Source organism: Cricetulus griseus, chromosome 3 (genome assembly GCF_003668045.3).
Source record: "Cricetulus griseus strain 17A/GY chromosome 3, alternate assembly CriGri-PICRH-1.0, whole genome shotgun sequence".
In the NCBI taxonomy this organism is placed as follows: domain Eukaryota; kingdom Metazoa; phylum Chordata; class Mammalia; order Rodentia; family Cricetidae; genus Cricetulus; species Cricetulus griseus.
In genome coordinates, this window is record NC_048596.1 from 205488589 (window position 1) to 205560677 (window position 72089).

The 72089-nt window shown below is 41.3% G+C and overlaps 1 protein-coding gene across 1 annotated transcript; it reads left to right on the plus strand.

The window, feature by feature from the left end:
- Window positions 1-2892: 2892 nt before the first annotated feature.
- Itgb1 (integrin subunit beta 1) lies at window positions 2893-49822 on the plus strand. The gene is made up of 16 exons (XM_027404761.2): window positions 2893-3025; window positions 21892-21958; window positions 23459-23544; window positions 26242-26464; window positions 28867-29037; window positions 29597-29835; window positions 32054-32209; window positions 33123-33218; window positions 33505-33594; window positions 35282-35422; window positions 35774-35973; window positions 37527-37765; window positions 37933-38155; window positions 39807-40039; window positions 42345-42511; window positions 48660-49822. The coding sequence occupies exons 2-16, from the start codon at window positions 21892-21894 to the stop codon at window positions 48723-48725; spliced, it is 2397 nt and encodes a 798-aa protein (XP_027260562.1). The 5' UTR covers window positions 2893-3025; the 3' UTR covers window positions 48726-49822.
- Window positions 49823-72089: the final 22267 nt, after the last annotated feature.

The following is a 72089-nucleotide window of genomic DNA, read 5'->3' on the forward strand; positions in this document are numbered from 1 at the left end:
CTCAAAAAGAAAAAAAGTAGTGGCTGGGGCTGGAGAGATGGTTCAGTGATTAAGAGCACTTGTTACTCTTCCAGAGGACCTGAGTTTGATTTCCAGCACCCAAATGACACTCACTATAATTTCAGTTCCAGATCTGACAGCTTCTGGAGACCCCAGGTACCAGACATGCATGTGGTACACAGACAGACATGCAGGCAAAATAACCATACACGTAAATTTTTAAAAAGAAAAAAGTGACAGATTTAGGACAGAGTAACCTGTTTTCCTTTTGCAAGTTTGTATGCACATACAGAGGTGACCAAAGGGCAATTTTGTCTTCTTTACAAGAAAATAGTGTTCTTCATCATCTCTTAATAGAGATAGAGACATGGAGACACCCTGTGTGTAAGTTATAAGCAAGATGACTTTTGCATTTCCCCTGTACCCTGGTCCAAGATGGAGGGTTAGTCTCCATGCTGATTACATGGGAGATTTTGGTGCTAGGGACCAATGCTGGGCCCCAAGGCAAGGACTGTGGATACAGTGACTACAGGAGGACTACCCCTTATCTGAATAATGTGGATGTTTGCTTCTGACTGGAGTCCTACAAGAAAGGGAACCCATGATTTGGAAAACATGGGCACATCTCATCTGTGACTGCCTCAAATATAAACTGTCTGACACTCCAAATCCCACTACTGCTCAGACATCAGACTCCACAGTCCATGATCTGGAAGGAAAGACAGCAAAGATGTCCAGGGGCAGCAAAACACGACTGAGGAACCACTTCAAACCTTTGTAGGGTGAGAATGTGTACAAACTTGAACTAGTTCACCTTCTTAGCCTGAGGATGCTGGGCCTGTGGCTGGTAGTAGAAATCCTAATGATTTGGAAGAGAGTGCTCTAGCACCAAGAAAAATGCAACCAACGAAGGATTCTAGGCAGGACAGGGATTTCTCTTTAAATAAATTTATTTATTTATTTATTTATTTATTTATTTAGAGACAGGGTTTCTCTGTATTGCTTTGGAGCCTGTCCTGGAACTCTCTGTAGACCAGGCTGGCTTCTAACACACAGATATCCACCTGCCTCTGCCTCCTGAGTGCTACACCCGGCTAAAATTTTTTTATACATTATATTCAGAGACTTTTGGTGACCCACATTACTGTTTCTTGTACATCAGTCTTCACTGAAAGATTTCTGTCTCTACCCTTGGGTTATTACTAAATAGGTGCAGCAGCTGTTGCTGGGGAGAATAACCAACAACACAGTAAGTAATGCTACAGTGGGGGAAAGGCTTACACCTTGAAAAACCAAGAGGCAGTTCATATTCCCTGCCCAGGTAAAGCTTCAATCCTCAATGGCCATGGGTATAATATGGCCTCAAGCTTCTGCTACAACCCACAACTTTGTCAAAGATGGACTGTGGCCGGAACTGTGAGCTAAAATAAATTCTTTCATTGAATTGCTTTTGTCAGGTATTGTGTCCCAATAAGACACAAGTAACTAGAACAATGGTCATGCATTTTAGATAGCTAAGTAACTGTCTACTTCTTAACATCTGTATGAATTCAGGTACAGCTACATTTCTGAGCAATTGCTGCATTTGTCAGTATCTGTAGAAATTGTATTTATCAGTGACATACTTCTGCATGTAGGGGAGTAGAGCAAGTGCACCGTTTACTTTTGTGTCTCCTAAGTAGCTGTTGATAGCTGTTCTTGAGGAACTAATTTTTAGAGCTGAGAAGCCTGCTTAGATTCTTGTGGCAAATTGCTACTAACTCCCCAAATCAAACACCCACGCAGTGCAGGCCAAGCATGGATGAAGTATGTTTATATAGTAGTTTCCTGTGAAAAGACTGGGCGAATGGTTCAAGTCTGAAGAGGTAAAAGCAATACCTTTAAAGGCAAGGGCATGGAGTTTTACCACTGGGCTGCTGATGCCTAAGTAGCCTCTAAGCTCCGTCATTTACTAATTAGGAAAAACGATGCTCGTTTCTTAGGAGTTTAGCTCAACAATACATTTGGTTTGCTGATGGGCAATATGTAACTTTTCCACAGTGATTATTTTCTATTGTATTTATTTGGGCATCCCATTTTTTTTTTACCTCTCCCACAACAGAAACACTACTTCTCGGGTTCATAAACCTGGCAATGAGAGCTGTCTTTCCGGCAGGGTGCCCTGCTCCTGTTGCAGCCCATGGCTATTCGGGTAAGTTGATGTGATGGCACCTGCCCACCACACGGATTTCAGTATGATGTGGCAAGTCCAAGTTTCAGGCTTCTCATTTAGATTTTGAGACTGGCTGGCTTCTTTTCAATGCTTTCTTTTTTTTATTTTCTTCCCAGAGAAGAGAAAATGAATCCGTAAACACAAGATTTTTCCTTTTCATACTTGGCCTTCCTAGTAGAGAATTGAGCAAAAGCAGTTTCCAGGCGGGCAGGGTGGAGCGGGAGGCTGCACCCACAGGGTGGTCGGGAGGCTCGAGAGCTGCCTGCAGAACGCTACCACTCCATCCTCCTCGGCCCTCAGCCCACAGACAGGTCAGGCCCGGGACACCGGCTTCGGCTGGGCCTTCCCGCCGGGTAGCCGGCGCGTCGGCTACTGGAGCGCCATACCCTCTCAGAAACGGCCAGGCCGCCGGGCTCCTTTGTCTGCACCCAGCCCCACCTTCCTTCTTCCTGCCGCCTCCCCCTCCTTCGGGCACGGCTGACGCGGCGCGGAGGAATGCGTTTCCGGAGAGAGAGAAAGGCCTGGCGGCCGGCCTGGGAGAGGGATCTTCGCCGCGGGGGCGGGGCCGGGCCGGCTTCCTGAGGGAGTCGGCGGGCCGAGTCTCCGCCCACACGCTCAAGAGCCGCGGAGACCCGCCGAGCGGCCGAGGCCCGCCGACACCGCCCGAGACCATCCGAGAAGCCGAGGCCGGCCGACACCCGCCCGAGACCCTCCGAAGGGCCGAGGCCCACCGACAGCCGCCCGAGACCCCCCCGAGAGGCGGAACGCGGCGGAACCCGGGCCGCACGCGTGCCGGGCGGACGCTGCGGAAAGGTAAGGCCGCGGGCGTATGGACTTGCGGGCGTGGGCTCTGGGCCACCAGGGTTGGCCGGGCGTGTCTCATCGAGGCCTGGGCCGGGCGAGTCCGGTCTCAGGGACTCGGCCGCGCCGCCAGCCTCGTCCGACCGCAGCCCTCCGCCCCGCCTGGCCTTGCCTTAAGGGAGGGTCTCTGAGGGAGGGTCGCGAGCCCCGCCTGTCACACCGGGGCGTGGCGGGGCAAGGGTGGGTACGACAGGGATGGCTGTGCCCAGGGATCCCTGAGGTTCCGTCCGCCGGTGCCCAGCGGGCGCCTTTCCCGAGCGCGGCGCGGGACCCCGGGAACCAGGCCGCGGCGTCCGTGGTCTTCCAGGCGGTGCCCGCCCGGGGCCTCGTGTAGTGTGGTGCCTACCCTTTCTCATGCCTCCTAGTGACAGGCTGGGCTTATGACCGCCCTGATTCCGAATGCCACAGTGAATTTGAACTTTTAATTTGAAACCTAGCACTGAGTGGTAAAGTGAGTGATAAATTAAACTATTTCCGTTTCCTCATTTATAAAAGGGAAAAGAAGATCCTACACCAATTACAGTAGTAATTGGGATACTATTGACAGGGTCAGGCCCAGCTTCCAGCATGTGTTTACATGTACTGACCTCACAGCAGACCCCGATCCATGGGGGCGGGTGTGTGTGTGTCGGGACTGCTTATCTCCTTTTACAAATGAAGAGACCGAGGTGCAGGAGTTTGGAGAGTTCATGGGTTCACCTCCAGAGCACATGCTTGAACTTCAAGTAACCTCACCTAATGTAAAATAAAGTAGATATAGGGCAAAAGGATTCCAGGGCAGTGCCAGTCTGGATTAAAACAACAGCAACAACAACAACAACAACAACAACAAAACAAGACACAGTAGGTAAAAATGTAAAACCGCAAGCTTAGACAATAATGCTTCATACTGATTCCTTTGCATTGCTTCTTGGTACATTAGAAAGATCTGCAAACTTCCTAGAATGTTTTGGTAGCATTAGGAAGGTTTCCTGGCTCTGCCGTTCCACGTGGATATGAAGACGGTAGTATGACTTAAGTTTATTTTTTATGTTTTACTTTTGTGGTTGTTGCTTCCATAGTACAGAAATAAATGTTAGATGAATTTTGATTAGATTTCTTTCTTAAATCACACACAGCCGTTACAAGAGGTCGTATCCTAAGTAAACTGTAGAAAGGACTAAGAAATTGTTAGTTGAAAGCTAGCCTATTACACATTTATGGACATCAAAGCTAGAAGGGAAGGGACTTAAGAATCTCAGTATGTATGATATTGCTATTTATGAGGTTTTTTTGATTCATCAGTGATACATAGCTGAACAAATACAAAACAGATTAAACACTGGTATGTTGTGTATAATAGGCACTTGGGGAAGAGCAGAAGACACTAGAATGCTAGTTTCTTACTTGAGTAGAAAGCAGATTCTAGCTTATCTGTATTGAATTCACAGGACTGCAATTGAAGAATCTGTGTTGTTGAATTCTTTTTAAAAGGATGTGAAGTTCTGCACTAAGGCGGTTTCTTTAATTATTATTTTTGTGTGTGTGTGGGTGTAGTGAAATGCATGTGTGGGAGTCAGAGGATAAATTTGTGAGGTTTGTTTTTTTCTTCCACCATTAGTGGATTGGAAGACACTTTCATATGCTGAGTCATCTCATTAGCCCAGGTTGTTACCCTTTTAAAAGTTTTATTTTAATTTTTAAATTTTATGTGGGTGGCCGTTTGCATGTTTGTTTGCAGTGTGCATTGCAGCACCTGTGGAGGACAGAAGAGGGAGCCAGATCCCCTGGAACTGTACTGAAGATGGTTGTCAGTCACCATGTGGGTACTAGGAATAGAACCAGGTCCTTCTAACCACTGAATTTCTGGTTTTTTAGTACCCCCACCCTCCACGTTGCTTTTTTTTTGTGTGTGTGGTTTTTCGAGACAGGGTTTCTCTGTGGCTTTGGAGGCTGTCCTGGAACTGGCTCTTGTAGACCAGGGTGGTCTCGAACTCACAGAGATCCTCCTGCCTCTGCCTCCCGAGTGCTGGGATTAAAGGAGTGCTCCACTACCACCACTACCAGCATCATCATCATCATCATCATCACCACCACTGGGCCCTGGATTTAGTGCTTTTAACACCAGTTGTCTTTTTAGTTTTCTGATCAGCCTAATTTGACTCTGCCCTGGATCATTATCACTAAAATGAAAATCTAGTTCTGTGTTGATTAACTCCAAGGACACTGACCACGTCTCTCCACTGTTTATTATAAGGGAAATTAATTGGTTTGACGGATTAACTTGAAAATTAATACCTTTGTCCAGAATGCTGCCTGATGTAGTTCTTTTACTGTTTGGCGTTTTGGTAGCAAAGCCAACTCTGGCTTTTAGGTAGAGAGGAAGGCGTATAACACAGCATGTTGTCTGAAGACAGTACCTTTACTAGTGTTCTGTGAATGTGAATGTACTGCTCCTAACTATGCTGCCAGTGTGATGAAATAAACACGTTGTAACTGGTAAAAGTTTTAGAGGATTTTTTTCTCATAATTTAAATGTAAAATTCTTGATGTGTAAGAAGCCTAGCTGATTTGAAGATTCATTGTGGGTGGAATCCAAGATAATAGTCTGTGAATATGTTAAAATAAGCTTTTTCCATTTATCTACAAATTAGTGAGTTTGAGAGTTGGTTATAATAGTGTTTTCAGTGATACTACTGTTTAATTGTGACTTTGGTTGTATGTTTTCAGTTTGTTTATCAAATGTCAGATAGTGGTCAGGAATGTGAGGATAAAGGGAGGAAAGAATAAGTGAGCCTTCTGGATCTGATCTGGAGTGGTAGTAATATAGAGTCTCAGAAAGTGGAAGTGCTCTGGGGCTAAAGGACAGCTCACAGAATACTGACAGGTTAGAAGTAGGTAGGTGAGAGCAGTGTACCTCACTTTCAGGAGCTGTATGAAGAAGAGCAAACTATACTTGGTAAATTTCTCACAGTTTGCAAACTTTATTTTTGGTGTGTGGCTTTAGAAGATAATAATTATCTTTACAAGTATGTCTAGCATGCATATTATCATGAAATATGTACATGAGAAAAAAGGCTCCTTCAAATTTACATTTATATGTAAGCAGACTGTCCTAGATAGAGTTTCTATTGCTGTGATGAAATACCATGACCAAAAGGCAAGTTGGGGAGAAAAGGGTTTATTTAATTTACACTTCCATATTGCTGTTCATTATTGAAAGAAGTCAGGACAGGGACTCAAAAAGGGCAGGAACCTGGAGGCAGGAACTGATTCTGAGGCCATGAAGGGGTGTTGCTTACTATCTTGCTTCACATGGCTTGCTCAGCCTGCTTTCTTACAGTACCCTAGACTACCAGCCGAGGGATGGCATGACCCACCATGGGCTGGGCCCTCCTCCATTAATCACTAATTGAGATGCCTTCCAGCTGGATCTCATGGAGGTGTTTTCTTAACTGGGGCTTTTCTTTCTGATGACTCTAGCTTGTTGAACAGTCTCATACCAAGGCTTCAAAATACAGTTTCTAACCCTAGGGATATGTAAAATGACTCATTGGACTGTAAGGAAGAATATTTTAGACACTTGATTATAGCTTTTAAAAGATCAAAGTGTTTATTATGTATAATCTAATTGTATTGCTATAGAAATAGGTGTTTTTTAATTTATAAACAATGGGCATGTAGATACTCCAATTTTTTTGGTGACAAAGGTGAGACTCAAAAGATTAGAGATCCCAAGTGGTAACAAGTGGGGAAACGAGTTATGCTGTTTAGGAAGGAGAATTGGTGAGACAGGAAATCATGTTGACAGAAACAGTGCTAAGTGGTGCATTTACCCAGGGAGTTGTGCAACCACAAGAGGGTAGGATCTACAATGCTGGACTTTTGAAAGGTGATCTCAGGCATAGGTAGAGATGTGTAGCTTGGTTGGGAATTATCCATCCATCAATCCTGATCAATAGTGTAGGCTGCAGATAAAAGTACAAGAGTGTGGAGTAGAAAGGGGGTCCCTGAGAGAGAATCAGGGAACTCTTAAGGGGTGGGCGGGGGAAGAGGAATAGGGAAAACAGTTCACTCTCCCCGTTTGTTCTCTGAGCCACTGGTTCCTTTGCCAGCCATGTTAGAGAGTGTGTAGGGATTTACAGGGTTTCCAACTATTCGTGTGTTTAAATTAAAGACTAGCTTATTTCTACACCCTCCCCTCAGAGCAGTGGTCAGAGCCCCAGTTTGACTTAGGAGAGGCTTCTTCTCCCTGGGAAACCTGGGAAACCTGGGTTTCAGAGTAGGCTCCGACCCTGGATTTCTGCATGATGTTGGTGTACCACTCCCTAGGGCTTTGGTTTCACATCTGCACTTGGCTCTCTTTTGAGATGAGAGCTAGTGGCTACCTGATCTAAGTGCTACAGAGTGCATTTTTTGTTCTTTCATGAGGAACCATTTTCTTTAAATCTTTAAAAACTATTTTTAATTATAGTTTTTAAATAGGAGTTTGTACACATGAATGCAAGCACTTTCAGAGGCTAGAGTCTTTAGATTTCCTGGAGCTGGAGTTACAGATGGTTGTGAGCCACCTGATGTGAACTTTGGAAACTGAACTTGGGTTGTCTGGAAGAGCAGCAAATGCTCTTGACTGTTGAGCCATCTCTTCAGCTCTGGGCAGCCTTTTTCTTGTGTCATCATAAGAAAGTATAAATGTGGTGCAAATGACCCAGGGAAGAATCTGCCAGTGCTGATTAGTCAAGTCTATTACTGGCAGCCCTTTGTCTGGGTGTCTTTACTTGTGCATTAGCTCATCCGTGTGCTGAGACTGAGAACATGGCGATCAGTGGGTGTAAATCTAGAGGTCTGCATGTCTTTGATTTTGATTTAATTCCCTAGTTGGAACAATTGTATTGTGTTCCACTCAGGAAAACATGACAGAAACCAAAGAGTTGTTTCTGCAGTCAGTGTACCATGCCAGATGATACTTTCAGTTTTGACTAAAAGGTCAGCTGTGGCTTACGTGGTTTTGGAAGGTTTGGTGGAGAAGATGAGGTCTGAATGAGGAATAGGCTGAGCTAAGGTATGGGTGACATGAATGATGTGTTTAAAAGAGACCAAAAGACAATGTAGTTGAGAGGCAGAGCCCTGTCTAATTTGGCAAATATTACTTGCATATAAGTGCCTGTATATCATGGAAATGTAAAACAAAGGCCTGAGTTCTTTTCAAGGTATGACACACACATGAATGCAATTAGTTAAATAGTAAAAATAGCAACAAATTATTACTTGTCACTGGAAGCTTGCCATTTTTTTGTGCTAGGTAATATTAAGATTATGCTCTTTAAAGAAAAGAATAAATTCTGTTTATTGTGGCTGTTGAAGATTAATGGTCCAAATAAAATAAAACAAAAAACAAGTAGAAGTCACAAAGGTAGAAGAAAAAAAAAGCATCACATTTGGCTTAAGGAATGTAGTTTCAGTGGAGTGGTGAAAATATTGATTTGCAGAATCTAGTATGTGCCATTTGAAGCACGGAAGTCTATTTTACAATCTACATGTGTACTGAATATGGAATAGGGATAAACTTTATACTCTGATATTAGGATATTAATAGCTCTTTCTAGATTATGTATGATTTATTTCATGTTACGATTTTGGCCCTTAGGTCAGTAGTGGGGTTGTACTATTTCATTATTAGGATATTGAAGTTTGAAATGTACATTTAGTATTCTGCTGTTACATTTGGAAAATGTAATAAAATACAACAGAAGTAAGAGTTATCTTTATTAAAGATGAATGGAAGCATGACTTTAAAAGGGTTGCAAAAGTTGGAGGTGTCTCTTGTGGTAAAGTCTGTTCCTACTTGCATGGTCCTGGGTTCAGTCTCTAGCACAGAACAGCAAGTTGAGAAATATATATTAAATAGTTATTCAGGTTTTGTTTTCTCCTATGATCACCAAATACTTGGCAGTAATAAGAAAATCAGTACAAAGATATTTGTTGCTACAACTTTTCCTTCAGCATCATATTGAATCCTTTCCAAAATTCTGAAATCAGTGCCACTCACTCCCAGCCTACTCTTGAGTAAAATGAGAAAGGAAGTGATTTCTGTAATTTGGTTTTACAAATTTGTTGTATAAAGTATGCCTGGGTTGGTTGGGCTTGTTCCATTCACTGAAGGGAGAGAGAAGAAGGAAGAGCAGATAAAAGGTGGTGGTCAAAATGAATTTGAGCAAGAAAAACAATTGGAATAATCTATTTAAACCAGTAGATAAGATTATGCAGTGTAGAAATGTAACTCAAAATTCTTCCTAATTGAAATTACATATAGAATGAAAATGCTGTTGTTAATACTAACAGGTATTTAACTTTCTTTTTTAAAGATTTATTTATTTTTTTGTATGTATATGCCTGCATGTATGCATGTGTACCTCATATATGTTGCTGCCAGCAGAGGCTAGAAGAGGGTGTTGGGAACTTCTGGTCCTGGAGTTAGTTACAGATGTCTTAAGTTGCCAGGTGTGGATGCTGGGAGCAGGACCTGAGTCTTTTCTCTGCAAGAGCAGTTCTTTAAGTATTGAGCCCTTTCTTTCTTTCTTTCTTTTTTTCTTTCTTTCTTCCCTTCCCTCTTTCTCTTCCCTCCCCTCCTCTCCCCTCCCCCTCTTTTTTTTTTTCAGCCCCTGGGCAGTTAACTTTTGCCAGGATCCTCTGCACACTTACATTTGGGAACAAAGTGAATTTGTTAACTGAAACATTTGATAATTCACGTTTTCCCCATTCATTCATAGGGAAAAACAAAACAACAACAAAAAACAGAAAGGAAGAAAAATTTGCATATATAGAAAGTCTAAAGGCACAGCTTACTAGGTTAGTTTGGAAAGTCTCATTTGCTAGGTAAAGTCTTTTGATAGCAGATGGTTCCTGGGAAGGAAGGCAGTTTGATTTTCTCTTACTGTGGACAGATTGTTCATTCTTTGGCTTAATAGCTTTGATTAAAATGCTGTATTTTCAAAATCCATCCTTTGGCAGTCATTGGGTTTACTTTTTAGTGTCTGATTTGAATTTGATGCTTTTCCATAGGGCTGCCCTTTTTTGGGTGAGGAGGGTGGTGGAGATGGATGTCAATTGTCTGTTGAGTCACCACACATTCTGTCATGTGTTTCTCTCTTTGCTAGTTTGTGTTTTCTGTGACATTTCAGGTTTGATCTTGTCTTGTTGATTATATTCCTGGAGTTTATGATTTCTTAAGAGGATGTCCATTTTTCTTGGGATAGTGGAATCATCACTAGTTAGGGATTGTAGATTTGTTGTGTCAGCTTCTATTTTTTTATTAAGGTATCTATTTGTGTTGCAAGTGAATTGTTTTCAGATTCTTTGTGAAGAATCTTTCAGATTTTTGTGAGCTTTGGGATCAAACACATACTAATTTATTTTTATTATTTTGTTGTAGTTTAACCAACTTGGAACTCATTGTATAGAACAAACTAGCCTTTAACTTACAGAAATCCTCTTACCTCAGCCTCAGAGTACTAGGATTATAAGCATGAACCACTGTGCTCAGCTTCAAACAACAGCTTTCATTGTTAGAGTTTATTAGGCTCAGACAAATGTTTTATTGGCTAGAAAGGGTTTTCATTGAATTTTTCAAGTCTTTGGTTTGCAGTTTGGGTAGAATCCTGGCTGGTGTTTAGGAGGTGGTCTAGTGAGACTATTGTGTACTTGTAGGTCAGTAAACTGTACTGAGGTGCTACCAACATTCCTTAGCCTCTTGTTTTTCTTTCCTTGTTTCCTTATTCCTCATGCTTTTGTTGTTGTTGTTGTTGTTTGTTTGTTGAGACAGGGTTTCTCTGTGGCTTTGGAGGGTGTCCTGGAACTTGCTCTGTAGATCAGGCTGGCCTCGAATTCATAGAGATCCACCAGATTCTGCCTCCCAAGTGCTGGGATTAAAGGTGTGGCCACCAACGCCCAGCTCTTCCTCATGGCTTTTTTGATAATTTGTTTGTTTGTTTGCTTGCTTGAGACTGGGTTTCTCTTTGTAGCCCTGGCTGTCCTGGAGCTTGCTTTGTAGAACAATCTGGTCTCAAACTCACAGAGATCTACTTGTCTCTGTCTCCTAAGTGCTCACACTTGGCTCTTATTGCTAAATTTTGTTAATACTTAATTTGTTCTTGTTATTAATATTTGGGTCAATGACTGACTCCCTAGTCACCACCATACCTCTTCCTGTCAGGCAAAAAGTTGAGTATTAATTGTTCTTCCTGTAAGAGAAAGGTTATCTTGCAGTGATCTGACTTCATCTCCACATCTCACCCTCAGATTATACGGAGCTCAAAAGGTTGGCTTCTTTTTTTCTAGGTCTTTCCATTTTATTATTGTCCATGGGTAACAGTAGAAGGAACCATTTGTTAATTCCTACAGTTTTTTATTTTCCTATGTTATTTTTTTGAACATACATTTTTATGTGTTAAAATCTATTACTGATCTATTTATTTCCCTCCCTCCCACCTCCTTCTCCCTCCCAATCAACAAACCAACCAACCAGCCAACCAATCAATCAATCAATCTATATCTGTCTGATCTATCTATCTATCTATCTATCTATCTATCTATCTATCTATCTATCATCTATCATTTATTTTGGAGAGATAGTGTCTCACTGTGTAGCTCTGGCTGGTCTGGAACTCTTTATGTAGTCCAGGTTGACCCAAAACTCAGTCATGTGCCTCTGCCCCTGACACTGGGGTTAAAGATGCCCAGCTCTTTTGCCCTCTTTAAAAAGCAGATACGGGAAATGGTGATGTAGCATTTAGGAGATACTTATGAATACCTAAATATAAGTAGCATATTTTCTGTCATTCAGGTACATAGCTTTAAGATGCTATAATATAACAAAGGAAGTATTAGAATAATGTAAATCTTTAGTCTTTCATACTGGAAATTTAATTTTGTCAAGACCTTGGGCTTTGGGATTAGGTCTGAGGTTTTCTTATTAGAGCCTTTTTATTTATGAGCCTAGCACACACTAGGTATGCACTGTTTTTTCAGTTGGTTAATTCATTGGAAAGAGTGCAGATGTGCCCATATTACACGAATATTTCCTACTAAGAAATAATCTGGTGGATACTTATTTGTGACAGTGGGGATTGAAGATAGGGTCTTGCACATACCAGGCTAGTGCTTTACCCTTGAGCTTCATCTCCAGCTGTCTGGTGCTTCATCTTGTATGAATTGGCTTACACAGGTTGACAGAGGGCATTTTCTTCAATTGTCCTTTACCTTATTCTTTGGAGACAGGATCTCTTCACTGAACTTGGAGCTCAGATGTGGCTGTTTTGCCTGAACACCAGGCCTCTGGGGTCCCCTTGCCTCTGCTTGCCCACTCCCCATGTTAGGATTATGGGCACACACTGTTGACACCAGCTTTTTACATGGGTACTAGGGATTTGAACTGAGCAAGTAACTTTGGTGCCTGAGACATTTCCTTATTTTTAAAGTAATTTCTTCCAAAAGAATAATAATTTCTACAAAGATAGTATGTGGAGCATCCTTTATCTGAAAATCTTTAATGGTCCAAGATATAAATCTCCGAATGTCAACATGACACAAGAAAGCTCTGCACCTAGTGTTGCTTCAGGGGTTAGTGGTATGCAGGTACACTTAATGTTCAGTAGAACTACTTTCAGGCATGTGTTTAAGGTACATATTAAGCATAAGGGAGTTTTATATTTAGACCCTACAAAGCAAGCTCCAGGAAAGCCAGCACTACAAGACATTCCTAAGATATTTCACTACACACATGCAGGTACATCAAAGTCTGAAAAAAGTCCAGCACTTTTGGCCCCCATGCAGTTTGAATAAGTGATACACATTCTGTGTACATAAAACTTTAAAAGATTTCATTTGTAAATATAAAAGGAGTGTGCACCTTTAGCCCCAGAACTTGGGAGGCAGAGAAAAGCAGATCTCTGTGAGTCTGAGGCCAGCCTCGTCTACATAGAGAGTTCCAGGCTGCATAGTGAGACCCTGTCTTTAAAAAAAAAAAAAAATAAATAAAATAAAAATAAAAAAAAGTAAAAGGAAATACCAAGTCAGTTATTTACATTTTATTAAAAATTTAGTAAATAGTGATTAAAGGCTCAGGAAGGCTTAATTTTGAATAAAGAGAAGTTTACTCTGAAGATTAAAACTGTTGCATAAATGTGGGCTGATTCTTACTAAACTGATTATTTGTAAGCTATCCCTAATATTTTGCTCAGGAATGAATTATGTTGTCTTAGATAAAATTGAATATGGTTTAAAAAAAAAATCAAACCTTGAGATGCATTTGTGGGAACAGGATACGAAACTGGTATCTATTTGGAGATTAAAATAGCTTGTTGGCTTCCATTCACTTTGAATGTTTAATAAATAAACCCATAGAACAACATCATAAGCTTTTCCCATTTCTGTGCTCTGAATCAGTTCTAACTCTAGACAGATGTTCACTCTTTTAAAATAGTGGCTAAGTAGGTCTTCAAAGATTGTACTTAATGAGGCACTGAATCAGGTCATAGCTTCTGGGTCCAGGAGCTCAGGTGACAGCCCATTTGTGCGGTTACTTAACCTCTCTGAGGTTTGGATTCCTCATCTGTAAAACAGAGGTGGTCTCATTTCTTTCTGAGCTCCTGAGTAATGTCAGAGAACGAGGTCATATAATTTGATATAGTCCAGCAAAACATTTTGAGCATTATTTTTTTCCAATATTGTAAGATAATTCTAGCATTTCCCCTTCCCTTTCCTCACTTCAAACCCACCCATATGTTCCTTCCAGCTTTCCTTCAAATTCATGGCTTCTTATTTTATTGATTGTTAATGCATGCATATGTGTATGTATTCCTAAATATAACCTGTATAATGTTACATTTATATATGTTTTCAGGGCTGATTGTGTACTGGGGAAGAGTGCTACTCTGCTCCCAGCTTTCCTCAGGTGCCTATAGTTTTGGCCTTTTCTCTATTCAGTTTGGCATGTCCCCTGGTGTCATCCTTGTTCACCTCATGCTTGAGCATGCATATTGGAGAGGTTTCATGTGTGTAGCTTCTGATGTTAATAGGAGACACAATCTGACAGTAAACTGTCTGATACTCGTCTCTTACTTTCTGCTGGCTCTTCCTCAGTGTTCCCTGAACTTTAAAGTGTGAGTGTTTTGTAGATGTATCCATTGGGACTGGGCTCCAAAACTCTGTATTTTTGTTGGTGGTTGTTTTTTCTATGGTGGTCTCTGTTGCAAAGGGAAGTTTCCTTGGTGAGGGGTGAAGACTATGCTTATCTGTGGGTATAAGGACAGATGTTTATAGATTGTTCTTAAGGATTATGCTTTTTTAGTAAATTAGAGGTTGTAAATTCTCCTCCAATAATGATGTGCTAGTGAATGACTTCACTAGGACTGAGTAGTTAGCTAGGTTTCCAGTATCAGGCATGGTTTTTCTCTCATTGAAGTGTTACATTCAATTAGAGAGCTGTAGGTTACTGCCAAGGTATGCCTGCTTCTACTGCACTGGAGTTATTGTGTTGTGCTGTTTGTTGTGGTTCATAGGCATTATAGCTAGGTAGGACTGTTGGTTGCCTCCCTCTTTTAGAAACTTGCATGGTGCCTTTGGTACCATGAGAGCTAGTTCTCAGGGTAGGGGCATTCAGGTTGAACATTTTCTTTGAGCCAAATACTTCTTGGTGCTATTGCTGTGAATAAGACACTAAGATCTTGTTCTCTTGGGGACCCATATCCTTGGGGAAGATCCAGTTACAGATGAGCAAAATGTTAGAATGTGGCTTTATAAATTAGGGTGTGCAATGGCTGCTGGGCCCACAGCTCTTCTCCATAATGCTGTTGCCAATTTCCTGTGTTCTCAGTTGTCCTGGTTTCCAACTTGAGAAGGAATTGCTGGGGCAGTAGCTCTGCTGTGGTGAAAACTAGTGCCCATATTCAGGGTGGTACATTAGTGATAATCTGGGTGACTGCTCTGCTCCTGGGAAGGCTGGCTTTGTCTTATGTCTTTCCCTTTCCATGTCTTTGCCATTTTAAGTCTGCCCCCCCCCCCCCGTTTTTCATTTCTTCATAATTTTCAGTTACTTCCTGGTTAATGATCTCTGATGTTATAGCAGGCTTTCTTTTGGGCCTCCAACCAGCTCCCAAATCATGACAAGCAGACTTACTATTAATTATGAATGCTTGGCCTTAGCTTATGCTTGTCCCATTAGCTCTTATAACTTAAGTTAACCTGTTTCTCTTCATCTGTGCTTTGCCTCAGGACTTTTTACGTTTCTTTCATTCTGTATGTCCTGCTTTTACTCCCTCACATGTCTGGCTGATTGGTGGATGCCTCTCCTTCTCCCTTGCTCTCTCTATTCTCTCATTCTTGAGTCTAGATTTCTCCTACTTATTCTTTCTTGCCCCCCCAGACCTGCCATCCCTTTACTCCTAGCTATTGGCCATTCAGCTTTTCATTAGACCAATCAGGTGCCTTAGGCAGGCAAGGTGAAACAGCAGCACATCTTTACCTAATTAAATGCAGCCTCACAGATGATTTAGTTTGACATGCAGCTTCTTTTTTTTTACATAAATTTTTATTAAATTAAAAACAATCTTACGTACCAATCCCAGTTCCCTTTCCTTCCCGTCCTCCCATTTCCCTCATCATCCCCCCAGCCCACTCCCCATCCACTCCTCAGGCAGGGTGATGCCACCCATGGGAGATTATCAAAGTCTGTCACATCATTTGGGGAGGACCTAGAGTGCCCCCCCCCCCCATATCTAGGCTGAGAGAATATCCTTCTATAGGGAAAGGGCTCCCAAAACCCATTCATGCTCTGGGGATAAATACTGGTTCCACCGCCACCAACTGATACCCACATTCAGGGTGCCTGGTACGGTCTTATGCTGGTTCCCCAGCTGTCAGACTGGGGTACGTGAGCTCCCAATTGATGAGGTCAGCTGTTTCTGTGGGTTTCCCCAGTATGGTCTTGACCCCTTTGCTTATCACTCCCTCTCTACAACTAAATTCCAGGAGTTGTGCTCAGTGCTTAGCTGTGAATCTACTTCTGCTTCCATCAGCTACTGGATGAAGGCTCTATGATAGATGGCATTTAAGGTAGTCCATCAATCTCATTATAGGGGAAGGACATATAAGGTAGCCTCTCCACTATTGCTTAGGTTCCTAGTTGGGGTCATCCTTATGTATTCCTGGAGATTTCCCTAGGGCCAGGTTTCTTGTTAAGCCCATAACGGTTTCCATTATTAAGGTATCTCTTTCCTTGCTCTCCTCTGTTCTTTGCCCAACTTGAACTTCCTGATCCCTCATGTTCTCCTCCTCCTCCCCTTCTTCGCTCCTCTTTCTCCCCCTCCCCCCATGCTCGCAAATTACTCAGGAGATCTTGTCCCTTTCCTCTTCTCGGGGGTCCATGTATATCTCTATTAGGGTCCTCCTTGTTTCCTAGCTTCTTTGGGGTTGTGGATTGTAGGCTGGTTATCCTTGGTTCTATCTTGGTTCTTATGAGTGAGTACATACCATGTTTTTCTTTCTGTGTCTGGGTTACCTCACTCAGATGGTTTCTTCTAATCCCATCCATTTGCCTTCTAATTTCAAGATGTCATTTTTTTTTCTGCTGAGTAGTACTCCATTGTGTAAATACACCACATTTTCTTTATCCATTCTTCAGTTGAGGAGCATCTTAGTTGTTTCCAGGTTCTGACTATTATAAATATTGCTGCTGTGAACATAGTTGAACATATGTCTTTGCTGTATGAATGTGCATCCTTTGGGTATATGCCTAAGAGTGGTATTGCTGGATCTTTAGGTAGACTGATTCCCATTTTCCTGAGAAACCGCCATACTGATTTTCAAAGTGGCTATCCAAGTTTGCATTCCCACTAGCAATGGAGGAGTGTTCCCCTTTCTCCACATCCTCTCCAGCATAAACAGTCTTTGGTGTTTTTGATTGAAATGCAGCTTCTTTTGGAGACCTTGACTTATAGTTCTTCTTCTTAGGCAGGCATCACATTTTGTATATGTGGTAACCACGTTTTATTTATTGAATACAGTTTCCTATTTTTAGGAAAGGCTTACTAGGATCTGATGTAGATTGAGGTGATTAGTAGGGAGATAGATGAGCAGTCTTCAGGGAGAGAAATGGCTGGTGTTATAGCTTCAGCTATCAAGTTGATACAAACCTAGAGTTGTCTGGAAAGAGGGAACTTCAATGGATGAATATCTAACTTCAGATCCACTTCTAGGCATGTTGGGGGCATTTTCCTGATTGCTAATTGATGTAGGTGGATGCAGTCCACTGTCAGCTGTGCTATCCCTAGTCAGGTAGACCTGGGCTGTAGAAGAAAGTTAGCTGAGCAAGCCAGAGGAAGCAGCCCAGCAAAGTGTTCTCTGTGGTTCTACTTAAGTTCCTGTATGAGTGAGCTCCTGTGCTGACTTCCTTCAGTGGTGGATCTGGAAGTGTAAGTCAGCCTTTCCTCACCAGCTTAATTTTGGTCAGTGTTTTATCACAGCAACAGAGGGCAAAGCAGAACACTTGGTAGAAGCCATTAAAAACCATCTCCTAGATTACCTATTTCATTAAAATCTACTAGCCATTATGATCCAGATCTGATCTTTCCCTCCCCCCTCCCCCCAAAATAAAGACAGGGTTTTTCTGTGTAGCCCTGGCTTTCCTGGGCCTTGCTCAGTAGACCAGGTTGGCCTCAAACTCAGAGGGCAGCCTGCTTCTGCCTCCCAAGAGTTGGGATTAAAGGGATACACCACCACAATCAGCAAAGATTCAACCTTCCTTTCCCTGCCCTCGCTCCCTCCCTTTCCCCTTTCCCCTTCCCACTTTTCCCTCCCCTCCCTGTCCCTCTTTTTTTTTTTTTCTTTCCCCAAGTCAGTGTTTCTCTGAGTGGTCTTGGCCATCCTGGAACTCCATCTATAGACCAGGCTGGCTTTGAACTCACAGAAATCCTGCCTCTTCTTCCCAAATTCTGGGATTGAAGGTGTACACCACCATTGCTCGGCAAATGACCATTTTTTTCTTTGAATGTTTAGAGTTGTATCTTACCTAGGCTGTGATAGAGACCTTGGAAAACCTTTTTGTTGTTGTTGAAAGGAAGTACTGGTAAAAAAAAAATTCTTAAAATCCGTAATGATTGTATGTGCGTACTCATACATACAAACATTAAATCTAAAATACATAGGTAGGTCATCCTCTTAATTCTTTGAGTAAAGAGTTGAGCATCTCAAAGGAGGACAGTTATCTGATGGGAAAAATTATAACTTTAAGCAGGAGTACCTCTGCTTTGCCACCATGAACTATAACCCTCTGAAACCATAAGCCCCAAATAAAGTTGCCTTGTCATGGTATTTTATTACAACAGTAGAAAAGTAGTGAATACATGGTGACTCTCTTAGTTTTTGGGCATGTTGAAGTAGTCTGATAAGTAAATACATTCCAAAAGATAATTAATAGTCTGTTTCTCCATTCGGAAGGATTTACATAATGGAGGGTCACAAAACTGATGGGTCATATATAGAGGAGGGTGTGCTGGTTGATTTTTGTCAATTTGATGCAAACCTTGACATACCTAGGAAAAGGGACTCTGAATGGGATAGATGCTCCCATCAGATTGCTTCTCACCTGGGGGCTATTTTCTTAATTGGTGATTGATGTGGGTGGGTCTAGCCCAGGTGCTACCCCTTGGCAGGTGGTCATGGGGTGTATAAGAAACCAGGCTCTGAGCAAAGCTACAAAGAGCAAGTCAGTGGGCAGCAGTCTTCCATGATCTCTGCTTCAGTTCTTATCTTCAGGTTCCTGCCCTGAGTTTTTGATGATGGACTGTAACCTGTACGACAAATAGATCTCTTTCTCCTTAAGTTGCTTTTGGTCATGGTCTTTAACACAGCAATAGAAACCTAAGTAGAATAGCAGGCAGTAAATGACTATGAAGAGGGAAAAAGATGCTCAAGATAATTTGCCTCTGAACTTGCAACATTTTAAACTCTCCACAGTTGAAGTTCTAATAAGCATTGCAGAAGTTCAGTTTGAAAGCAGCTTCTTTCTGGAGACTTTATCCACACTCATCCTTTTCACAGACGTGATCATACTGTATTGTAATTGTTTGCATTGTTGTCTATGAACTGTTAGTTCCTTGAGGCATTTGTATTTTAGAGATGACACAAAACCTGACAGTGTGGCAAGGCTTTACCTTATAGTCAGGAAATTTGTAAGTGAACAGATGTAGGCTCTAAGATAAGGCCTGAGAAGGTGTCCTTTTCAAGATGAGTCCGTGTGTGTTAAGGAGTATCTATCAGCTATAGTAGTTTCAGATGAGGTGCAGACCAGAGTAGGTAACAACTTTTGTCTAAGAAAAGCAGACAAAGGTTTAGGTCCATGTGTCATGGCATTTGCTCTGTTGTCTCCCTCTGATGATGATTTGTCTTTAGTGAGATGCCATTGAAAGGGAATCTTTAAGTCCCCCCTTTCAGCCTAAGGGTCACCTGCTGAACAGGCCTGCTACCCAAGGTTATGGCTTTAGGCCTGGGAAGGACATCTATGTGAACTGTGACACAGTCTTTCTCAAGCCTTCCCCTATTCTGCCTCATGCAGACACTTGGTCCAGATGCTGGTTTTGTGCTGCCTCCCTCAGGGTCCCTCTAAAGTGTGGTCTCAGTCTCATGCTCCAGGCACTTGCTCTTTCTAGTTACTGTCATTGTCCTTAGAGCCCTGCTGTATTCTTACTATTTCCCTTCCTAGCATTTATGAATACCACCAAGCAACAACAGTGCCTCTGTTTCTTGCCAGCTTACAGACTCTTACAGCAGAGCTGACAACGGTCTCCAAGCTGTGTCCAGAGCTTTCCTTGTTCTCTCAGCTTTTCTTGAACATTGGAACTTTGTTTTGCCTGCCTCTGGGCTTGGCACACTTCATAGGACTTTAGTAGGTTCTTTGGCCTATCAAGATTTGTAGTAGAAGTCTTCGGCACTTACAGTAATGGTTTAAAGTGGAGCATATTGGGAAACATCATTTTCTCTGGGTCATAGTGTGTCTCTGACTTGTATGGTATTTTGGAAGATTTCTCAAGGCTAATCAAGTATCATCGTAGCCTGAAGGAATGTGTCTATCCTCATACTGTGATCATCCGCTTCCGCAGGAGTGGCATGTTCTCTGTTCTTAGTCATCAGTGTTAGTAGTTGAATTGTTGAGAATTACATTGACCTTTGACAAACCTTAGAACATCATGCTTTTGTGACACTCAGGTTTTAGTCACCACTTGGATGTAGTCCCAAGCCATCTGCAGCAACCTGCCAGCTCCAGGAGGGACTCATTTCCTTGAGTAAGCCTGATTGCAGGTGGATGGCTCCTAGCTCTAACCATCTCAGGTCTCTGGGAAGTCTGCATGAGCAGAGGAGCAGAAGTGTTCATCCCAGTATTAGGACCATGTCTTATGGCACAGTGATATGCCTGCCTTTACTCCTCATATGAAAGGGGGCTGTGACCAGAACAGAACATTTTCTGTGCTTTGGGAAGAGCTGTTCGAGTTATAAGGACTTGAAGATGAAGAGCTGTAAAAGAAATACTCAGTGTTAATGTGGAATTTAAAGAACCTTTCTTTTTTAGACCAGGTCTTGAACTTGTTATGTGGGGAAAGATGACCTTGTATTTCTGATCCCCCTGCATCCACCTTCCTGGTGTTCCCTCTCTTCTGTCTCTCAAGACAGTAATTTTGCTATGTAGACCAGACTGGCCTTGAACTCATGGCAGTTCTCCGGTCTCTTCCTCTTACATTCAGGGATTATGCCCAACACAACATTCCTTGCTCCCATTTCATTCTTTGTGAGAGGGAGATGCATATGCATGTATGCTAGACTGGAGGTGTCCATGAGCAGTAGGCAGTTAAGGTGTTAGCTGACCAATCTTTGATCGAATATTTGATTAAGGAATGAATCTTGAAACTGAAAACATTGGTTGAATAGAAGTAGAGGTAATGATTAGAAGTTGCTTGTTTAATATACAGAAAATTACCTGAGGCATCCCCTCCCCATTCTGAAGGACACTACAGACTCTGGGTCTATAGTGAGGCCTTTTGTTATTATGGAATGCTGAGGGAATGTTTTACCAATTCCATGAATAGCTGATGTTCTTGCAAAAGAAGAAAGTAACAGGAAAGCAAACTGAAGAGTTGAGTTAGAGGTTAGAGCCTTACATATGATGTTGTGTTTTAGCCTAAGGAGAAATAAGAACTATAGAGGAGATGTCAGTATGGACATGGCTGATTTAGTTCTGGAAAGTACCCTTGTTTCTGAGGTGACTGGGCCTCTGGATGTGCCTGTTGGGCTGAGAGCTCCAGGAGACTATGGGGTTGAACATTCTACAGGATATGCTACCGTAGCTTTATGCTTATAGAAATACTAACCTGGTTACTTTAGGACATGTGCATTATTATTTTTGTTGTTATTATTTTCCTTTGAGACAGGGTTTCTTCGTGTAGCCCTGGCTGCTGGACCTAGCTCTGTATGCCAGGCTGGCCTTGAACTCATAGAGATCCACCTGGCTTTGCCTCTCGAGTGCTGGGATTAAGGGCATGCACCATCACTGCCTGCCTTCATGTGTCATTTTGTGATATTTAGTTGAATGCTAAGACATTTTACTTAGAGAAGACAGGAATGCATTTTGCAAGTGTGGTGTGAAGTGTTGGAATAGTATAGGAAAAGGTACGGTAAGCAGCTGGGGAAAAGAAAGGCAGATGACAGTGTAGAGAAATTTTGAGAGGAGAAAGAAGGGAAGGTTGAACATCTGATATTTTCTCTCAGTAATGATACACACTTTTCTGTTACAGATGAATTTGCAACTGGTTTTCTGGATTGGATTCATCAGCTTGATTTGTTCTGTATTTGGCCAAACAGGTAAAAACAACAACATCAACAAAAAAACCCCATTGTTTTTCTTGTTATCTTTTTATTTCAGTATCTTGTGTCAATAGTCTTTGGTCAGTGAGATTCCTGGGGGAGTGGGCTGGGAAAACAACCCTCTATTAGATCACACTGTTCCTGAGTTCTACAGCATGATGTCTCACTGTGAGTGAGGGGCGGAGGTTTCCAAGGGGCCTGCAGGTGTTTTGACCATCAGTTAATCGTACCTTACTTCAGTGTGAGGATAGTGAGATCCCAGATGACAGTATGTCAGAGACCACATGACAGCATATGGAGAATGTGAGAGTGCTGAAGGGACAGAACAAAGGTGGAGTCATGTAATATATTCAGAAGCAAATAAATGAACGTGTCCATTGGCATCTAAAAAACCAAAACTAGATGGGGCATAGTACCACATGCCTGTAGTCCCAGCGCTTGGAGAGACAGTCAGGAGGATCATGAGTTTTAGGCTAGCCTGGACTGTATTTCTCCCCCCCCCCCCATTTACAAAATCCAGAGGGTTGGGGATATAGTTCAGTAAAAGCTTTAGGTTCTGAGCAGGTAAAAAAACAAAAGAAAACTCAGGAGCAGTTTACTTTCTAGAAGATACTCCTGTTCTATGATCAAGAAGTCTTGCATAGTGTTAGCATATCTATAAGAGTTTGGAGCAAACTGAAGACATTTTAAATTTCTCTGGCAGCCATAACCATCTACATCTGGTGCTGTTTAAATCTCAAAAACCTTGCATAGTAAATAGAATATTTAGAATGCTCTGACCTCAGGATGAACACGTGAAAATGAGGAGAGATACTGATTCGGAGACTTGATACATAAAACCTACAACCACCCAGAACCTGTATCCCAAGGACCACACCTAAAAACTTGTTAGAGGGGTTTTCTTTTAGTGAATAGATTGTGGGAGATGTCTTAAATTTTTTAAATTCAAGCACAGTTTATATTCTAATCAGAAAAGATAAACTGGAGACAGTCTTACTAGTGTTTAACTACTACATTCTAGATTGAATCATACAAATCCAAATTCTAGGGGTTGTGGATTAGATGAATATGGACTTGGAAGTTTCTTAACCTACTAAAAGTGGAGTGAAAGAAAGCCTGGAAGATATGGGTGTTCGATGTAAGTCATAGGAAAAGACAAAACCTGACCCAGCTATAAGAATACCAGGACGTCTATAACCATTCAGAACGATAGGTGCTAAAATCATGCTTTCCAACAGAATAGTCCACTCGTGTATAGCTAGGCTAATTGTTTCTAGTCTGTCATACAAAAGACAAGATGACTGCTCTTTTGTGACTCTCAGTGTCAAAGGGATCCCAGAGCATTACATTTTCTTTGGAGTAGCTTACTGTAGCTTAGTAACTAGGCTGGAGTGTTCATATTTAACATGTATGTTTATCATGTATCTCTGTCTTTCATTGTGATCTATTCATTTTTTTCCTTTGAATCTTTAAAGTTGTTTTTTCTTTTTTTAACAGATAAAAATAGATGTTTAAAAGCAAATGCCAAATCTTGTGGAGATTGTATACAAGCAGGGCCAAATTGTGGGTGGTGTACAAATACGGTAAGATTTCTGATACTGTTCGATTTATTCTCTGCTTTTTGAGCCTTACTCAGAGCCTTATCCTTGGGAATCACCTGATAAGATACACATTATCATGTGGCCCAGGCTGTTTTGACTTTGCAGTATAGCCCGGGATCTGAACTTGTGAGGTTTCTGCCTCCACCTCCTATGTGTGCTCCATCATGCCTGGCTTTTGTGCCTAGGGTCCCAGGACATTTTGGAAAGACTTTGACTCAGTGTTTGTTGAGTAGTGTGTGGTGGTCAGAACTGTGCTGTTTGATAAAATACCCACTAGACACTTGTCTTAATTTTCTATTACTGTTACAAAACACAATGATCAAGGCAACTTAGAAAACAAACAAAACATTTAATTTGGGGTTTGCAGCAGTGATAGCCCATGACTGTCATGGCAGTGAGCATGGCGGTAGACAGGCAGACATTGGAGCAGTAGCTCAGCACTCTCATCCTGATCCACACAGTAAGAGGCAGAGAGAGCTAACTGGGAATGGTGTGGGCTTTTAAACCTCAAAACGTAGCCCCAGTGAAAGGACATAAAAGCAAATCTGAGTTCAGGATTTTCAAATTTGCATTTATTTCCTTTAAAGATTTTTATACTTTGCTTACTAAAACTGCAATGAGTCAGTTTGAGGTTACGTTAGGGTCATTGTGTATGTCTTCACTCAGGTGTTTGGACACAAAAGTTGTAATTGATCAGATGTCAGATACAACATAGGATCTGACAAGGTGAAAGATGAAATGAGAAGTTTTTGTTTTGTTTCAGAGTTTTTCTCATGGTACTATCCTACAAATGGTATGCTGGGGTGAAATTGGGGACATTTAAAGAAGGCTAATGGAAGCAATCTTGTCTTCCTTCTCCAGAAAATGAGCATAGCTCATGCTTTACCAGTTGTGTTAGAAATGGTGGATTAAAAGAGGCAGGTACACTTCACAGGTTCTGTTTATCTGGCAGCTGTTGACACAATCAGCATCCTTTTTTTTTTTTTTTTTTTTTTTTGGTTTTTTGAGACAGCTGAAACTAGCTCTTGTAGACCAGGCTGGTCTCGAACTCACAGAGATCCACCTGTCTCTGCCTCTGCCTCCTGAGTGCTGGGATTAAAAGTGTGCACCACCAGTGCCTGGCTGATCAGCATCCATTTTATGGGCCCAAGTTTATCTGTAGTTGAAAATTACTTAACAAGATTTGCTTACTTTAGCTTCTGAAATCTGGGGCATAACTTTAAACTTATTAAAGGTTCTTGTGCAAAGTGTTCAGTGGAATTGTATTTGGGGTTTATTAGGCTCCGTGGTTTGGTTAAATACTTGGAAATGGAGAATTTCCTAGGAGCTTGTACTTTTTTGGATTTGAGGTTTGATAGTAAATAAATATTTCAGTTTTGATACCTTGGCCCTGGTTGTATAAATGTGCTTGCTGTTTTACATTTGCCTTATGCTGTAAATGTGTTTGCACATTCAAGTGTGTGCGTTGGAAGTGAGAGCAAACAACAGGGTGTCTTGTATTGCTTTCCAACTTATTTTTTAGTGACAGCATCTCTCACTGATTAGTTAGACTGGCCACTGGATCTGAGAACCCACTGTTCTGTCCTCCAGTATTCGGAGCCAGGGTTACCGACATTCATTGGCATGTGCAGCTTTTATGTGGATGCTAGGGATTAGAACTAAGGTTCTCATGTTTGCATAACAAGCACTTTACCCACTAAGCCATCTCCCTAGTCCCCACCTTATTTTTTGTGAATTCATTCATAGAGTATTAGGACCTTTAAAAAGTTCAAGGTGAAATTATAAAAATCTGGGGGCTGGAGAGAGCCCTGGAGAAGAGCACTGTCTGCTCTTCCAGAAGACACAGGCTGTATTCTCAGTACCCACATGTGGCTTAGTCAGTCTGTAACTTCAGTACCAAGAGATCTGATAGCCACTTCTGGCCTCTGTGGGCATTGCACATACGCAGTGCACAGATGCACATGCAGGCAGAACAAATAAAATAAAAATTAAGAAGAACAATAAAAAGACTCATTTACAATATTTTCAGCCAGGCAGTGGTGGCACACCTTAATCCCAGCACTCAGGAGGCAGAAACAGGCAGATCTCTGAGTTCAAAAACAGCCTAGTCTACAGAGTGAGTTCTAAGACAGGCTACAAGAGAAACCCTATCTCAAAAAAAAAAAAAAATTCAGTTAGTTAGGTAAATTTGTATTGTATTATCTACATACACACAGAGACCATTATTGATTGGGATGTATTTAGGCTAATGTGCTTTTTCCTAAACATCTAGTTGTTTAATGGTCTGCTGGGAAGAATATTTAATAATATGAAAGACTTTCTAAGGACTTTTCTAAGAGAAAGTTTTAGAAAAGTTTCTGGCTGATGTATGGGCTCATCTATAATGAGGAGCTGTGAAGCATACCAAGAACTGAAGGATGTAGTTAGTGAGTGATGACACTCTGAACTTGAAAGTGGAACTTTTAAAATATGCACTTAGTCTGGGGAAAAATAGTACTTTCTTCAGAGTTCATTTTACTTCTTTTTGTATAAGAGCACTTATTATGATGTGAATGAAGGGAACATTTTGTTAAAAAGCTAGAAATGAATGATTTTTGTAATTTGCTTACATGCAGTAATAATTATACCAACATGCTTGTTACACTTTTTGCTGATGTCAGTATTTTACATATCTCTTAGACATTTTTACAAGAAGGAATGCCTACTTCTGCACGTTGTGATGATTTAGAAGCTTTAAAAAAGAAGGGCTGCCAGCCAAGTGACATAGAAAACCCAAGAGGCTCCCAAACTATAACGAAGAATAAAAATGTCACCAATCGCAGCAAAGGAATGGCAGAGAAGCTCCGGCCAGAGGACATAACTCAAATCCAACCACAACAGCTACTTCTGAAGTTGCGATCAGGTACCTCCATCCCTACTTGAGGTCTCCATAGTAACTTTAACAAGCCTCCCTTCAGTCTTTGGAGGGTTCAGTTTTTGGAGGTTGACTGGTGCCCAATAATATGGTATAAAGTTAAATTTTTAGAGATAATAACCTTTTTGTTTGTTTTGTTTTTTTGTTTCTAATTTTCGAGACGGTTTCTGTGTAGCCTTGGCTGTCCCAGAACTCGCTCTGTAGACTAGGCTGACCTCAAACACACACAACTGGTAAAGCATGAGCTATGCTCATTTTCTGAGCACATTTTTGTAGCTAAAGGGACTGGTGCAGTTTTGTTCACTCTGCCTCCTGAGTGCTGGGATTAAAGGTGTGCGTCACCACCACCCAGCAAATTCTTGAGTTTTAAAAATAATTGCTTCTATTTGTTACTATAATTTCATAATGTGAATGCAAAGTTTTAATGCATGCATGTGTTTAGTACTATTTAAATACTAAAGTTTTTGTAAGTACCCATGGCTGTCCTACATCTGAAATAGACAGCATGTCCTCTTTCTGCCTGTCGTTCTTCCATCCTGTTACTGCTGCCTGGCTAACCTTCAGCCTAGGAAGTCGACACTGTTTGGATGTGAAATGTCCCACACAGATCATGTATGTAAACATTAGTTCCTGGATCATAGTGTTGTTTTGGGAGACTGTGGAGTTTTCACTGGTGGGGCAGAGTGGGTTTCTGTGGGTGGGTCTTTGTCTTCCTGATTTGCCAAGATATGGAGAACTGCTCCCTCACGGTCCTACTATTGAGGACAAACCTACCCCAGCTTCCATGGCCTCCCTGAAACTGAGCCAAAATAAATCCTCCTCTTCTTAAGTGTCTGTGCCAGTGTTATATCACAGCAAGGAGAAAAGAACTTAGTGCAGACTATAGCAGAGCACCATGTCACCTTGGAGCGACAGACCTGAAGGACCCTTGTTAGGACAGTCATTATGTACTTGTCTAAATGGTCATTTTATTTTCATCATTATTACTTTAAAACATTTTTTTTAGGTGTTTGTTTTGCCTGTATGTGTGTGTCTGGTGCTTGTGGAGGTCAGAAGTCATCAGATCTGTGGAGCTGGAGTTAAGGATAGTTGTGAGTCACCATGTGGGTGCTGCTGGGAAACAAACCTGAGTCCTCTGCAAGAGCAACAAGTGCTGTTAACCTCTGAACCATCTCCAGTCCACATCATTATTACTTTTAAGTCTTTCTGCACTATGGGGTGCTTGTAAGAGTTCTTGGAACACAGGAGCTCATGGTGTTACTCTTTGTTTTTCTCAATTCCTTCCATTGCTTCCAGTTTCCCTTTTGTGTTTTTTTCCCTTCATTCCTCTGCATTTCACTTACAAGTTGGTTGTCCTCTCAAGTCATTGAAATCACTCAAGTCTGCAATAACACATGCTTTTCAGGTTAGCTCCACACCCCTTCTTCCAGCTGCCTGCCAGAAGGCCATGGAGAAAAAAATTAACAATTTTTCATTCAAACAGCCTTCGTTTTCTCCCATGTTTGTAAGTGTTTTGTTAGTGTGCTGGAGTTAGAACTTGGAATCTCTCATGTGCTGGGCAAAAGCTCTACCACTGAGCTGCCTCAGCTCTGTGCTTGTAAGTGAGTAACATATAACATCTGTTACCTCTCATCTTCTCACTTTTCAGTTCATCCTTCCTGCTATTGATCTTTCTGTAGTTTCTAAGTAACCTCTCTACCCCTGTAACTTATTTTTCTAACTCTAAAGTAAAACTAGATTATTACTTACTTTAGCAGTGTCTTTTTACACAAAGACTATTCCACTCCTAATTTTAGTCTCTACCTGTCCATTGGACTCTACAGTGTGCATTGCTTTCATTCTGCCCAAGTTTATGGTGTTCGTTTTTTCTCCTAAATTTGTGTGCAAATCAGCTTGTGGTTACAGAACAACTACTTGAAATAACTTGTAAGAAGAGAAAGCTTGTTTTGGCCCATAGTTTTAGAAGTTTCTGTCTGGGAGAGTAGTCTGTTGTGCTGAGCTTGTGGTGAGGTGATACGTCATGGTGGGGCATCTGGGAAGTGACATTACAACAAGGATGTCTTGCAGACTCAAAGGCACATCACTGTAACCCAAACCTCCTGCTGGTTTCTACCTCTCAGACTTCCAACTGCCTCCCGATAGTGTCAACACATGGGCAGATCCAAATGGCTGCAGAATTATTAGTGTCTTTGGGTTACTGATAGGGGGCATTGCCTTTATCAAGTGTGTGTCTGTTGAGGCTCTAACAGAATTCTTAGGTTTTGTGAAAATTATACACTTAAAAGACTACTATTGAACATGTAAATTGACCTATCTTAATATTTAATTGTTTTTCTAATTTTGTTTTGATTATTGACCACCTAATTTCAATTTTGAATCTTTTTAATTAGGAGAGCCACAGAAGTTTACATTAAAATTCAAGAGGGCTGAAGACTACCCCATTGATCTGTACTACCTTATGGACCTCTCCTACTCCATGAAAGATGATCTGGAGAATGTGAAGAGTCTCGGGACAGATCTGATGAATGAAATGAGGAGGATTACTTCAGACTTCCGAATTGGTAGGAATGTTTGCAACATATTCTTCACAGGCGCGTGTGTCTGTGTCAATGTCTGTAGGCTTCCTCATGTGTGCAGAGCAGGATGTTGAGTGTCTTGCTTTATCACTTTCTGTCTCATCCCATGAGACATGGTTTATCACGTAACGTGGGTTGGTGGCCTGTAATCTTCTTATCTCTTCCTGCAACAGTGCTTGGGTACAGGTATGTGTGACAGCACCTGGCCTTTTACCTGGGTGCTAGGATCTGACCTCATCTTCATGCTTGTTCAGCAAGAGCTCTTGCCCACAATATAATCTCTGCAGCCTCCATACTGGGCTTTAGAAAAAGATGTACATTTAGAGTTGCTGAGATGGCTCAGTGGATAAAAGTCCCTGCCTCCAAGCCTGATGACTGAGTTCAGTCTTTAAAACCAACTCCTGCAATTGTCCTCTAACCACCAGTCATGCTTTGTGGTGTTTGTGTGTGTACCCTCCCCCTAAATAAATAACATCAATTTAAAAGTGTTGTAAGTTTGTTGGGCTCTGCCCATTCACCTATCCAAATGCATTCTTTTCTTTAGGCTTTGGCTCATTTGTGGAGAAGACTGTGATGCCATATATTAGTACAACCCCAGCAAAGCTCAGAAACCCTTGCACAAGTGAACAAAACTGCACCAGTCCCTTTAGCTACAAAAATGTGCTCAGTCTTACTGACAGAGGAGAGTTTTTCAATGAACTTGTTGGTCAACAGCGCATTTCTGGAAACTTGGACTCCCCAGAAGGTGGTTTTGATGCAATCATGCAAGTTGCAGTTTGTGGAGTAAGTGATTTCTTCAGGGGACTGTTAGCATTATTTCCCGTGATTTATTTTAAGTGTGTTTTTACTAAAAGTTAGAACAAAATGATCTTAGCTACTATATTATAAGATCTCCCCAGGGAATGCTGATGTCAGTCTTTTAAGTTCACACCTACCACTGCTGCTTTCTCAACTATTCCTAATCACTGCATCTGCATTTGAGCCAGGCAGGGAAGTTCACCCTAAGGAGCTCTAAAGGCCAGTATGCTATTCATTTGAAACTGGAGCAGAGACTTTAACTGGTTGGGATTTTGGAATAGACTAGGTATCCTAACTTGGTGACTTTGTACTGGAGATGTCACTGATGTTGTCTAGGGTGTATGTCACTAGGAACTCTGAACATGCTGTGTGGAATAGTGCCTCACCACATGTTCCTCAAGTCAGTTTTGTGCTCTGCTCTTGCCTTTGAGACATGTCTTCCTCTTCTGTCTTAATAATAAAAAGAAAGAACTTTCAAAGACCTGAATTGAGCCATATGACAACTTATACTTGTTATAAAAATAGAAATAAAATGCTTGTGGTTTAATTGTGAGGTTTTCAGGGATAGTAAGCCTCGTTCTCTTGGACTAGGGACCACTATTTATGATCCATGGGTATTTTTGCTTGATATATATATATATATATATATATATATATATATATATACTTGTTTGAGACATGGGCTTGTTGTATAGTCCAGGCTACCTTTGAACTTGCAGAGATGTTTTTATCTCTACCATCCAAGTACTGGGATTACAGGTGTGCTCTACTACTTCAGACCCTCAATGATCTTTGAATGAGAGGTGAGGCTGAAAGTAGAAAGTGTTGCTAGGTCGAGAAAGCTTGTCCAGAGTACTTCCCTCTGTAGTAAGTGTGGGTATCCCAGACAGTAAGTAAAGCACTGTCGTGGTATGGAGAGAGGGTTTTCCTGTCCTACCTGCTCCTGGGCAGTGACGATGTCATTGGAGCTGTGTCTTCTGGAAAGGATAATAACAGGCAGCTTATAGTACAGGGGTAAGGTACCATTGCAGTGATCCTTATGAAGTACACATAGACACTGAGCACGTTACTGACCACTGTCTTCTTTTGACTTGCCTGTGGAGTGCTTGTAATCTGAAAAATAGTGTTCCAGGTATCTGCTCTTTGAAAATGGAGAACATTTTCTGGGCTGCCTCTGCTTTAACCAGTAGGATGAAACTAATCATATACCTACCCCTCTCCCATCTCCCAGCTGTGGCTGTCTTTCTGCATTTGTCATACTATAGGGACAAAGGAGCAGGTAACCTGCCTTTGAAAGATGCTCAGAATCAAGAAACTTAATTTTTGTCCCTACAGTGGTAGCACACACCTTTAATCCTAGCACTTAGGAGGCAGAAGCAGGTGAATCTCTGAGTTCAAGGCCAGCCTAGTCTATAGAGCAGGAATGCAGATAAACCCTGCCTCAAACAAACAAACAAAAAATAACAACAGCAAAAAAAGAAACACTATTTTAGGTTCAAAGAATTTACACATGTGTTAACTAAGTTTAAATTTAGGAAAAAGGTGTGTGATTTTTCCCATGATAGAAGATGATTTTCACATTACTTAAATTATTTGTTGAATAAGCTAGTAAAATTGCACAAATGAACTGACTTTGAGCTAGAATGAAGGGATGTAAAGTGGGGCAAGTTCTTTGACAGATTTTCCTACAGTAAGAAAAAGAAGCTAGGCATGGTCGCACAAGTCTGTAATCCCAGCATTTGGGAGTTAGGGGCAGGAGGATCAAAGTTTGAGGCCATACTCAGCTATGTAGTAAATTTGAAGCTAGCATGGGTTGCATAAATCATGTTTCAAAAAAGTAAAGCCTGATGTAGAGGAGAGGGCTGATAAAGGAAGCACATGTTACCAGACATCAGGGTGGGTGGAAATAGGACCCCACAGTCTCTTTATGTATTCATTAGATACTCAGTACCCCCACTAAAAGGCAGGCTCTGAACTGAGTGATTCTGAGCGATGTCGTTATGGGCGGCCAGCAAACAGCAGCTATAAAGTGCTGGAGGAGGATCAGGTAGGCTCTCTGTATTATAAGCAACATAAGCATTGGACAAGAAAGACAATGATACAGAATTAGGTGAAAAGTGCAGTTTGCAGCTTGTGATCGTGAAAGGATTTATGTTGTGTTACTAGGAACAGGGTCTACAGTTGACTTATTTTTATTTTAAAGTCGCTGATTGGCTGGAGGAATGTAACACGACTGCTGGTGTTTTCCACGGATGCTGGGTTTCACTTTGCTGGAGATGGGAAACTTGGTGGTATTGTTTTACCAAACGATGGACAGTGTCACCTAGAAAATAATGTATACACAATGAGCCATTACTATGTAAGTACTTAAGCCCTTACCTAGTGAGTGGCTTCTGGTGGATTTTAGCATGTAATATTGAGCATGTGGGACAGTGGGTTTGTAGCTTTCTTATTTTGCCCTGCTGACTGCCAAGAGAGCTGCATTGCTATGGCAGTTTGTGAAGCTCTGGCATTGTGCTGTTCTGTCTGGGTGGCAGGGGTGCTGAGACCCATCTGGTTCCTCATTTGCATACACCATTTGTCAACTTCCTGATCATATTTCTAAGTGCACAGTTTAATTAGGCTTACCCTCTCTATCTTACATATACCACTTAAAAATATGCACTCTATCTCTCATTGAAAATAGGTAAATCACACAGTCTAGGAGAAATCCAGTAATGGTGAATCTTGGTCTTAAATGCAAGATAACAGAAGTCTTTAGTTTTATTCCTTAATTTCACTGTCCTCACATTTAATGAGCATAGATTGTCTCACATTTAAAATCTCTTAGTATGGGGCTCAGCAGTTAAGAGCACTGGCTGCTCTTTCAGAGGACCTGGGTTCAATTCCCAGCAACCACATTGCAGCTCACAACTGTCTCTAACTCCAGCTCCAGGGCTCTGACACCCTCCCACAGACATAGATGCATGCAAAGCACAACATAAAATAAGAATAAATTATATAAAACCTCTTAAAATATGGAAGTCCTTAAACATATAAGAGAGAAACTCAAATATACACATGATGGCTCAGCAATTCCTTGATATTTGATGTTTGATATTCTTCCATGAAAGTAGTTTTATGTGAGTGATTTGGTTATGAATGCGTATCAGCTGAAATACTGTAATATTAACAACTGGGAATTCAACCTGGGCTACAGAGTGAGACCCAAACAAAACACATCTGATTATACAGTGTATTTAGATACTAAATTATATTACTTGATTCCTCAGGATTATCCCTCAATTGCCCACCTTGTCCAGAAACTAAGTGAAAATAACATTCAGACAATTTTTGCGGTTACTGAAGAGTTTCAGCCTGTTTACAAGGTAAAAAGAATGAAAGTTCTAGATCTTTCTAGTTGTTTGGTCATTAGTAGCAGAATTATGTCTTTGAAATGTAGGAAGGTGCTACCAAGTAGCCAGACTAAATTTGACAAACATTGTTTATGTTCATTTTAATCTCATGTTATTAGGATTGTTACCTTTTTTTTAGATTTGACTTTGAAAGATGATTAGCAAATGAATAGAGACCTAAGGTGTCAAAATAATTGTTAATTTTCAATGGATTGTAATTGGTTGAATAAATATTTGTGTTTTACATGTTTAATTGTAGGAATTGAAGAATTTGATTCCTAAGTCAGCAGTGGGCACACTGTCTGGAAACTCTAGTAATGTGATCCAGCTGATCATTGATGCCTACAATGTGAGTACACTAAATGCTGTCAGCTTCATACCAGGCACTAGGTAAAACACCCTTTATGTACACTTCAGCAAGCTGAAGGGACAGTACAAAATGTGAATTTAAATTCTGTGCCTGGAGGAAAAACTTGATGTCATCTTAGTCTTATGAAAGCATAATTTAAGCAATGTGATAATATTTAGATAAAGACTGTGGGTAATTTCCAAGCTCTTGTTTATGTGTCATCAACCATACATCTCCTAGTTGGAACAAGAGTAAAACACAACTGACATTTTGATGTACACAGCTCTTCTTTCTCTTCCCCAAAGTCACCTTTCTAGAGGCACTTTTCCTGGGACTCATGATGTAGACCAGGCTGGTCTTGAACTCACAGGAATCTACCTGCCTCTGCTTCCTGATTGCTGGGATGGAAGGCGTGCACTGCTATGCCTGGCTAGATCCTTTTATGATGAATGATGTCTGAAAAGGACTTTTTACTTCTTTTTCAAAGGACACACTCAAAGGACACACTCAGTAGTAGTCACAAGCTCTTGTATGTATGTACATACATAGGCATACCATTTAGGAACTGAAACTAGCAGAAGTCTCTCCATTTGGGAGCTTAAGTCAGAATACCTGTGATGATTTCCAAGTACCAGCCAGTAATCATTTAAAATGACCTGCAGGCATCTGTAGTTTCATTGTGACTATTATGTACTACACACACCATTTCCTAGGTCTCCAGTTTTTGGTAGATTAAATTTAGATTAAAAATGTGTGTGTGTGTGTGTGTGTGTGTGTGTGTGTGTGTGTGTGTGTGTGACACAGGACAACTTGTGTGTGAGTCGATTCTCTCCTACCATGTGAATTTGGGATCAAACTCAGGATCAAACTTGATGGCAAGCTCCTTTTAGACTCTGAACCATCTTGCCAGCCCTAGGATTTTTTTTTGAGACAGTATCATGTGGCCCAGACTGTTTAGAATTCTTAGTATAGCCCAGGATCTGAACTTGTGGTGTTCCTGCCTCCACCTCCCAGGTGTGCTCTCTCATGCCTGGCTTTCGTGCCTAGGGTCCCAACACATTTTGGAAGGACTTTGACTCAGAGGGCTTTGGCAGAGACAGCAAGATTCTAGTTCCCAGTCCAGCCTTCATCTGTCTTGACAGATTGTTGTTTTCCTTTCTGCTTACTGTCTGCTCTCTGGACTCTGCCTTGTCAGTGGTCCCCATATTTTATCTTGTCAGTGTTAAGACCCAAGCACAGGGCCACCGAGCTAAGCTCCAGTTTTCCTGGCTCTAGTGGGTGTTTACGAGGTGACAAGATAACAGTGGTCCCTAGTAAACGTGTGTGCTCTGTTGCTCTGGTCTTTAGTTACCTGGAAGGGGGTATGCCAGAAGAAAGCTGTGGACAGCTGTGTGGCACTGGGGACAGCAAGCATCTGTTCTATGTTCTTAGGATTCTTCATAATCAGGCCATTTGCTGTGTGGTCATTAACATTTTGGCTGGATAATAAAGAAACACTTTTACATTATATACATTATTTTGAAGGTTGGACCCTTTTTAGAGTTGACTAAAGATTTTCTAACACTTGGGGATTGAGTTGTATTGAAATGATAGTGTTTTCATAACATCTCATCTCAACCTATTCATTTTTGTGTGTGTTCAAGTAATTTTATTTTACTTCCCTGTTCATGGTTAGTCTTTCTTTTAGTCCCTTTCTTCAGAAGTCATTCTGGAAAACAGCAAATTGCCAGAAGGAGTAACAATAAATTACAAGTCCTACTGCAAGAATGGGGTAAATGGGACAGGAGAAAATGGACGAAAATGTTCCAACATTTCCATTGGAGATGAGGTATGTTGTATGAGATTTTCTGTGAAAAAGAATAAGTATGTGCAAAAAAAATTGAATTTCAAGGCTGAAGAGATGGCTCAGTGGTTAAGAGCATTGGTTGCTCTTGTAGAGAACCTAGGTTTGATTCTCAGCACCCATATGGTCATGGTGGCTCACAGCCACCTGTAACTCCAGTTCCAGGGGACCTCAGTCACTGAATGCACATGGCACACAGATAGGCATGCAGGGAAAGCACCACACACATAAAATAAATCTTAAAAAGTTAAAAAAAATTTCTTATGTGAGAAATGGTAAATGAATAGCTTTGGAAATATTCATTGTTGTTTGCTAATCTAATTTTTTCCTTTTAAGGTTCAATTTGAAATAAGCATAACTGCAAATAAATGTCCAAAGAAAGACAATGAAACGATTAAAATTAAGCCCCTGGGCTTCACTGAAGAAGTAGAGGTCACTCTTCAGTTCATCTGTAAATGCGAGTGCCAAACATATGGCATCGCAGCAAGTCCCAAGTGCCACGAGGGAAATGGGACATTTGAGTGTGGAGCCTGCAGGTGAGTGCAGCCTTGCTGCAGCAGGACAGATACATTACAGTCTGCTCTGCTGGGGAAGCCTGTAGAAAATACAATCATAAACCCGTACATACTCAGGATCTTTCTGTTCTCCACCGTGAAGCCTTAGCTAGGTAAGCAGTGTGTTGGAAGTCTCTCAGGGCTTTCTATTGGCACTCCCCAGTTCTCTTCAGCAAAACACATCTGAAAAAAAAAAAAAAGTAGATAGAAACTTGTTTTATAGAAATAGTCACACTGATAGTGATAACTTTTTTTTTTTTTTTTTAATTTTACTTTGAGAAAGGGCCTTGCTTCGTAGCCTAGGATGACCCCAGGTTTATGATCCTATTGCCTCTGTACCCAGGTTATAGGCAGAAGCCAATATTCCCAGTGCTGACAGTTATATCTATGAATTAGTTAACAAGAATAAGCAGTGTTTACCTTGAACTGGATTAATTTTGTATTGCTAGGATAAAGAGAAAACATTCTTAAAGTAAGTGTGTGTGCGTGTGCGTGTGCGTGTGTGTGTTTGTGTTTGTGTGTGTGCACGTGCGCGCGCGCGCCTACCCACATGTCATGGCAGGCTTGTGAGGGTAAGGACAATTTCTGGAGTTGGTTCTCTGTCTACCATGGGAATCCCAGGGATTGAATTCAGGTTGTCAGGTTTGGTGGCAAGTGCCTTTACCACCTGAGCCATTTCACCAGCCCCCTTGGCTACTTTTTAAATTAAAAATTAAACTGTGTTCATAATACAGTCTTTTCTTTAAAATTCAACTTTTAAATCTACATATCAGCCCCACATTACTGTGGTTTTTATTATTGACTGAAAAAAGGTTGAACAGCTATGTTTATCATCAATTTTTTTGTTTGTTTTTGTTTTGTTTTGTTTATAAAAGAAAGAGCTTCTCTGTATAACAGCCCTGACTGTTCTGGATGTTCTGGAACTCACTCTGTAGATCAGGCTGGCCTCGAACTCAGGCTGGCCTCGAACTCACAGAGATCCACTTTTCTCTGCCTCCCAAGTACTGGGATTAAAGATGTCCATGAACACAGTCCAGCTACCATCTATTTTTAATTGCCCATTTTAATGAATAATTTAAATATTGTATTTTCCTGTGTTGTATTTATCTTGCTTAAGTCATTAAAATATCTTTTTAGGCTGTGCGTCGTAACATACAACTTTAATCCCAGTACTTGGGAGGCCAGAGGCAGGCAGATCTCTGGGTTCAAAGCTAGTCTGGTCCACAGAGAATCTTATTTCCCTGAAAAATGAATTTGTTTTACTTTTCCAGAGGTTTTGTTTGCTTGTTTGTTTAACTAGAGTGTTTTCATTTTGGTTAGAATGGTTCCTTGCTGAAGATGAGTTTCCCCGAGTCCCCTGCTTGTTCCATAAGAACTTGAGTTGCTACTGTGTGTATGCATGTGTATGCGTGTGTAAACACAGTGTACTTCTCTCCTGACTGCATGTGTGGGGTGGATATCCCTAGCTGCTACTGTGTTAGTGTGAGGAGATTGTCATATGTTTGTTTAATGTAACTGTTTGCATCTTTCCACAGGTGCAATGAAGGGCGTGTTGGGAGGCACTGTGAATGTAGCACGGATGAAGTGAACAGTGAAGACATGGACGCTTACTGCAGGAAAGAGAACAGCTCAGAAATCTGCAGTAACAATGGAGAATGTGTCTGCGGACAGTGTGTGTGTAGGAAGAGAGATAATACAAATGAAATTTACTCTGGCAAATTCTGCGAGTGTGATAACTTCAACTGTGATAGGTCCAATGGCTTAATCTGTGGAGGTGAGTAGGCACCGGGTGAACACACAGAAAGAGAAAGGGGCAGCAGTTAGGGCAGGCCTTCCATGAGATCTGCTTTCTTCTATGTTGTGCCTTGTTTTTAACTTGTGAATAATTGCTGTGATGGTACGTTTTACCATTATTTTGAAAAAGGATGTTTTTCGTTGCAGGAAATGGTGTTTGCAGGTGTCGTGTGTGTGAATGCTATCCCAATTACACTGGCAGTGCATGTGACTGTTCTCTGGACACTGCTCCATGTATAGCATCAAATGGTCAGATCTGCAATGGCCGGGGTGTCTGTGAGTGTGGTGCCTGTAAGTGCACAGACCCCAAGTTTCAAGGGCCAACCTGTGAGACATGTCAGACCTGCCTTGGTGTCTGTGCAGAGCACAAGTAAGTACTGCCTAGCTGATTCACGTAGTTACACTCACTTTGCTGACCCCAGGACCACTAGGAAGATTATTTGCTGCTTTTTATGTAGCCCATTTTTTATGTCCTAAAAATTCTTAATAGTGAGTGAGGATTGTGTGACACTGAAGTGTGACATGAGAGCTGTGCTGTGATGTTACCTTATTTAATAACTGGCACTGCTATTGTTTGTTTTTAAGCTTTAGTGTTAGGACTAGAGCTCTGAGCTCTACCATAGAGGCATACTCTAGTCTAGTTGCTACCTATTGCCTCAGGATAATGGAAGGTTTTTCTCCTTGGTAAACTATTACACCAGTAATACTGTAGTTTTATGTTACATATTTAATGTGTGATATAGATCCAGTTTTATTACCTATATATATATATATATATATATATATATTTTTAATTACCTACAATTTTATGCTGTGAAGGTGTGTATACATGCATGTATATGTGTGTGCCTGGAGGTCAGACAGCCTTGGGTTATTTCCCAGGAGCCTTCTACCTTTGTGTACCACAGGGTTTTTCATTTCCCTGGAACTTTGCTAAGTAGGTTCTTCTTCCCTAGCACTGGGATTGCAGAAGTGTAGTACCTTCATGCATGGCCTTTTATGTGGCTTCTAGTGGTCTGAACTCAGGTCCTCATGCTGTGAGGCTGACACTTCACTAATTGAGCCACCTTCCCAGCCCACCTTTATTTCTTTATTATGATTTAATTATCATTTTGGAGACCAGCAGTTTTTCAAAACCTATTAATGGGAAATTTATTTGTAACAAAAATCCAAATGTTAGCAGTGACTTGGAAAATGTATTCAGTTTCTTTATAATTGTTATAAAGTTGAATCTCTAGCTTGTTCACTGAGACATGTTGAATTGTGTTAATTTTTTTTTTTTTTTTTTTTATAAAATTTACACACAGTTTCTAGAATGAGAGACCTTGTTATTGAGTATGGGCTATCCTTGAACTTGAGATCCTTCTGCCTCAGCCTCCCCATGCTGGACTGCTAGGACCCCGTGTTTGACTATCATCAACGGCTCAGACTAGGTTTTTATACATGTCCCCAGGTTTGCAGTGTGCTAGTTGGTGGTCTTGGACATACCTGTTACAGGTTTGTCATGGACATGTTGGTGTCTTTACATAAAGAATCCACTATACAGGCCTCACTGGCATCTATGCAATACCCATAGCTGTGCTATGGATGTCAGGTCTGTAGCCAACTAAGAAGCAAGGTTTCTGAATCAGATGTTGGGTGAATCCTCAATAAGGCCCGGTATTGCCAGGCCTCAGAGCCACTGGCCTTTACTAAAGTTCCTTATTCCTCCAGTGAAGGGCATGAGCTTACAGGCAGCCTCTGTAACCAGAGGCTTCTTGGGTGCTTTGCTGCCAGTGGACGTGGTCCAGAGTGGGCCTGGAAAACACCTGATTTGTTCCCTTACCCTTTGACTGTGGCCTTGCCAGCCAGGTTGGTACTAGCCTTAGTAGCAGTACTTGACTGAGGCTGCTGGAAACGGGGCTCTCTTGTGGAACATATTGCCCCTATTCCCTCTGAGCTTATGCCATTAGTTTGGCCTATGAAGTACTCTAAACAAAATTCATCTTAGTACATGCTAAGTGTACCGATTTCTGTCTTAGAGAATGTGTTCAGTGCAGAGCCTTCAATAAAGGAGAAAAGAAAGACACATGTGCACAGGAGTGCTCCCACTTCAACCTCACTAAAGTGGAAAGCAGGGACAAGTTGCCTCAGCCGGTGCAGGTCGATCCGGTGACCCACTGCAAAGAGAAGGACATTGATGACTGCTGGTTCTACTTCACCTACTCAGTGAATGGCAACAATGAAGCCATCGTGCATGTTGTGGAGACTCCAGGTAGAAGTTGGGAGATGCCTTGTTTCTGTGCTGGGTTATTGCTGGGGCTCTGCCATCAGAAACAGCCTGGATTCTTCCTATTTAAGCTTACGTTGGGAAAATTTCCTCTCAAAACTTAAAGTAGAATTTGGCTAAATATATAACAATCAAGGAAGAGAAAGATGAACTTTTAAGTTTCCTGAGTGGAGCATTTCAAGATTAAATGCAATAATCTGCCCATAGATGCAACGTTTTGATGATATTTGAATCTTGAGTTTGATTCAACTTTAGGTATTGGGAGAGGTTTTCTTAAAGATGTTACTAATATTGAATTTGTTCAACTTCCAAAAATTAGGCACATTTTACTTTTTTTTTTTTTTTCTAGTAGCCTTTGTAGATTTTTTTTGGTCATTCTTTATTATTCATGCATAGGTTTTTTTTTGTCTTGAACATATTTTGAGCATATGGTGAGCATATGTATAATGTTACAGTAAACTGTCCAACTTTTTAGTTTTTAAAAAAGAAATGGTTGTGTGTGTGTGTTTGTGTTTGTGTAACTTTGTGGAGTTGCTTCTCTCCTGCTACATGGTTCCTGAGAATCAAACACAAGTGGTCAGTCTTGGCAGCAAGTGCCATTATCCACTGAGCCATCCTGTGGTCTTTGCACTCTCCTGAAGTATCAGGCAGGAGCCCTGTGAATACTGTAACCAAATAATAAAAACCCAGAGGCAGATATTGGAGCTTAAGCTGAAGATCAGAAAAGCAAAGCAGCTGGCCACTAGCTCTTACCTCTGCCTTAGACTGAAAGGGCCATCCTGTCTCCATGAATTCTCAGATTGAAACTCCAGACTACACTCCTCACCAAATCTCAGACTCCTAGATTAATGCTCTCCACCAAAAACCTTAGACTGCTCTAGGGGAGATCCTGTCTCTTCCTGCCTTATCCTCTCTGCCCAGCCATATCACTCCTGTCTCCACCTCCCTAGTGCTGGGATTAAAGGTGTGAGCTGTTTCTCTTTTAGACTGGTCACTGGGTGACCTTGAACTCAGAGAGATCATCTGCCTCTGTCTCCTGAGTCCTGGGATTAAAGGTGTGTGCCACCATTCTGCCTAGCTTCTATAGCTAACTAGTGTGGTTGGCTTTGCATTCTGATCCCCAGGAAAGCTTTATTAAATAGTAAACAATATATCATCACAGAATATTGTCAGGTGTGCCTCTGTGTCTTTTCACTGTGCTAGCAATCTTTGCACACAAAAGGTTTGTTGCTGTTTTATGGTGTTGTGCAGTGACCCCAGGGGTTGCTATAGGGAGCGCTTGCTGATTTCTACAGTGTTTGTGACAATACTTTGACATCACACCAGATCACAGATTTAATTGGGGAAAAATGCATCTTGATAAAATACGGTCTTTTTAAAAATTAATGTAATTAGTAGGCGTGGGCATGGGTGTGGGCGTGTGTGTGTGTGTGTGTGTGTGTGTGTGTGTGTGTGTGTCTGTGTGTCTGTGTGTGTGTCTGTGTGTGTGTGTGTGTGTGTGTCTGTGTGTGTGTGTGTGGGGGGGGGTCATTTACATGTCATTGGTTGGTGCCAGCACTTTTATTTGCACACCTCATTCATGCACATAAGGTGTTTCTCTAATTACCTCAGTATTTTTGTTTGGTTTTTGGACAGTTTTGCCATATAGCTCTTGGCTGACCTGTAACTCACAACATAGACCAGGCTGACTTCAAAGTTGTGACAATCTTGCAGTCTCTGCCACTTGAGTGCTGGCCTATGCCTGGCTGCCAATCATCTTTGGTGTATTTTTATTTATCATTGCTTAGTACTTTATAATCTTAATTATTATTAAGTATTATTAAATATTTAGTATTGTTAATTATTAAGTATTATTCTTAATTGCATATAAGCTTTTCATTATTTTTGATGCTGTTAGGATTTTTAAAGATTTTCTGTCTTTGGGGAAAGAAATATATTCTATAACCCTCAAATAAATGACCTACTGATTTTATTTCCTGCAGTCTTGTAAGCTCCCTTGTTAGAACCTAGTAACTTCTTTTGTTTGCTTATTTGAGACAGGGTGTCACTATGTAGATGAGGCTGGCCTCAAATTCATAGAGGTCCACCTGTCTCTTGAGATTAAAGGTACATGCAACCACACCTGGCCTAGAACCTAGTAGCTTTTAGATAGGTTTTGGGGATAGTTTGCAGTCTCTTGAGTTTTTAGTACTCTATTAATTTTGTAAGATCCTGCCAAGCTCTTTGTGGTCATGTGAACTATGTGTATATTTAGTCCTTGTATGCTCACCTTTAACCTTTTCACTTGCAGACTGTCCTACTGGTCCCGACATCATTCCAATTGTAGCTGGTGTGGTTGCTGGGATTGTTCTCATTGGCCTCGCCTTGCTGCTTATTTGGAAGCTTTTAATGATAATCCATGACAGAAGGGAATTTGCTAAATTTGAAAAGGAGAAAATGAATGCCAAGTGGGACACGGTAAGTTATGAACCATCTACTGAGAAGTAGGTTGGCTCATGAAATACATGTAACTTACTGGTGAGACTGACCTCTAAAGTCCTCTTTAAATGTTTCATTCCCCAAAGTTTATTATTCAAACAGTTTGCATTTGCTGACAACTAGAAGCCTGCTATCGCAGTAAAACATTTATGAGGATACATATTCTGTGTATATTGTGGGCAGTGCTTTTAGTTCTTTAATAGGTCTGATTCTAAATGTGTTGTCTCACTTATCTACTGTAAAGTAGAATCTTAAATGATATTATCACCACTGTCTCAGACAACACTAAAGAAAGACCCACCACCACCACTACATACCTCCAGTATGATTCTCTTCATGTGACTGCTGGGAAACACAACCAGATCAGTGGTTCTGAGGCTAGAGTGATGAGAGGGCTGACCAGAAGGCAGGGTGGGTACAAGGGACTTTCTTGGGATGAGTTCTATAGTACATGGGTTTGTGCATTTGGAAATACTTGACCCGAACTCTGTAAAACTTGCTTAATAGAAATACAGGCCTTGACTGGCGTGTGCTGATTCAGTGCTTTCAGAATGGAGTCGGGTGGCTGGCTAAATGTGGCCCTTATATATTCACATTTTGACACAAGAAAGAGGTGATGTCTTCAGTGTTCTTAAGTTGTAAATACGAGTAATCACGTGCCTTTTCTATAGTTAGGTTGTTTTTTTTTTTTTAGAAATTTCAGAATAGAATGAGAATAGAAATTGAATTCCATTTTATGGTGTTTATACACTATTCATACCAATTTTCTTTCTGACAAAATCACTAGAAACTATTTTTTTCACTTTAGCAAGAAAATCCGATTTACAAGAGTCCTATTAATAATTTCAAGAACCCAAACTATGGACGTAAAGCTGGTTTCTGAGTTGCCGTTCGTATTTCCTTCCACTTTCTATTCTTGCATGTGAACTTCTGTCTTTTTTACTGCACCACGTGTGTCTTAGCTCTACTGCTGTTTTTGTTTGGCTTTATTTATGTGGCTATCTGTGGCTTCTCTCATATGTTAACTTAGTGCTTGGAAGGCTTTACAAACAACAAGGTATAGAGCAGCCCCCTTGTGGTGGAGAGAGAGAATGTTTTGCAGCCAGGCAGCCCTGGCCAGCCCTTGCCCCTCTGCTTAGTGAGCAGAGCAGTCCTGAGCTCTGTCACCTCCCTGAGGCTGTTCTTCTTACCTCTTCAGCAGGGGGGTCATGCTGTCAACTGTCAAATGGGGTGGCTTCGTGAAGCAATTGGACTACACCCACTCTCTGATACAGTTCTGTTCGAGAAGGTTGTCACATAATAAATTACCGCCTGGATTGAATAGTGAAATTGAGTGTGAAATCAAAATGGCAAAACCAAGGGTAGAACCATAGTGTAGTGTTTGTATTGTTCACAATTACAATTTGTAGTACCCACTCTAGAAAGATTCTGAGGCTTTTAAGTTCTTGATTATGTGGGAATTCCACTAAGAAGCAGAATACTGTTGTGTGTTTCTTACTATTTATTTATTTATTTATTTATTTATTTATTTATTTATTTGGTTTTCGAGACAGGGTTTCTCTGTATAGGTTTGGAGCCTGTCCTGGAACTCACAGAGAGTATACCACCACCGCCTGCCTCTTATTAGTTATTAAATGGTTCTGACCTTCAAGTTTAAAACTGAACATTTTTGCTCCTTTTTTTTAAATTTTATTTTTTGCTTGAGACAAGGTATTAAGTTCTTATTCTGTAGTCCTGGTTAACCTGGAACTTACTATGTAGATCAGGCAGGACTTGAACTCCCAGAGATCTGCCTGTTTTTTTACCTCTCTGAAGACTCTCCCTCAGCTGGAGAGATGGCCCAGCAGTTGAGAGCATTGTCTGCTTTTCCATAGGTTCTGAGTTCAATTCCCAGCAACCACAAGGTGGCTCACAACTATCTATAGTGGGATCTGATACCTTGTTCTGGCATAAAGTAGTATATGCAGATAGAGCACATATATATAAATCTTTAAAAACTCCAAAAAACTCTCCCAAAGAAAAGGATTACATTTAGCATCAAATTCTTTTCTCATAGATTGGATAGAGCCTGAGAGGATTCGTGTTTTCTCATCTCCAGTTTCTGTAGAGACAATGTTAGTGACAGCTACAGGGTTCTCTTGTGTTTCAGGAATGGGTCTCAGTATCCTGTATTCTTGGTTAGTCATGAGAATAGTGGGAACTATCTTTGTTCCTGTTTTATATAAGAGAAGACTAAAGCAGAGAAGCCAAGTTCACACAGAGGGTTAATGACACGAGATTCAACTCTAGTCTGTCGGATTCCATCACTTATACAAGTTCCTGTCCTCTGACCTGTACCCGTTAGCTGGTTAGCAGTCACATTCTTAAGAGAGCATTACTTACCTGTTTAGGATGAAATAAAGCACTTCACAGAGCTGCCTGTTTTGACCCCTTTGTGACTTGGGGTAATGGGGAAACATAATGGGGAATCACTTTCCTACACAGAATTCTGCACTGCTGTTATGGTTACTTACTCTGTTAGCAAACTCTGAAAGCAAAATTGAAGGGCTGCAGGGTGTATTGTGGGAGGCCTGCAGTTCCATCCCCAGCCCTGCAATTACTCAGTCATGAATCAGTCAGTTAATGAAAATGGACTTGCAGAAAGCTCCAAATATGGGAATGTTCTGTATGTTTAAGGGACACAGAATGTAGCAGTGCTACTAGAAATCATGACTTGCTGGATCTTACTGCTAAGAAGGTTTTATGTAAGGGTTACTTTGTTGGCAGAAAAAGTTATCGTTAAGCTCATGTATGTTTGAAAACTTGATGCATTCTTTCACTCTCACCTGGTACTTGGCAGAAGTAATTATTGCAGGAAACTGGTTAGCTAGTGAAATTACTGGGGCTTTATTTCTTTCCTTTGTGGAAACAATCAGGTCTTAACAATTTCATATAGCTACTTCTCATAGAAGAATTTTTCGCTTGTTTTACTGAGGTGAATATTTGCCCTTTCTGTACATTTACTAGCACTTTGAGTAAATAATCAGTAGTTACTATTTATACATATTATATATATTCTTGACTTAATCTTTGGCGATAGTGTACTTTCTTTAGCCAAAATAAGCCTTTCAAATAATTAAGAAAGCAAAGGTTTTAAAATTTTTATTTTCATATTATTGAAATGTAAGAAAATTTATAGCTTTAGATTATATATCCTAAGATGTTTTCTTAATAAAAATTATAGTAGAAATTAACAGTAAGAATTAATGATAATTAATAAGTCAGAAAAAAAATCACACGAAAACATTTTTATGCTATCGAACTAAGGCTTTCCACCATTAGTTAGCAGACACTGTGATTTTGTACATACATAAGACTGCCATGTTGGAACACCAGAAAATGATTAGGTCTGTCTTCCCTGCTGTGGATTACAAGCCTCCCAGTTTGCATTTCATACCTTATATATATGCCATGTACATAAGCAATTTACAGCTACCATGATCAGCTGCTCATAGTGGACAAAGGAACTCACTCCAGAGGATAGCCTACACTTCACGTGCAAATATGCTTTGGCTTCTTGGGGCAGGGGCTATGCCCTGAGTGACAAGACTAATCTGAATTACTTTAGTTTACCTTCATTTAAACTGATCCCTAATATACATAGTGGGTTTAATTTTATCTCTAACATGCATGTTAAACTTTTGTTTGATTGGACTTTGAAATAATAAATATAAATGTTTGTGTATGGCAAAGCAGACTTCTTCAAAGGTAAGTTTTTCCAAATAAATTCTATTTTAGACTCCATGACAATAAAAATTAAACTTTTTTATATTTTGCTCCCTTACAATTTTTAAGCACTAAATATTAGATTATGTTAAATGCATAAACCTAAACACAATTAAATGGCAGTTTAAAAGCCTGTAATATATTTGAAAATGCAGCAGTTCTAGTGTCACACCCAGATGGAAGCAGTGAGTTTCCAAGAAGGCAAGCAGCCTCTTACCTGAAAGAGGAGTGCTGTGAACCTGTGAAGTGCTGTGCTTGCTCCGGCCAGCCCTTGAACAGAGAAGTTGAGAGTTTGAGCAGTTTGTTGTCAGTGTAAGAGGGTGTTTGTTTGAGGAATCTTGTATTACTTACTTTTCTGTTGCTCTACATGAGCAACTCAATGGAGAAAAGCTTTGCTCTGGCTCCCGATTAGAGGGTACATTCTGTCACAGTGGAGAAATCACAGCAGTTGGAGCTTGGTCAGATTGTATCCGGTCACAAAACAGTGACAAATGCTGGGCTCAGCTCACTTTCTCATTTTATACACTATTCAAGCTCAGGAAATAATTCTGCCCACCGTGGGCAGCCCCTACTTGATTAACTTAATCAAGATAATTCCCCACAGACATGGCCAGAGGCCTGTCTACCACATGGTGTTAGATGTTATTAAATTGACAGTTGACATTAACCGTCTATTCTGGTTTGCAGTCTGTTGCTGTGATAAGCACTGTGACCCAAAGCACCTTAGAGAAACCGAAGGGTTACTGGTTACATCTTTCATCAAGGAAGGCCAAAGCAGGAGCTCAGAGCAGGAACCTGGAGACAGGAGCTGAAGGAAAGACCACCAGAGAAATTCTTAATGCTGTAAACCAGCATTCTTTCCCTGGCTTGCTCAGCTACCTTTCTTATTCAGCCCAGGCCCTACCTGCTCAGGAGTGCCACCATCCACAGTGGGCTGGACCTTCCTACACTAACTAGAAATAATGAAAATGCCCCCAAAGACTTGCCCACAGGCCACTAGAATGGAGGCAATTCCTTAACTAAAATTCCCTCACCCAAGAAGACCTTAGTTTGTGTCAAGTTAACAAAACTAGCCAGTATACCAGCATAGATCCTCCATGCTCAGAAGCCATCATGCTTTGAGCACTGGGAGTAAGTGATCAGGTGTGGCCCTGTTCTCACTGTATTCACACAGCTGCTGCCGCCTTGGTAGATGCTGACCTGGCCCTCAGGGCTGAGCCCACACTGCCTTCCTCTCTTGTCTCTGCCTTCCCAGCACCTCAGAACATATTTTATGTATGTTGTATGAACTGTATGTATCTCTGCCTAGATGTGGCATTCTTTGCTCTATACCTTGGCTTTGTATATATTTCTTTTTGCTTTTCAATAATTTATTTGTAGTCAGTTTTTCTTTTTTCTTTTTCTTTTCTTTCTTTTTTGAGACAGGTTTGTCTGTGTAGCCCTGGCTGTCCTGGAACTCACTCTGTAGACCAGGCTGGCCTCAAACTCACAAGATCTATGTGCCTGTGCCTCCCAAGTAGTGGGATTAAAGGTGTGTGCCACAACTCCCTGGGAAGTATTCCAAACTTCTCATGTTAATCTCCCTTTCTAGTACTGTTCTCATGATATATACATGATTCTGTTTTGAACTCTGTCTAATCACCTTATTTTATATCTTAACAATACCATATACTGCACTCTCCTCAAGGACAGAGTTGTGATTGTATAATTATGATTGCTATTGTTCTGCTTAAAACACCACAGTCAGTATATTTTTCAGTCTTGAGAAATGTTTGTGGCTTTGAGTCACTTGCTGAATTCTCAGTGGTCCTTCAGACTAGAACTGTGATCAGCATCATCCTTAGGCTATTGAAGAATAGTGATTTCATGAAGAGTATAATTATTAGTTAACATTCTAAGCATATTTTTGCAGTGCCTTGGGTGACACTGGCAGACATGTCCAGAACACTAAATCAGTCAGTTCTGTAGAAGATCCCAGGAGCACAGCTCCTCACCTGAGGACAAAGTCAGCCACCCCTTTTTATCATCAAGCACTCCTATGCATTAGGGTGTGTGAGTCAGGTCCTGAGTGCTTCTGTAAGTTGGGCACCAGACCTTCAGAGGTGCCTCTGATGGCAGTTCTGGATGCCATTTGTGAGGCAGCCCTCCAGGGATGATGGGCTCGAGTCAGAGCATAACATTGCAATAGCTCGAGACTCCTGGGGCAAGGGTGTCTTCCTCATTGTTGTATCAGACATTATTTTTGCCATCTAAACACAGGACACTGGACATTGGAAGTGACTTAAAGAAACTGCAGCTTTTAATCTTGTTTTAGAATACCACAATTTTTAGAGAGTAACTGGTGATTTTTGTTTTGTTTTAGGGTGAAAATCCCATTTACAAGAGTGCCGTGACAACTGTGGTCAATCCAAAGTACGAGGGAAAATGAGTCCCTACTCAGGCCGATTTTGCAACACCAAGCTCACAGCAGCATCGTCTTAGTCACGTAGGGTAGCTTTGGGGCTCTGTGGCCAGGGGTTTATTCACATGCAGGTTTGGGAAATGTACAATATGTATAATTTTTAATTTTTTATTATTTTGAAAATAATGTTATAATCCATGCCAGGGACTGACAGAAGACTTGAGAAAGGATCTTTATCCTTGTCAACTGAGGTCACAGTGTGCCTTTTTAACCCTTCCTCCTGGATCAATGGAATCAAGCTCTTATTGGATTAAGTGACATTCATTAGAGTGAATGCAGGGCAGAGTTGGAGCAGCAGCATCACGAGCTTCTGCATTGCCACTGATTCTCCGAGTTACAAGGAGGCCAGGGCTGCTTACAGAGTCCGGCTGCAGGCTCGGTGCCTGCGTCAGCCTGCTGGCTGATCACTGGGCATGCTTGATGATGCATCTGAAAGACAAGTGTGCTGATCATTTCCAATTAAAATAATTTTGACACAGTTGATTTACAAAGGCCATTGGGAAAATTCAGAGAGGTGGAAGGAAAAACTTAGCTTTAAAACCTGTGTGCCATTGTGAGTTACTTGATCCCGTAACTCTTGACGCCTTCTCTTTATAAATCCAAGCTTGGATACCAGTCCTGGGAACTTCTCTGCTAAAGAGTCCCTGACTATTCACATAAAGGCCATAATTTTCATACCATTTGCTGAGCAGGAACCTTTTTGATGAGTTTATTTTACTGTTTTTGTTGTTGTTGTTGTTTGTTTAATTCCTGGTGCTCTATTGTCACCTCCTCTGACCTTTTAATGTGCCTGTTGCAGTTTGGGGTTAAGACTTTTTATCATTACTTTTTCATTTACTTGGCTGTACATTTGCTTTTTTCACAAACACCTAAGCTGCCCTGCTGCTTGCAGGGCTACAGGGCCTGGGCAGGCTCCCCTCAGCAGCGATTCAACCACTGTGCGCCTTCCCTACCGTGCTTGCTCTGTCTCACACTAGTCACAATCTTGTTTTAAGTGCCTTTTAATTTTGACAATGCTATTAACTGAAGTTATTTATTAAAATAAAAAGGCCTAAAATACTTAAGTGGTTTGTTTTGGCTCTAAATTTTTGTTAGTTTTGTGTTAAAGATACTGAAGGGAAACATGTCTCAGTCCACTGAATAAGCCGGAGTGATTCATTTCAGACATGGGGAGTGGGAGGTAGAACAGATTGTAGTTATGTCTCCCTGAGTTGTGAGATGTCTCATTCTTATAGTAAGCAGAACTTTTTATGGATGCCATCTTATACTACTACATGCTGGAGAGCTAATATTTAGGAGAGGGGTGATATTTTTGTTCATATAGTTAGAACTAAGGAAATCTTACCTTCATTTGGTTTTAGTTTATTTTTATGTAAAACTGTATTTCCATAAAAACACTTGTGTAAGATTTAAAAGAACTTGGGTTGGCAAGATGGCTTAGTGGGGAAGAGCACTCGCTGTGCAGGCTGCTGATCTGAGATCATGCCTTAGAACCCATGCAGGGGTGAAATGGAGAAACAACCCACAGACTTATCCAACTGCCACACATGTGCCCCCCACCACAAATGCACAAACAACAGTAATGAATTTTAAACATTAAAAAAAGCAGTGTATATGTCCTCCTTGGGTATACAGCAGATGTCAGGACGATATGAGGAAGGAGGTGGTTAGAAGTTTCCACCATGGTCCACTGAGGGGTTACGGGTAAAGGTGCTTGTTGCCTAGCCCAGTGACCTGAACTTGATTCCCAGGACCCAGGAGGTAGAAGCAGAGCAGAATTCTAAAAGTGGTCCTCTGTCTCATGCATGTATTCAGGAGCACACACATGTGCACTGAGGAATGCACCCTCCAGCACACAGCAAATTAAAGTGCTTCTCACATACAGGCTATTTGTGCTAAGTGGTATTCTTTTCATTTATTTCTCTTAAATATGACTCCTAGTTTTGACTAAAACAAATTTGATGGTAGAATTTACATTCTTGCTAATTTGTAAGATCCATGAAGAAGGTCTTTACCTTGGTCATGTCTTGACCTGTATTGCCTCAGTGGATCCTGTGTTCTGCTGTTCATACCCCTGCTTACTCTAGCTAAGTTCCTTGTGCTTTTATATAATAAATATGATTTATACATTTTCTTTTCTTGAGTGCAGCTCTTTATACCATAAGAACGAAGTTTATTTTCTATAGCACTCCCCTCAACACACACGTGTTGGTTTTTAAGGATGAAATGGTGACTTTTTACATTTTGTATTACATCTAATAGGAAAAAAATTTTTTTTTTTTCTAACTATAGCGATCTGTTAGTTGCAAGCTCAATGGATTGTTTATTTCATAGGCTGTATGCAAGGATATTGACGTTTATGTCATTTTAGGCTTGGATAACTTTGACATACAATCTAAGAGATTTAGTTACATATTTTATATACATACTGCATATTGAGACTTTATAGACATTCTTGGAAGACACAGAGAACTTTGCCAGTAAGGTAATTTTTATTTTTGTAGCAATAACACATTTTTAATTTTTTTTTTTTTTTCTGAGACAGAGTTTCTCTGTGTAACAACCCTGGCTGTCCTGGACCTCACTCTATAGATCAGGCTGCCCTTGAACTTCACATGGATCTGCCTGCCTCTGCCTCCCAATTTCTGGGGTTAAAGGTATGAGCCACCACCACCCGGCAGCAGTAACACATTATAAGTCTTGATGTAAAATATAAAAATTACTAAATAGTAAGACTCATCAACATATTCAAAAGTTCACTCACATTTTAAAATTTTTGCTATCCCTTTGCTAATGACTTCATGAATTTCCTTGAGATAGAAGCTAGCTAAAGCATTAAGTGACAAGGACAGTTCATAGCTGTATAGTGAGACTGACACCCGTGGGATGGGCTTGAACTAGGTTCTGGACTGGTCCCCGTTTGCACTGTGTGGCTGCATTGTGGCTCAGAGCCTCCCCAGTACAATCTCCTCAACGGCTCTGGTTCTTCTCATACTCAGCCATTCCTCACATCCTTCTCAGTCCAGAGGTGTCAGTGATACTAGGTACTTCTCTGCCTAGCAGTGTTGGTCTATAGTGAGGATACACCGGTGAGGTGGCTCTGATTTGTGGGTGTTTTTTAAAAATACTAACATTTGGCTGCTGTTCCATGGTATGGTCATTGTGTGGGCATGCAAGATATCACATATAACTGACATGGTCATTGTGTGGGCATGTGGGACTTCACTCACATATGATAACTGACATGGTTATTGTGAATAACCAGGAGAAGGAGTGGGGTAACTGATGTAGACTATGCTTTGGATATTGTCTTAGTTTTCCCCTCTTGCCTCAGCAATTCTATGTTCAGTTGTTCAGCAAGGAGGAATGAAACTTGTATCCACAAAAAATTTATTTCAGAGCTGGGGTGATGGCTCAGTGGGTAAAAGGCTTGTCATAAAAGCACAAGGGTCTAACTTTTTCTTTTTTTAAAGATTTATTTATTATGTGTATGCATGTATGATGCCTGTGTGCCAGAAGAGAGCACCAGATCTCGTTATGGATGGTTGTGAGCTACTGAACACAGAATTCTAGAAGAGCAGCCAATGCTCTTAACCTCTGAGCCTTCTAGAACAAAAAGTTCTGTGTGATTCATTGATAAGGAAAGGACAAGCCTCATCAATAGTGACCATACTTGGGCCAAGGGCAGAGAAGATAGGCACTGGGAACTATGGGATGGCAGGTTCTGTATCTTTGAGGTAGAAATTCCATAGTGTATATGTACCTGAAATTATGGAATTACTTGTTTAATGAATTTTATTGTTTGTAAATTGACATCAGTTGATTTAGGAGAGTTTTCTATATGTCATCTTTTCATGTTCACTCTTGAATGTCCTTGATGTCCCTAACAAAATTGTGTATGTTGGACTGGGAAGATGGTTCCTGCTCCCTGCACAAGGATGAAGATGAGTTTGTGCACAGACATACATTCAAAACCAACGAAAAAGTGGTGAATGATCGAGGAAGACACCTGACAACCCGTTGCCAACATGTGCATGCACATCCACACGTATACATACATTAATATGTATATATACTAATGTGTGTACACACAAATATTTTGTTGGGCTGATGAGATATCTCAGTTGGGTGAAAGTGCTTGTTGCCATCCCTCATGACATGAGTTTGATACTTAGAGCTCACGTGGTGGGAAGAACAAACTGATTGCTGTAAGTTGTCCTCTGACCTCCACACACCCAGCGTAGCATGCACATGCCCTTTGCATTAAATAGAACATTGTGAAGGTCTTCAGTTTCTTCCATTGTTTAATCCGGTGGGAAGATGTCTTTATTTGACCTCTTAGCATTTAATCTGCTGGTTAGCTCTGCCCTTTAAATATGTTGTATTTCAACTCAAGTCCTGGTTTTCCTTCACCGTACAGACTGTTCTCTGTAAGTCATCTATCTATTGGTGCCTCCAATGTCAAGGTGGCATGTGGAGTGAGCGCAGTCATTAGAACACTTCTCAGCTACACTGATACCCTTCTGTGTACTCCAGTATTGTGACTTGCAGTGTCCTCTTTATGCTGACACCCCCCAGTGGCTATCTCAGCGGAAGTGTGGAGAGAGACTCAGCAGTCAGTGACAGTAATATAGAAGCATCATGAATGAAAACAACTTCAACAGGTGAAAGAAGATAGAGTTCCACGTGTGAAGAGCTGAATGTCATTTCTTGGAAGAATGGCATTCATACTTTTGACATAACCACTGTTGTGGATGTTTTAAAGTGTGTGATAATGGCAGAGGCCTGAGGCATTCCACAGTTAGGCTATCAGTTGCCCAGTGTCTGGAGGTGGAGCAGAGTTTCTGGCCTCAGGATCATGATGAATAAAGAGACAGGACAGAAGAAAGGCAGACAAGTGAAGTGTATTGAGAACTAGAGAAACAGCTCCCTGTGGCCAAGTGGTGATTCAAATTGGGTTGTCTAGTAGCATTTTAGAGTCCCTGGGCTTACAGTTAGTATTTCTTGGAAAGCCTTCTTGCTTTGAGCTGGTTCCTACTGGTTCTGTCAGGATAGGTAGATACTTGATTTTACTTAGGCCTGTAACCCTGGAACTGCCTGGAGATTAGGGCTGCCTTCCTCTCATCAGCATCTTTGCAGCAAATGAGCCAAATGTCGTTCTTTGAGTATATTGAACACCAAAAGAGGCAGAAATGGATGAAATGGGGAGTGGGTGGAAAATAGGTAAATGTCAGAATTGTTTTCTAATCAGGAGTTACTCTGTCAGTGAGTTAAGCTCCTTTAAAGGTAGAAGTGGCCAGGATGAAAAAAAATATAAAATAAAACCACAGTCTATAACAAAGTACAGGCTTTTCTAAGATTCACTCCAGATTGAAAGACATGGATTAAAGGAAAGGGATAGAAAACCAAGGATGGCTGTGCTAACATTAGATAAAACAAGCTCTGATGGTAAAGCGGGAGATACAGCACATAGTGAAAAACAGGCTGGTTCACCAAGAGGACTTAACAATTGTAAATACATACATCAAGCAACAGAACTCTAAGGTATAAGCATCAGCAACTGACAGGCTTGAAAAGAGAAATGAAGTACCTGTAATAGCTCTTAAGAATGGACAGAACAATGACAGGAGAAGAAACAGGTGCTAAGCAACGCTGGACCTAACTAAATTACAGCTCTAGTCAACATCAGCTGAACATGCTTGCAAGAAAGTAAATGTCAAAACTGAGATGACTGTTAGCTTGATTTCGGTAGTATGTAGATAATGTGTCTGTACATCAAAACCTATAGTGTACCTTAACTAGGTACATTTTTCTTTTTCCATTGTCTTAGGGTTTCTATTGCTGTGAAAAGACACCATGGCAACTCTTCTAAAGGAAAACATTTAATTGGGTGGCTTGCAGTTTTGGAGGTTTAGTCCATTATTGTCATGGTGGGACATGGTGGTGTGCAGGCAGACATGGGGCTGGAGAAAGAGCTGAGAGTGGAGAAGGAGCTACATCTTGATCCTGCAGACAGCAGGAAATGGTCTGAGACATTGGATGTGGCTTGAGCATATATGAGGCCTCAAAGCCCACCTCCATAGTAACGTTCCTCCCACAATGCCATACTCCAACAAAGCCACACCTCCTAATAGCACCACTCCCTATGAGCTTATGGGGGCCAATTACATTGAAACTACCACATGAGTCATACCTCACCAAAGATTAAATGAAAAGGAAAAACTAAAATCAGGTTGTACTTATCAGGATGCACTGAGATCCTCTGGTTCTTTGTCATAAAAAAACAAAACAAAACAAAACAAAACAAAACAAAAACCCTTTGAAATTATTTGTTAATTTTTTTATTGTTCACGAGTGGACAATGATTTTGTGTGTGTGTGTGTGTGTGTGTGTGTGTGTGTGTGTGCGCGCGCGCGCGTGCGCGCACATGTGTCACAGTACACCTGTGGAGGTCAGAGGACAACTTGATGGAGTTGTTTGTCTCCTACCTTACTTGGGTTGGGGACTGAAGTCAGGTCAGGCTTACATGACATGCACCTTCACTCAGTGAATCCTCGAGCTGCCTTGGGCCACAGTTTTTCCTAAGAATACTCCTGATGCTGGACCGGTGCATGAAAGCTTGCTTCATGTCCTATCATTTTCTTGTATGTCAGTGCTCACCTTTGCCGAGCCTTCCTCCATCTTTTAATGTCATAAAAACCCTCAAATGTCTTCCTTTAGGGGCTTCAGAGATGGCTACTACAGGACCTGGGCTCAGTTTCCAGCACTCACATGGTGCCTCACAAAAGCCACTCTAGTTCCAGGGAATCCAATGCCCTCTTCTGACCTCTGTGGAAACCAGGCATACATGTAGCGCATAACATAAAATAAATCTATTTTTTGGAAGAAAATAAAATATCTTTAATTCTTCTATTCGTTTTCATACTACAGCTATTAAAAAGAAACCCAGTGATTATGCCCTAGACAATCAAACTCTTTCTCATTAAGTCCCACCTACACTTTCTGGTTATATGTTTCTACTTAGCTGGATTGCTAAGCACAACAGACATAATCAAAAAACAAACTTTAAAAGAAACACCTATTTATGAAAACATCAGTTTTTTAGTGCTCTCTCAGTCTCTGAGTATTGGCAGCGGGAGGGTTAGTTATTGTCTCACAACTTGAGACAATATCAAAAAATACTGTCCATTCACAAATTGACTACAAATAGCAATTATCCCTCTACAGTGAACATAAATTTTATGAGGTCGTATTTATCTGGGACACATATGTTCCTTTTCGTATACAAAATAAAAGGGGGCTGTAGCCCACTATTAAAAACTTGCCTGTTTGCCAGGTATGGTGGCACACATCTGTAATCCCAGCACAGGGGTGACTGAGATAGATGGATAACTGAGTTGGAGACTGGCCTGGTCTATATAGTAAGACAAAACAAAACAAAAAACCCACCACCAACAACAAAAATAACCCCCACCATAGCAACAACTTGTCTGCTGATTTCTGCCTATATGTTTTCCTAGCAGGAACTCCAAAGCTGTGTAATCACTCAGTTGGGATTAGTATTAATGACACTTAGAACATCCTTGTGACATGGTCTGTGATGCTTTTCCCCACAGCCTCCTTGAACCTACCTTAGACGTTTAAAAAATGTCAAACATATCCTCCAGGAAGCTGATAAAATTGAACTCTTCCAGACACTCTTGATGATGCCTTTTCTGTCCTTAACACTCCTGTTTACTCTCTACACCCTCTTCTCAATAAACATGTGCAGCCAATTCCTTCCAAACGTCACAAACCCAACCCAAGTGGTTCTACAAGTGGGCAAGGATGCAGGGATTCAGGAGCCAGCTTCTGCCTTGAAGACCATCTGAGTGGTGGAGGGGAACCTCTGACCTGGGAACATTCAATCCATCAGGAAACAGCTAGGTACTGAGTTTGATGCTCATTAATCCCTTGACCCTTCACCCATCTCCTTGCCTATAAAATGATAACAGCTGGAGATGTTACCACCCTCCCTCCCTTTAGCCACTGTAAGCAGTGTGAAAACACATATTGCTTCCCCTGCTGCTGGGATCTAAGGCAGCCTATGGTCCCATCTTAGCGGTAACACTATCAAAGCTCTACTCCAATGACCAAAGAGTGACCATGTAATGAGTCTGAGTCACATGTGTCCCTCTCCCCTACCTGTCACACAGCACAAGTAATGTATTAACCAAGGCTGCTTCCTCAAGGTGCAAGACCTCCCCTTTCCCTTAGAAACTTGAAAGTTGATGCATTGTCTGAAGGGCCAAATCCTTGCTACCATACTGCCTGCTTCAGCCATTCATCTGTTGCTGGAAGGACAGTGCAACTCATTCTCTCTCTCTTGAACCTATTCTTCCTTTCCTAAAGCTAACAGCAATGACTAATGAAGATGACACTTTTCTCCCAAGTTAATCAAGCAATTTAATGCAAACTTCACAAAGATTTTATGTGGAAGTGAGGTAGCAGGTAAAGCCCCTCTCCCCCCATGAAAATGTACTCTATAGATACTCAGGGGACAACTCTTTAGTAACTCATCAGGTTCCGGCTAATGCTCAAAGAGAAACTGACCTCACAGAAATTATCTGAGGCTAATCTAGATCTTCGGCTATAACATCTCATGGACGCTGCCATTTGTAAACCTCTTTTAGGTCCCAGCTGCAGGCTACCACTGAACAATTAAGCATGTTCTACAGAGACAGAAACTGCAAGCTGGGTCATTTTGGACAAATGGGAGATTTGCATAGCGGAGATGCCATGGCATATCTCTCTGAAACATACCAAAGTGGGGGTATTCACATCACAAAAGATTGTCATGATTACTTTTGAAGTTGAGCAATGCTGTTATTTGGGGACAGTGGTTATCCAGGGCCAGGCTGCCTGCTTGGCAGACTTATGCTCTTCCAGATAGAGAACCAGGACTTAATAGCGGCCATTACCCATTCTTTCCCCTTGGTGGAGGTGTGTTCTTTGATGTTGGGATGGGGCCTAACTAGCACAATCTTAGTGAACAAATCTTTAGAAATACATATTCTCAGCAAACACAAACTTCAATTTGGTAGAGCAGCAAACTTTTCCTATGGTTTCTAAGAAGTCTGGTTAGTATGCCACTCAGCCTTGAGCACTCCTTCAGCCCAATTCTACTCTGTGTAATTTAGTATTTCTAGATCCTTTAGAACACCAGTTTATCACTCTGGCTTCTCCTATCAGAATAGTAAGTAGCTGAGACTAACTTTTTTTATTTATTTTTTGAGAAAAGGTTTCTCTGTAGCTCTGGAGCTTGTCCCAGAACTTGCTCTGTAGATCAAACTGGCCTCAAATTCACAAAGATCCTCTGCCTCTGTCTCCAGAGTGCTGAGATTAAAGGCTTGCACCACCATTGCCTGGTACTAAGACCAACTTTTTTTGTGCGTGTGTGTTTTTTCAAGACAGGATTTCTCTGTGGCTTTGGAGCCTGTCCTGGAACTAGCTTTTGTAGACCAGGCTGGTTTCGAATTCACAGAGATCTGCCTGCCTCTGCCTCCCAAGTGCTGGGATTAAAGACGTGTGCCACCACCGAGTGGCTGAAATTTTTTTTTTTTGGGTGTGTGTGAACTAAGACCAATTTTTAAATAAAGCAACATATGTGTCACCCTCCTGAGCACAAGGCATAATGCAAACTGTACCATTAAACATTAAACAGAATACCACCAATTGATGACCAATTTCAGTGGTACATATTGGTACCATATTGAAGTAGCCAGTGAATCACTGGATGGAGCAACACTCAGAGAAAGGACAGAGTAGGGCAGCTTCAAGGGCACAAGAGTTGTCCAGATCAGTGCATGCCTCCAGCAGCTCATGCAGTGCAGTTTGCCTGGGCACTTGTGTGGAGGAGGAGTAAGTCCATTGCCGGCTGTGGAGTGTGAGGTTCTGCCAGTTGAGCCTTTGCTTTGGGGCTCCTGATGGACAGTTGATCCATGAGGAAGGAACACACATTGAGTCTTAGGCACAGGCTGCATGGACACTGATTTCCTGATAAGGAGATGCTCCAGGGTGGAGACCTAATCTTGGGTGTGGCCAGTAGTAGGTGTGGAGCCGTGGAGCCTTTCCCAGTTCAGCAACACAGGAATGAGACGCCAAGGTAGGAACAAAGCCACCCAGGAAACAAATCAGAGACTAAGAACGGCCTGTGGAGATTTCCCTGCTAATAAGTGATGGTGGCACTGTTCTGTAGATGGGGTTGAGAAAAGTGGGATGCATGCAAATCAAACTGGATCTCTCCAGTCTAGTATACCAATAAAAACCATCACCCATGGATTAAAGCAAGACCTAGAAAAGTCTGTTGCCAACTCTTTCTCTTAAAACAAAACAAGACAAGATTTTAAGTGGTTTTTCTGCATTCAAGTGTGTCGGATACCCAAAAATGCCAGGAGAGGGCGCCAGATCTCCATGGAAACGGAGTTACTGTGCTGGCTGAGTATTTCTGTCAGGTATAGAACTACAATTTTTTTACCTCCCTTTTCCTTCACTTCCCCTCTGTTTATCTCATTTTCCTTGATTTGTTCCACATTTTCTTTTGGTCCTTTGTGTTCCTTAAATACAGTTGTTTTAAACTCTGTGTTAATCAGGTTCACCATCTGTGCTTTTTAATTTTTTTTCCTTTCAGTGGGCTACATAATCATGCATCCTTTTGTGTGTGTGTGGTGCTTGCTTTTGACTATATGTGTGCAGGTGTGCACACTGGTGCTCGTGAGGAGGCTAGAGGATGATATTGACTGTTTTAGGATATCACGATCTGTCTTATTCCCTTAAGACAAGGTCTCTCACAGAATCTAAAGCTTGTCATTGTTTTTATAGCTAGCCTGGTGCACGGCCTTCCAGCAAATGCTCCTGCCCCAAGCATGATACTGCCTAGCCTTTAAAACATAGTATCGAACTCTGATCCTTGTGACTTGCCCACTCAGTCATCTACCAAACCTTTCCACCGCCTATTTCTTTTTAACCTTTAGTTTATTATTATTTTTTTTAAATTGTAGAGTGGGTATTGAAACTACACGTCATAGTGGTGACCTGAGCGCCTTCCTGTTACAGGTGTTGGTTTGGGTTGATTTACATTTTAATTGTGTAGGCTGTTACTGTGGCGGGAAATCAGCCTGGGGGCGGGGTGGGGGGGCGGCTTACATACAAGATGAGAAGCCATGAGCAGCCATCCTAGCATAGATCCCCAGTAGTGGAAGGACAGGGTCCATACTGGCCTCGTTGACCACTTTCAGTTGTGTACGACATACTGTAGGAGCACGGGTGCTGTTCCCCTGCCTCTGGGCTGGGCCTGCTAATTGGGTAGAACTGAAGTCAGCTGTAATGTTTGTTTATCATGCCAGTGCTGCACTGGAAATGGCAAGCTTTCTCCTGTACTCGAAGCCGGCATCATGTCCGGGATGACTGCCCTCTAGTGGGGAGGACTTCTGCTTGCCGCTCCTCCATCCTCCAGAATCTCATAGTTAATCTCGTAACCTCGCTAGTCTCACGGGACTCACAGTCCTGGTTTCCGTCAGTTGTTACACTCCAGCCTTTGATATATTTGAGCAGCAACTGTAAAGTATCTAGTGATACTGATGCCATGTTTTTTTTTTTTTTTTTGGCGGGGGGAGTTCCTTTGAGTGGAACATTTGCCCCCCCTCCACCAATTCCCTCTTTATGCGCATGCCTGTGGTCTTCATTTGGAAATTGATTATTTGGGGCCAGGGAGCTAGTTCAGCCGGCCAAATGCTTGCCTTGCATTTGATCCTCAGAACAAAGATAAAAAAGCTGCATGTGAGCTAATTCAGTTTTGCTAAAATACTAAGAACAATATTTACAATTGTCCAGTGTAGCCATCACTTTAAAAAAAAAAAAAAACTTATCTGTGTGAGGCTAGACTGTTCTTTATTTTCTACAGTCCAAATGGTATGAATAATCTCATGCCGACAGAAGCCAAAATGAGAATCTACATTTACTCTAAGCCATATATTATGAGATGTTTCAAAATAGAAAACCTTGTTTTCTTTGGAAAATATTTTTGATAAAATTTTGTTTATAATACAATAACTTGTATATTAACTATAAACTTTCTCATGTGCTAGGCTTACTGTTGTTATTTTAGTGCATTAGTAAATGGTTTTTGAAAATTCTGTTATTGTTTACAGTGTAGCAAATGTCAACAAAAATAAGCTACATGAATTAAAAAAAAAAAAGCTGCATGTGGTGGCATGTGCCTGTGATCTGTATTCCCAGCACCAAGAGGCAGACATAGGCAGATCCTCGGGACACACTGTTCAGCTGGCCTTGTGTACTTGAAAGTCCATGAGATGCTCTGTCCTCCAAAACAAGGTGGATAGAGCCTGAAATATGACACCTGAGGTTGAACTCTGGTCTCTAAATGCATGTATGTACATGTGTGTGTGTAAGTAAACACGTACATGTGTGTGCATGTATGCAAACACAAATGCATGTACAAATGCACACGTGCATGCATGCCAGAAACCCAAAACAAAACAAAATCCCAAATCTTAATGGACATGTGTGGAAGAACACTGTCTCCCAGTCTTGGCATCCTGCTGTGACAGTGTGTGGTGGCGCTCACCTTTAATCCCAGCACTTCAGAGTCAGAGGCAGGGGGATCTGAGTTTGAGTGAGTTCCAGGACAGCCAAGGCTACCCCGAGAAACCCTGTCTCAAAAAAACCAACAAAAACAAAACCCAGAAAACAAAACTAAAACCCAAACAAACAAAAAACCAACCAAACAAAAACCTCCAACAAAACAAACAAAAAAGAAAAAAAACAAAAGAAAAAAACAAACAAAAAACCCTTGTGTTTTAAACTTAGCCTGGTATGAAAGTGGAAGTCTAACTCAGGTCTTTTCTAGGGATGTGATTGTAAGACCCCCGGAAGCTCAAGCCTCCAGGATATCAGCCCAGGACTGTGGTCACCCCAATCACCAGGCAGAGTTGAAAGCTTGATGCAAATTGCATGAGGCTTTATTATAGTTGTTTAACGAGCTAACCCCATGTTAGCTCAGGCCTCCCATCCACCCTCCATGGCGGATGGCTAGGAAAGACAGCTCGAAACATCTGTATAGAGATCTTATAGGGCAGCGTGAGGGGAGTGATTAGGGGCACACACAGGCTCAGGATTGGTGTGCCTCCAGGCTTGGAGGGCTTGCCCTGTGTTGATTGGTCAACTAGTTGTTATGGCCCATAGGCCCTCCCAGGGTGATTGCTATGCTCTGCACGTCATTGCTGTGCACTTGTCTGTAAAGCACACCCATTGCCGTAAAGCATAGTGCCACCAGCTAACTTCTGATTGGTTCCTTGCCACGAGGCAGGCATCTGACCTCCTAGTGACTAACGCAAGGTCAGACAAGCACGTGTTCGGCTGTTATGGCTGCCGGAATGGGGAGCTGGTCCCTTCAGTGATAAATCCCATACACTCACTTGTCCTTGAGTTTCTCTCTAATACACTTATTTAGTAAGCTCTCAAAGTGTCTGGCCCCAGCCCCTTTGGGACCTTCCATGATCTATTTCATCTGTGTGCCTGTGATTTCCTTCCCGGATGTCTCCAGTGAGCTTCCCTCTCCTCCCTGGCCCCCTGAGACACACTGATGCTCTCTGATCTCACTTGACTGAGACCCACAGTTTTGGGTTAGACAGGATGGAAAGCAGTTCCTCTGGGAGCCTTCACCTGGTTGAATGTTCCAAATATTTCTGACCCCATTTGCATCCTGAGAAAGGAGATAACACTTGGAACACACTCCTAAAGCAAAAGTGGCGTGGAATTTCTCAACACTTTCAACATTGTCTTTTCCTTCTCCCATAATAACATCTTACAACTTATTCTTTGAGAATTTTGCATTTGCATACAATGTGTTTTGAGCATATTGGACCCCTCCTTTCCCTACGTTCTTTCCAACTCTCCCTGGATCCCTCCACTATGTGCTCTTACACCTTCATCTTCTTTTTTTTTAGTATGTTCTGGGTTGGGGTGCACTAGACACAGGTAGCCTGCCACTCATGGGTCCTTTCTGGACTGCTCACTTACCTGGTCATTGAAGATCTCTGATTAGGTTCCAGAGTTCATGGCAAGTTCTTTTTAGTCTGTTTGTGGGTTTTTTTTTTTTTTTTTCATGTTTAAGTGCCCCACAGCGAATAAAGAACTTCCTAACAGCAATCTTTGAACACTCTGGAAAGAAAGAAAATGGGGACCCCACCTTATCGATTCCACTGGATCCAACTTGATGTGTTTGAACTGACATCTAAACTTGGTTTGGACTACATCCCTCTAGACAACTCTGGAACAGCTAGCTGAGATGGTGCACGTTCTAATTACACTCTGGCCAGAGCTTCAGATAAGAACTTCAATCAAAACAAGGACTTCAATCAAGATAAGGACTTCTATTAAGAATGTCAATCAAATATCTCCTGCCAAACAAAAGCTGGGTACAAATGTTGTAGCTAGTTCACTCAAGACTTTCACTACTATAACATTTTCTTCCTACAGGACCCCATGGGGCAATCGTCATTCCATTTCACCAGGAAGTAACTCTGAGAATACTACCCCCACTTTCCACACTGTTGATACTAAGGATAATGTACACTTAGTTAGGGTTAGTTTCTATTGTTTAAGGTTGTGTTTACAAGGAGGTGTTCAGGCTTGAACATCTCTTTCAGATGACTTTAGAGTTTAGATGGAATAGATATGATTAGGATGAGATATAGGTAGATTATTATATCTTCTTGTGATTCACCTTAGTGATTATTAACTATAGACAACTTACACTGTTATAGATCCTTGTATGATGTAACTTATGTATAATTTGTATGTCACACATCATCTTACTGTGTAAAGTCTTCTGCCTACTTACAATGATGTATGCTCTTACATATGTTAAAACATTTTGTACACAATTTAGTTTTGTTTCAAGTTTAATCCTTTTTAGACTAAAAGGGGAATTGTAGGGAGAGACACTGGATACCTGTACCGCTGACCATGCCCAAACAGGTACATAGAAGGGTCGGATAAGGAGAGAGGAGGCACTTGCTCTCTCTTGGGGTTCAGGCCAGGTCTTGGAAGCATCTGGAACCAGACCTCTCAGAGTGCCAAATCTGGTTACTGGCTCCTTGTGTGAGTATATCTTCTTAATAAATTACCAGTTAATAACCTATCCTGGGTTCCATCTTGTTCCTCTTCACACATACATATAGATAATTTTTTTTTTTTAAAAAGAAAGCAAAGGCTGTGAAAGACCCCAACTCAAACCCAGCCTGATACCCACCAGCATGTATTTGAAAATCACTCTGGCCACACACAGCTCTGGGAAAAAGAACACATGAAATGGTCGGTCATGATGATCAGTCTCTGGAAATTGTTATTATTACTAGTTTCCAAGGAATGTTATTATCTTCAACAACTGTCTGGTTTCTAAAAATTGTTATGGGTTATCCTGCTCCAGAGCACCCAAGTTTTGAAAATAAGTGTAAGTCACTCTGTTTCTGGAAAAACCACTAGCTGTCCCATGGCCTTGCAGATATAAAAACCAAAATAACATTCCAAACCCCTCGTGGGCAAAATTGTAAGTTCAGTTCCCAGCCAATCAGTAAATGACTCATGTATGTTATAGCCAATCAATATGTTGTCATACTCCTGCCTAGTGACCAAAAAGACATAAAAACTGCTTGCTTTGGAAACTCGGGGTCATTCTCTTCCCAGGGAGCGACCCCAACACATTGGAATAAAATCCCTTTGCTTTTGCTTCAAACTTGTGTCCTGTGAGTGACTCTGTGGGGTGCATCTCCTGATGTTTGACTTCACTTTTGGGTCCAACAGCTGGAGAGATGGCTCAGTGATAAAGGCACTTGTTGCACAAGTCTGGAGACCTGAGTTCAATCCTCAGAGCCCACTTAAAGGTGGAAAGAGAGAACCAATTCCACAAAGTTGACCCTTGACCTCTACATTCATGACATGGCATGCCAGCACCAATACATATCAGGCAACACACACACACACACACACACACACACACACACACACACACACACACACAGACCCACACACACACACAGACCCCCCCACACACAAATAGAAATGCAATTCTGAAAGAGATGTACTCAAGAGATCACAACTGTTACTTCTGTAACAGTTTTTTTTTTTTTTTTTTTTTAACAACTATCTCCCTCAGAAAACAAGGGCCTGACCTTCCTAGCCCAGCACTTTCTGATGTCCTTCCTTAAAACCAATGCAAATGTTATACTGGTCTCAGTCACAGGAGCAACCCCTCAGGGACTCTTTGCTTTACTTCTTTCAAGAGTGTTCCCATAAGTTGGTACCTGATAGCATGGTCCAACGCTCTTGCAAAACCCCTTCCCAACATAACACATGTTCTGTTTTCCATACTAAGGTCAATACATCTTTGAAGTACATGGGATAATTCAGTTCAGAAGTTTTTTCTTTAGTCCAGTGTCTTTCTGCAGCTGGTTGTCCTTTCTCATTAACATTAAGAAAGTTTAGTGTCAATAAAGCATTATGTAATCTGTGGTTGGGGGTCTTTGTTTCCCTGCCTGTTTATGGAACATTTCTTTTAGAGTACAGTTAGATCTCTCTGCTACTGCTTGCCCTGTGGGATTGTGTGATATACTGATTATATGTTTTATGTTATAATATTTGAGAAACTGTTCCAATTTTCTGGAGATAAATGCTGGAGCATTGTAAGTTTTTATTTGTGCAGGTATACCCATAATGGCTATTATCTCTAGTGTGTAATAACAGAATCGGTCTTTTCAGAGCTAAGAGCAGTAGCCCATTGAAACCCTGAAAATGTGTCTATAGTATAGTGTACATATTTAAAATTTCTAAATTTGGAAAAGTGAAACACATCCATTTGCCAAATTTCATTTCTATGAATGACCTTGGGATTACTGCCTCTGTAACAGAGCTTGATTATAGAATGAACAGGTAGGGCAGGTTCTATCTCCTTGGCTTCTTGCCAAGTGATAGAAAAATCCCCCTTTAAAACTGCAGGGGCTGGAGAGATAACTTAGAAGTTAAAGAGCACTGGCAGCTCTTCCTGAGATACTAAGTTCAATTCCCAGCCACCACATGGTGGCTCACAACCATCTGTAATGAGATCTGGTGCCCTCTTCTAGTCTACAGGCATGCATGCAGGCAGAACACTGTATACATAAATAAATCTTTAAAAACTTTGCTATTTACATGGTTTTTTAAAAATGAAATTCTGAGGCTTTCTAGCATGATTCCTATTAATAAAAGATCAATCTCATCATTGCCTTGTGCCAGAGGGCCTGGCAGACCTGTATGGGATCTGATGTGTGTTATATATCAGATGGGTCCTATTCCTGATTGTTTCTTGTAATTGTATAAACAGTGAAGTTAATTCCGTATCACCAGGAATGAATTCAGTGGTCTTGATATGTAAAACGACTCTCTCTGTATATTGAGAGTCAATAAGTATATCAGGGGGCTCTGTAAAATCCATAAGTACCATGAGAATTGCGTACAATTCTGCCTTTTGTGCAGTTATATGGACTTTGAACTACTTTACTTATATCTCCTGATTTATATTCTGCCTTACCTGATTTGTTTGCATCAGTGTAGAAGGTAGGGACTCCAGAAATAGGTGTTTTTCTTACAGTATGTGGAAATTGTCTTCTTTGTGAATTTAATTCTCTCAGTTTTGGGATAATTGTTGCTAATTGTTTCCAAAAAGTTACTACAAGCCCTCTGCCAATATTCATTATCCTCCCATAAGGAGGAAATTTCCTCATTAGTTAAAGGTCCTATAATTTCTGCTGGGTCCCTTCCAGTCAGTTGATGAAGTCTTAATTTGCCTTTTAGAATCAAATCAGAAATCTTTTCTATATATGTCTTTAGCTTTTTATTTTATGTGGCAGAAATATCCATTCTAATATGATATCTTCCCTCTCCTCAGAATCCGAGGGGTATTCTCTAGATGGTAAAATAACCAGAATACAGTCCAGTTCTGGATCCACACGGTCCACATGTGCATCCAGTATTCTCTTTTCTACCCATTCTACCGTTTCAGCTGATAATATTCGTGGACTGTTTAAGTCCTTGTCCCCTTTTAGGGCCATTTTTAAATGCTTCAAGTCATGTCCTTCTAATCCAATAATTGTCTATAGTTGAGAAATTTCCCCTAGCAATTTCTGCAGGTCATTAAGAGTTTGGTAACGATCTCTTCTGATCTGTACTTTTTGTGGTCTAATTTTTAGTAGATCTATTTTATAACCTAAATAATTAAAAGAATCTCCTCTTTGTATCTTTTCAGGGGCAATCTGTAATCCCCAGTGAGGTAAAACTTCCTTTACTGTCTCAAACATCTTTTACAACGTTCCTTTCTTAGAGTCAGCCAACAATATGTCATCCATATAATGGCATATTATCGATTGTGGAAATTATTTATGAATTATTTCCAAAGGCTTTGGCACGAAATATTGGCACAGGGTAGGACTATTTAACATTCCCTGTGGGAAAACCTTCCATTATAATCTCTTAACTGGTTGAGAATTATTATAAGTAGGCACTGTAAAGGCAAATTTTTCCTTATCTTTTTCTTGTAATGGTATAGTGAAAGAGCAATCTTTTAGATCAATGACTATGATAGGCCATCCTTTAGGAATCAAGGCAGGCAAGGGCATTCCAGGCTGTAGAGAGCACATAGGCTGAATTACTTTTTGATGGCTTTCAGGTCTGTCAGCATTCTCCATTTTCTAGACTTCGTTTTGATAACAAATACAGGAGAATTCCAAGGGATAGTAGATTCTTCAATATGCTCAGCATTTAGCTATTCCTGAACTAGCTTTCCTAAAGCCTCTAGCTTCTCAGAGATCATAGGCCATTGTCCTACCCAGACAGGTTCATCTGTAAGCCATTTTAAGGGCAGAGCCTTTGGTTCCTCTGTAGGTTTAGCATTTATATTTTGCTTATGTACAGCCTGGATGGTTGGCATCTGTTTTCCATAGTGCCTTCCAATGTTTTTTCTACCATCTAGAGCTTGTTTATGATTTGTATCTGCTACTGGAGGAATGTTAATCTGGGTATTCCATTGCTGTAAAAGGTCACGACCCCGGAGATTTATTGTGATGTCATAGACATACAGCTTTAGGCTTTAATCTTCCTCTTTGCCCTTCTGGTCCTATGCAATCAACCCATCTAGTACTCTGGCGTACTTGAGATAGGGTTCCAATCCCTACGAATTGAACATTTACTTCTTGAAGAGGCCACCTATGAGGTCAAGACTTTTGGGTTATAATATTTATGTCAGTCCCAGTGTCCACCAAACCAATAATCACTTTATTATTCATTCTTACTTTTAACTGATGCCTCTGATCCTTTATAGAAGTTGGCCAAAATATGTGTTTTTGTTTCCTCCAGGCACATTCAATTCCTCCTCACTAGCTAAACTACCATCTAGAGTGGTATCATTCTTTACAATAGGCAGAGGATTTTCTATTTGTTCTGGGAGAAATTGTCCTCCACAGTGACTTGGAATGACCAGAACTTTTTCTACTTGGGGGCCTTCGAGAGTCTACCCCCCCCACAAGGAGTTTCCCAATTATAAAGAGTTTCCTTGTTTGTCTCTGGTCAATCTACATTCATTGGTCCAGTGTCTGACCTTACCACATCTTCTACATAATCCAAGAGGCAGGGCCTTTTATTTGAGACATTGTTGGAATTGCCTTGCCTACAATTTCTTCTAAGATGTCCTATTCTGCTATAGTTAAAACATCTGGTATTCTGATGTCTTTTTGGCCCTTTGGAGATGGCTCCTCCTACCCACGTTTCTGTGTCAGTACAGTTAGAGCATCTGGCCTCTTGGTGTCTTTTTAAACCTTTGGAGATTGCTTCCCCTATCCAAACTTCTGTATATTCGTCGTTACACTCGAGACTTGCTGTATGCAAAACCCACTCTTCCACTGGTGCTGATCTGATCTTTAAAGCCCAAAGTATCCTTTTGCATTGTGGAGGAGTAGCATTTTCATAAGCTAGAGATTGTATGAGTATTTTTCGAGTCTGAATCTGTTACCTGTAACTCTACTGCCCTGGATAGTCTTTGTAAAAATTCAGTGAACTGTTCTCTCGGTCTCTGTACCACTTTGTTATAGTATTCTACTCTCTTTCCTGGTTCCTGAACCTTATCCAAGGCATCCAAGGCTACTGTCCAGCATAAGGGCAATGTGTGTTCATCATATGCAGCCTGAGTCTGTGGGTCAGCACAAAGACCCTCATGAAGAATTTTATCTTGGAAGCTTCATAACCTTTCTTTAATCCTTGAACCTCAAGGGCTTTTGCTTCCTCCATCCACAAAGCCCTCCATTATATTTGAGATAAATTTTCAAGTACAGCTGATAGTAGATGTGACCAATCTTTAGGGGTTGTTGCTCATGTTGTCAACAATTCTTTGACATAAGGACTATGGAGACCATAAATGACAACAGCTTCCTTAATTCCCTTCAGGTCTTTTATCTGTATTAGTTCCCATTGATATGTGACATAGCCATTTGGTTGCTTCTCTGATGGCAGTTTTTTTGACATAGTTACTGGGAAGTCCAGTGGTGTGGGCATAACAACCTTAGGAAGGTCTTCCCAATGTCTAATTGGTGTGGGTGATTTTAACCCTCTTTGATGGCCAGTCACATGGGATCTGGGATGTATCAGATTTTGAAGTATCAGGTTGAAGGTTGTCCAAGGCCTGTAATCTGTTCACCATTGTTTCTCTGAGTGTTTAACTTCCTGGACATATAAGTTTCTAAGGATTTCATAGGATTGGTAATTCTTTTGGTTTCTTCATTTACATATGCTTCTAAGCATTTAATATTCTCATCCTTAGATACTATCTGAGTGGCATGTAAATTGCCTTCCAGATATCCAATTATACTCCAGCTTTTGGTATTTACTAATAGAGTCATCAGATATAGAATAAGTTGTCTCTGTTAGCGTGTTAATATTGTCTTGATTTCTCCCCATTTTGGACATAAGAGCAGCATATATGGAACAAATTCTGTTTCCTACTTGGTTACGATTCTCTTCCGTTTGTGTTGCTAATGCAGCATGGCCAGATTCAATATCCTCAACCTTTTTTGTAAGTGTTCTATGTCTTCCATTTTAGAGATAATTTTCTCCTGGTTCTCCATTTACCAAATTCTTTGTTTTTTTGCTCTATTTTTAAATCCTCTCCTTAGGAATATCACATTGGCCATGAGGCTGATGGTTAATATCAAATATTAACCATAATAATATCAAATATTAACCATAATATTTGATATACCATAATATTTGATATTAACCATCAAGCCATAATCCTTCTCTGACACCCCATTCATATAAGAAGCAAAAAGATTTCCAATGGTCTGCATCGTAAGGTTATCTGCCATTGTATAAGGCTTATCTGTATTGATGTCCGAGGACTCGGAGCTGAGATATGGATTTTCAGTCGCAGTAACTACATTTGGCCAGCAGGTGGCGCAGGTGTACTGCAGAAAGTTTCAGCTTAAGTATGGTCGATCTGTCACGATGTAATCTGAAAATTCTCTATGAGGTTAAACGGGCAGGATTTCATTAAAAGAAAGGGTTTTGGAAACTAGCAGGGCAGTAGCAGACTCCGGGCGCTTGTATCTGTTCCGGGAGGGGTCGGCAGTTGTGTGGCCACGCGGGAGCCGTGGCAGTGGCAGTGGCCAGAGGAGGAGCCTCGGCTGGTTTTGCTCAGCTCAGTTCAAGCGGGGCAGCCATGCCAGGGTAGGGGATGGAGGGCAGCTCTGGGCACAGTGAGGTTGCTGGCTTTCTCGGAGGGGAGATGGGGAGTTTACCTCAGTTCGAGCAGGTCGGCCACACTGTGGCGGGGGTGGGGTAGGGTGGGGGGTTCCTGCAGGTCTGCTTGACCCTCCAATTGGGGCAGGGGGGTCCGGCGTGGGGCATGGGAGTGAATCCATAATTCCACCCTTGACACCAGCTGAAGAGGAACAAGATCGAATAGGTTATTAACTGGTAATTTATTAAGAAGAAATACTCACACGAAGAGCCAGTAACCATATTTGGCACTCTGAGAAGTCTGGTCCCAGATGCTTCCAAGACCTGGCCTGAACCCCAAGAGAGAGCAAGCACCTCCTGTCCTCTCTCCTTATCCTGCCCCTCTAGGTACCATTTGGGCGTGGTCAGCAGTACAGGTATTCAGGGTCTCTCCCTACATATGTGAGGGAGGAACTCATGCTCACATGTGAGTTCATGCATACACCTACATGTATGCACAAGGAAGCCAGAGATCACCCTTGGGTGTCACTTCCTTTGACACAGGGTTTCTTTTTTCTTTTTGGTTTTTCGAGACAGGGTTTCTCTGTGTAGCTTTGGAGCCTATCCTGGCACTTGCTCTGGAGACCAGGCTGGCCTCTTAGAACTCACAGAGATCCTCTTGCCTCTGCCTCCTGAGTGCTGGGATTAAAGGTGTGTGCCGCCAATGCCCTGCCGACACTGGATTTCTTACTGGCCTGAAGTTCACCAGTTAGGCCAGAGTGGCTGGCCAGGACCTTTGGAGATTTTCTCCCCCTCTCTAGTGCTGGGCTTCCAATCATTCACTACCATGCCTGGCTTTTTTTCCGTGGGTTCTAGGGATCAAAGTCAGGTCTTCATGCTCACAAGGCACACCCTTTACTGACTGAACTTCAGCCTGAATTGATGATTCGAATGTTAAAAATATTAATGCAACATATTTTACTTTCTAAATTAAATGTCCCTGCTTGAAAGTGTAAGTGACATCTCAACGTAAGTTTTTCTTCTAACAGGCTCATACAGAAAAGCTTTGCAAATCAATAGACGCGTCAAGAACCACTCATTTCAAACACACAGAGCACAAAATGTCGTTTAATTGCCTTTACACCACACCAGAAAGTACTGTAGGGATCTTATAGTCAGAGCAAGTTGGGATGGCAGCAACAAGAGGATGGATGATCTTAGAGGTTCAAGTTGTTCCAAAGAGTGGAGAGGGATTCTGAAAACAAAGCAACAACATATTATATTACTGTAATTACTTCAATTCTTTTCTGTCTTGTATGTCTCTGTGTGTGCATGTGCAGGGTCCCCAGAATACAGAGTTACAAGTGGTTGTGAATGGCTGGGAAACCCAGCTCTGGCCTATTCCAAGAGTAGCAGGTACTCTTCACTGCTGAGCCATCCATCACTCTACTTGTTGCCAGGGGCAAAATAGGTGTTTTCAAGGTTCAAAACAGTTAGCAAGTCTAAAAGCTATGGCAGTGCTAATCCAGATTA

Excerpts from the sequence above, each read along its gene's own strand:
- Itgb1 (XM_027404761.2), top strand. The coding sequence starts at position 21,892 with ATGAATTTGCAACTGGTTTTCTGGATTGGATTCATCAGCTTGATTTGT. Across the intron at positions 37,766-37,932 it reads CAATGGCTTAATCTGTGGAG|GAAATGGTGTTTGCAGGTGT; the intron begins GTGAGTAGGCAC and ends TTTTCGTTGCAG. Across the intron at positions 42,512-48,659 it reads TGAATGCCAAGTGGGACACG|GGTGAAAATCCCATTTACAA; the intron begins GTAAGTTATGAA and ends GTTTTGTTTTAG.